We start from the raw sequence: 72089 nt of genomic DNA, 5'->3' as shown, positions 1-72089 counted from the left end.
TTGAATTATGTTATCATTTGTTTCATACCTACCGTATGATTCATTAAATGTATTGTTTGACGATTTGTCTTGTATTAGTTTTGTTCTAGCATTTTCATTGTTGATGACAGCGTTCGACCATATTTCAGTCCTGATGATGAGTCTTGGTATAGACTCAAAACTTCGACGTTTTAAAGATGAAGACTATGGAATATCCGAATTCAGTTTCTCATTAAAATATAATTATTAATATACAATTAATAATGAATATTTAATCTACTTAATTTAGAATGTTTCAAGAATTTTGGAGAATACCGAATTTATTTATACTTTCAAACTTTATACAAAATAATTAATATGTAGTTATAATTAATAATTAATAATAATCAATAATTTATTAATTAACCAATTGACTATTAATTAATAATTATTAATATTTAAATATTAATAATTAAAAATGTTTATATACTTTAAAAAATAGTAATCCCAAGGTTATTATTATTGTTATCTTAATTAACATTAATCAAATTATTTATTAATTAATTAATTATTAATATCAATTATTAATTAATTACTATTTACTAATTTTTTCATTAATAATTAATTTATATACATTGGAATTTAAATATAAATTAATGGTTGTTGTTGTTGTTGTTCAAGAGAAGTGTATTATAAACTCTAATAATTAAAACCCATAAATTATTTAATAATAATACTACTAATAATAAACCTAATACATTAATATTATAAACCTAAGGGATTAAATAATAATTAATAGATAAATAATTAGTTAGTTATAAATAATTAATAAGGAAAATTAATATTCAACGGCTTAAATAGAAAGAAATGTAGAGATATAATTTCAGCTAATGGCTATATTTGAACAATAATATTTAAATTATGATATTATTTTATTAATATATTAAAAACAAATATTGTTAGCCAACGACTATATTAAACAACTAGTTTTTGAAAAATAATATTTAAATAATGAGATTAGTTTATTAATTTATTAAAAAATATTAATCAGTAACGACTATATTATTTTTTTATCTAACCTTGGGAGGACCCTTCATTTTCTATTTATAAATGACAAGTTTACACCACATATATGAGATAGGTGGCCTCAACTTACTCGATGGGAAACCAAGTTTTTATGGCCACCTATCCTCATTATAAGTCATCCAAAAACAATAAAGTTTCATGCTTTTTAACCAAGCTATGTATGTCTCAATTTCATGACAAGACGTTATATGTCTACCTATCATAAGCATGTATAGTGTAAAGTAAATGTTACCCACATAAAACAAAAAGAAACCAGATTAACTAACTATTCCTGTTGCTCTCCTGATGTCGATTCCACCGGTGCTGGTTCCTTGATAGATTCTCTGGGAATCTCTGTTAGTTCAATGATGCATGGGATGTGCCTTTGGATTCTATCGAGATGGATGTCCTGATTATGGAGCTGGAATTAGATTCGCTGCAAATCCTATTCGTAATTAGGAATATCTTGCGGGGACAAAGCCATCCCTACTAATATTTGTTCCATGACCTTCCCCAACAGACTTTTCATAAGCCAATAGAGATAGACGGTCTTCTTAAATTGAGTTATTCTTCCTCTGGTATTCCCAGGATCCGGGACTAAGGTCCTCCAGTTCTCTATCTCCTCCTTTGTCTCACTATTTTTCTTAATTTCTTCCTCCCATTCTTCCAGTAGATTATGGATGCCTACATCCGTTCCCTCCCGGTATGCCGCAGCGGCTTCACTAATGAGGTGTTCAATAGAGTTCCTTCCTCTACGCGGTTCTGAAGTGCTTGGATCTTTGGCCTTTGCAGGCTCCCTCCCACGTCTGTCGTGACCTCTTCCTCTCGCAGGACGAGCCATCTCCACTCTGTTCGAGACCTATTCACAGGAAAGAGGTATTAACCTCTGGCTTTGAATCTTATTGTCATTGTTCTCCTTAATCCTTTTCCTAGCCCAATTACTCTAGGAGCAGGTTGCAGGTTAGGTGACAGCCCAGTCGGAAGATGAGGCAAGTCTACTTATCTAGTCGTGATTCTCCCTTCTCCCTTCCTAGTGCCACTCATACCCTGAATGGTTGGTGGTCCGCTCTCTCCACCATGCAAGACTCCCCATGCTCAAGTAAGCCTTCCCATTCCCCTCTGCCTAGTTAACCTGCACTGATCCTTTACCCATTCCCACTACCCAGCCTCTCCTGTTCCGCTCGAGTTAACACGCTAGGTCACAATGCAGCTCTCAGGAGCGGCTTCTTGGCCACTGGCAAGGTCAATACTCGGATGCCTTATAACCAAGACGCAGAACCAAATAACAGCCATGCAATGCCTGCAATGCTTTCCCCAACAAGTCCCCCAATTCCCCTCCCCAACTTTCTCCAGATCCCTCCAGAAAGAAACAAACCATGTTTCCATTGCAAGAGGGTTGCAGGGCCAAGATACATAACCATTCTCGCTCCGCAAATTTCGTCGATGGTACCAGTGCCTCCCTGCTCCGGTGTTCCAACTGCAAACTCCACAAACAACAATACAATTACCATTCCCCTATCTTACCTTAACTGTTGTGCCTCCCTCCTTGTCCTTATCGTTCCTGCCACCTTTCCCACAACCCTTGCATGTATTCATGTGAAGGGCCACCGCACCCATCGCCTTGAGCGTGTGAGGGGCAGTGGGTGGTACCTTTGCTTTACTCCTCATAACGGCTATATTAAATGGCTAGTTTTTGAAAACTAATATTTAAATAATGATATTAGTTTATTGATTTATTAAAAAATATTAATAAGTAACAACTATATTAGTAAAACCAAATATTACAAGTTTTCGAAAAATAATATGTAAATTATCATATTAGTTTATTAATTTATTAAAAGAAAATATTAATAAGTAACTGTTATATTAAACAACTAATTTTTGAAAAATAATATTTAAATTAATTTATTAAAAAAAAAATCAAATTCAAACTCTAAGCAAGGAGGGAAGTCAAAAATTTTAAAAACGAGTCAAGACCCTAATCTAGACAAAATCATTTAATAAATAAAATAAACTAAATTTAAAATAATTAATGGAAAAATAAAAAAAAATAAAACAAAAATATACACAAGTTAAAAGAAAATATATATATATATATATATATATATATATATATATATATATATATATATATATATATATATATATATATATATATTCAAAGAAAAAAAATCAAAAAATAAAATAGCGTCAAAAATAAAATATTGGGCCGAGGCCCATTAAACAAATAACAAAAATACTAAAAGGAGTTAAGAACAAATAGGATGATAAAATACATAGAAAAACATGAAGGATCAAGAAAATAAACTCTAATGAAAAGTAAATCAACAACCAATACTATAAGAAGGATGTCAATACCTACATAGGTATTGACGTCCTTTTTATAGTATTGGTTGATGTAGGTATTGACGTCCTTTTTATGGTATTGGTTGTTGATTTATTCTTTACTAGAGTTTATTTTCTTGATCCTTCATATTTTTTATGTATTTTATCATCTTATTCATTCTTAACTCCTTTTAGTATTTTTGTTATTTGTTTAATGGGCCTCAACCCTATATTTTATTATTCACCCTCTTTTATTTATTGATTACTTTTCTTTGAATATATATATATATATGTGTGTGTGTGTGTGTGTGTGTGTGTGTGTGTGTGTGTGTGTGTGTGTGTCTTTTGACTTGTGTATATTTTTGTTTTATTTTATTTATTTTTCCATTAATTATTTTTAATTTAGTTTATTTTATTTCCATTAATTATTTTATTTATTAAGTGATCTTGTTTCGATTAGGGTCTTGACTCGTTTTTATAATTTTTGACTTTCCTCCTTTGTTGAGTTGAGGCTTCTCTGATCCATATTAACTTTATGAGAGATTTTTCGGCGTACATCACAAGAAATTTTATTTGTCGACACGTTTCGAACCAACTAGTGTGGTTCATCGTCAGGACAAGCTGAATGAGCAGATCAGGCATTGCATGTTAAATAAATAGAGCAGAAACTCCAACGGCTAAAAAAAAACGGCTATATTGACAACGACTAGATTTGACTGATTAGTTAGGACCGGATTAGGGTTATAACCATTATTTAATTAAAAAGGAACCTAGGTTAGTTAAATGGACCATTTTTAACCACCTATAATTATAAATATATATTAAAAAATTAATTATAACCAAAGCTAATATATATTAATAGTTAGTTAGTTATAAAAATTATTAAATATATAAAAATACCTAATTACTAAATTCAAACATAAGTCAAAGGGGCCGTTCCATACATTAATAAATAAATATTAAATTAATTATAAACTAAATTAATATTAAATAATAGTTATTTATAAAAGTTCAACAAATATATAAGGTTATGATAATAGAGTAATATGATGATATTATAAATAAATTAATCTACATTAATAGAACGTAATCCAAGTTATGAAATCTAAATATTAGAGTTGTTAGTAATAAAAGTCATAAACATTAGGGTAATAAAAAAGCGAGTTATATAATTTAATTAATATGTAAGATTAAGGGACAATTCTAAAAATATATTAGGATAACTTTCCTCTTTGTTTAGAGTTTGACTTTGATTTTTATTTTTTAATAAATTAATTTAAATATTATTTTTCAAAAAAAAGTTGTTTAATATAGCGGTTACGTATTAATATTTGTTTTTAATAAATTAATAAACTAATATCATAATTTACATATTATTTTCGAAAACTAGTAATATTTGGTCTTATTAATAGAGCCGTTACTTATTAATATTTTTTAATAAATTAATAAACTAATATCATTATTTAAATATTATTTTTCAAAAACTAGTCATTTAATATAGCCGTTACCTATTAATATTTTTTAATAAACTAATATCATTATTTAAATATTATTTTTCAAAAACTAGCCGTTTAATATAGCACTTACTTAATAATATTTGTTTTTAATATATTAATAAATTAATATCATAATTTAAATATTATTTTTCAAATATCGTCGTTACTTGAAATTATGTCTCTACATTGCTCTCTATTTAAGCCTTTGCCATGGTCTCTCTCTTCACCTGGTCCTCATGATGAACCACACTTGTTGGTTCGAAATGCGTATGCCAAAAATTTCTCTTATGTGATTTCTACCAAAAGACTTTACTGAACTCATTATGTTTCATATAAGCGTGAATACAAATATTAATATTTATTTAGTTAATAATTAAACTATCTTAATAAATATTAATCAAGTTAATAATTAATTAATATTTAATTATTAATAATTAAGTTGTTATATACCTTGAGTTTTTAATATTAATCCCAAGATGGTTATTATTATTATTATTATTTAATTATTCATTAATATTTAATAAGGTTTATATATTTTGGGTTTTAATATTAATCCAAGGATATTATTATTATAATTACGTCGTAAGGCGTTCCCTCTGAGAAAGACATCCTAAATGCCACCTTGCACCATTATGCATCATGAGATCTGTTGTTAGACAATTGAACCATTCTTAACCATTGGATGATGTCATACCCATCTCACTGGTCTGACCTGACGAAGCCATAACCGTGTCACAGTTAATTAACATGCATCGTTCTTGCAACTCTCATTGATTCAATTACTATTCTCTGCTTCTGATTTGTTTGCTTCATTCTTTCCACTACCATATATTCTACATAAACAATTTTAGTTCATTCAATATATCATTTTTTTATATAAAACTAATTGATAGGTCTCGATCATCAGCCATGGCTATGGCCTGCAGGAATCCCCACCATCTACTAGAAATATGATAACAATTCTAAGTATTGACGGAGGAGTCTGAGGGAATATTCCAGCAATTATCCTTAATTTCTTGGAAGCAAAGCTTCAGGTATTAATTAATCTAGCCCATGTTCAACTTGGAAAAGATTAGATTAGGTTTCATTATATAGATTAGATTAGGTTTCAATAATAGAATATATGGTATTATTACATATGAAAAAGTGTCTTGTCTCGTACAACGCTAGATACATGGGATTGCATTTCAACTACTCTTGTCTTTGTATGAATCTGATGGTTAATCCACTTCTTTCTAAATGGTACCAATAATGAAACTCAAGCCACTTCTTTCAGAATGGTACCAATAATGAAACTCATGTGATATTTCCATGAACTAAATTTGTAGTACTTTGCAATTTCATGTTTCTTTGCTTCTATTTGTGAATTTCTCTTCTGTGAATGTTTCTAGAATAAATATTTTTAATTTTTAAATATTATATTATTATTATTATAAAATTTACATGACCATGGAATGTATTAAGAATTTCAATCAATCAACTTGCATTTGAATTTTCCATATTGCATTCACAAATATACAACCTGAAAACATTCGATGGTGTTCACATATATCATTAATATATATCATCCAAACCTACAAACATTAGATGGTGTTCACAGATATCATTAACATATACGTTGCAAACATGCAACACTATTCACACATATCCTTAATATATATCCTTTACATTTACGACCTTAGTTATTATTCCTTAACAGTGTTCACACATATCCTTAATATATATCATTTACATTTACGGCCTTAGTTATTATTTCTTTTACAACCTTAGTTATGCTCACCAAAATCAATCAACTATTTATATTGAAACTTCCATGGATTCATAAAAGGCATACCACTAAAGTTCATTTTCTTTTCTAAATTTAAACATTCAAGGATTCATAGTATCATTTTTCCAAACTTCCATTGGAAAACAAGTGTATATTTTTTTATGTAGTTCATTTGGGAAAAATAAGTGTACAATTTTGTATGTAGCTAAACAAGTGTACATTGTTCAAAGTACGCTTTAATCCATAAAAAAAATCCTTGTTTCAAGGCAACATTTATTCCAGAAGCGAAATAAATTAGTTGCAAATGGGTATCTTGATGGAGTTCAGCTACATACATTCGCTTTGACGATATAAATCAATTTCAGTATGAAAGAAATAACTTTTCTTTAAGATTATAAAACAAAGAAACTTACTTTGAAGTTATAAATCTATTTCAATATGTCAAAAACCCTGCAAATGTTTTTCTTAAAATAAATTCTTCAAACATGTGAAGATGTCAAAAATTATAGAGTTACATAAACAATTGGAAATTCCTCCCTTAATCTAAGTCCTTGTTTGGTTTCTTCTTTGTTTTACACATTGAGTTTGAGCATGCTCATGGTGAAACTCTAGTTGACAAATTGAATTTGATCATAGTAAAGAAGAGCACTGAATTTGACTATATTGAAACATTGAGTTTGACCATAACTAGACTATATCCATATTGAAATATTAAGTTTGACTATAACTGCACTATGGTTATATTGAAACATTAAGTTTCACCATGACCATAGTGAAACATGTATTGGTCACCTTATTTGTCCTTGTCTAGCTTAATCTTAAAGTTTTTGTTTGAGTTCTTCTTTGGTTGACGCATGGAGTTTGAGCATGATCATAGTAAAACTATTTTTGAGCATGATCATAATGAAATTCCTTATTTCGGTTCTTCTTTGGTTGACACATTGAGTTTAATAATTATCATAGTGAAACTATTTGGGTTCATTGGTTGACTCATTGAGTTTGAGCATGATCACAGTGAAAATGTTTTGGTTTTGGTTTGGTTGGCACAATTGAATTGGAGGATTATAATAATGAAACTCTTTGTTGAAAATAGAGTTTGATCACAGAGAGAACGAGCATTATGTTTGATGATGACCATATTGAAACAATGTGTCTGACCATGACCATATTGGAGAACTTATTTGCTCCTTGGCTAGATTATTTTTTAGTGAAAATGTTTGGGTTTTGGTTTGGTTGGCACAACTGAATTTGAGGATGATCATAATGCAACTCTTGGTTGAAAAATAGAGTTGATCACAGTGAGAATGAGAATTAATTTTGATGATGACCATATTGACACAATGTGTTTGACCATGACCATATTAGAGAACTTATTTGCTTCTTGGCTTGATTATATTTTAGTTGTTTTTAAATTTTAGAAAAGCTCTCATTTAAACATAATGAAAGGAACAACTTGCAAATATTTGACAACAACTCACTATCAGACCCGCTTGAAATAAAGAATTAAGTCACCTACCCTAGGATTGGGTTCCAATAATTCGCATTAAGGCACCTATCTCGGGAATTTCTTCCACTAATTCGACGGTGTGGAAGTTAGGTCATGAGGGGGATGCTTCTAGTTCCGGAAGGAGCCAGAGGGAACACAACCTCATGTCCAGGTGGGTCTTGTCCCTCTTATTAAGGCACTTGTCCCGAGAATTGTTTCCACTAATTCGAATGGTGAGGAACCGTTAGGTGACAAGGGGGATGCTTCTAGTTCTGGAAGGAGCTAGAGGGAGCACAACCTCATGTTCAGGTGGGTCTTGTCCCACTTATTTTTAGTTAAAACATTGCAAAAGTGAATAATTGTTTATGTTTTATCTTTACATAGTGGGAAAATTTATCATAACTTTATGACTCAGTTTTTAAAGAATAGTGAAGGAAATTATCACAGGTTATTATGTGGGAATGCCAGATGACTCGTCATTGTTATTGAAGGAAAGCCACTTCACTTGGAATTATCCACTTGTGATTTGTAAAGTGGAAGCCTTTTATTCACACTAGATGCCTCTTGGTCTTAGAACTTTAATCTATTTATTTAAGTCTAAATAATATAAGCTCATGGCCAAGAAAAAGTATTTTAAGGCATACTCCACCCCAAGCTCAATAATGAAGCGAAAAACTTGTTTGGTCCTTGTTTGCAATATTTTTTTGGGACATATTCAATAACATTACAATATATTAAAATTCCACCTTGTACTGTTCTGCATCATGAGATTTTTTGTTAGACGATTGAACCATTCTTAGCCATCGGATGATGTCATAACTGTCTCACGAGTCTGACCTCCCATAACCATCTCACAGTTATTTAACGGGCATCATATATACTTGCTATGAAATATGGTTTAGGTTTTATTTATTTTATGACTGGGAAACTACCTTAATTGTTTCTTCCCTTCTCAAAATGCTAATGCAATGAATCTTCATCCTGTACGTCTTGCAACTCCCATCGATTCAATTACCATTCTCTTCTTCTAACGCATTTTCTTCATTCTTTCCAGTGAAATATATTCATCATAACTATTTTTAGTTCATTCAATATATATTTTGTTTATATAAAAATATTTGATAGGCCTCAAACATCAGCCATGGCTACGGCCTGCATGAATCCCCACAATCTCCAGGAAATATGATAACAATTCTAAGTATTGACAAAGGAGTCTGAGGGAATATTCCAGCAATTATCCTTGATTTCTGGGAGGCAAAGCTTTAGGTATTAATTAATCTAACCCACGTTGAACTTGGAAAAGATTAGATTAGGTTTCAATAATAGAATATGTGGTATTATTACATATGAAAAAGTGTCTTGTAACAATTTATAATAAATAGTTGATGGTCTAGACGTAAGGATAATTGATTATTTCAATGTGATTACCGGGACCTGGAGGATTGAAACATAAATCAGTCTGACTGAACGCGTATATTCTTGTATTGCAGCTAACGTTTCCATTTACATTGTGAATAATTATTAATCATAAAGGAAGTTTTGTTTCATAACATGAGTATAAGCTTATTATAGTTAGGCTTAATTATTAATCATAAGGGAAGTTTTGTTTCTTAATATGAGTATAAGCATGTTATAGTTAGGCTTAATTATTAATCGTAAGGGAAGTTTTATTTCATAATATGAGTATAAGCTTCTTATAGTTAGGCCTTTTATGAGTATAAGGGAATTTGTAATTTTATAATATTTATTTATTTTTAAATGTAAAAATGAATTTAGTGATTTAAAAATTTAATAATATAAAGGTGTAGTTTAATAAAGTGATTTTTTGTTATAAAATTTGGTGATATTATTTCTAATGAAATTGTTAATTTTTGTAATTTAACATATATTTTTAAATATAAAAATAGATTTAGTTGTTAGAAATGTTTCTTAAAAATAGATTTAGTTGTTTGAAAAGTTTTTTGTTTGGTTCAAATTGTCGCAAATGTGTGTGTAGTTTTTAAACTTACCATGAAGTGTTGTTTATGGTTAGAAATAACCATCCTATTAACTCCAAGTTAGTTAATGTCAGACCAGGAGGTAACTCCTCAAATCAAAAACTCATATATTCATTCAGTTTGTTCATTATTATATACAAGAGAGAGTGACTGTTCGGTTCATCTCCCGATGGCTCTCTATCTTCTCTATTATTTATTTACATTAATTACAGTTGTACACCCAATCCCTTTGATTAGGTGTCAACATTCCCCCACTTAATCTGAAGGGATGTTGGTGACTCCAAGCATCATTCCGAATTTTTCAATCTTTTCTCTTCCTAGTGCTTTTTTGAAGATGTATGCAATTTTCTCATTAGTGGAACAATGGCGGAGATGGATTGTTTTGGCCTCAACATGATGTCGAATGAGATGATATTTACTATTGATGTGCTTTGTTCGATCATGGAACTTTGGGTTCTTGGCCAAATTTATTGCAGAGGTATTGTCAATCATGACTGGAGTCGATTGTATTTGTTTTACCTGCAAACCTTCAAGACTTTTCCTGAGCCACACAATTTATTTTGTTGCCTCAGCTGCTGCCACATATTCTACCTTTGTTGTGGAATCTACTGGAACTGATTATTTGTGTGATCTCCAGGAGATAACTCCTGATCCAAGACTCATAGCATAACCTAAAGTAGAAACCCCAGTTTCTTTGTCTCCATCGAAGTCTGAATCAGAGTATCCAATCAAGCTGAAGTCGCCCACCTGTGTATACTTGATTCCAAAGTCTTGAGTTCCCTTCAAGTACTTTAGAACTCTTTTTGCAGCAAACCAATGTCCCTCACAAGGCTTTTGCATAAATCTGGAGAGGATTTCAACAGAAAACGAAATGTCTGGTCTAGTAGTAGTTAGGTAGTTGAGACTTCCTACAAGTTGTCTGCACTTTGTTGCATCCTCAAATTCTTTTCCTTCAATGGATGTGAGCTTTAAGTTTTGTTCCATTGGAGTAGTCAGAGGATTGCATTCAGTCATGCCAAATATGTTCAACAGATCTCCAATGTACTTTTTTTGAGAAAGGAATATGGACTTCGGATGTTGAGTTACTTCAATACCAAGATAGTAATGAACATAGCCCAAATTAGTCATTTCAAAACCTTTCTTCAATTCCTTCTTTATGGATGCAATGTAACTTTCATTGTTCCACGTCATCAAAAGATCATCTACATATACCACAAGATATACAATTGTTTTGCCAACTTTCTTGATAAACAAAGTTGCATCATCAAGATCATAATGTTTGAAATCGAGTTTCAGAAGATGCTCAGTCAGTTTTTCATACCAGGCTCGTGGTGCTTGTTTGAGGCCATACAAGTATTTCACAAGTTTGCATACTTTATGTTCATGTCCTTTCACAGCAAATCCTTCAGGCTAGGACATAAAAACATTTTCTTTTAGATCTCCATTCAGGAAAGAAGTTTTTACATCCATTTGATGGACTTTCCAACCGTTCTGAGCTGCTAAGAGTGTCTGAATGGTAGCCCATTTTGCTGTGGGGGCAAAAGTTTCCTCATAATCGACCCCTTCCTTCTCTGCAAAACTTTTTGCCACAAGCCTGGCTTTGTGCTTGTCAAGTGAGTGATCAGCCTTATACTTGTTCTTGTAGAACCACTTGCAGCCAATTTGTTTAGTTCCCAATGGAGGATCAACCAGCTTCCAAGTGCCATTCTTTATCAGGGCATCATACTCCTTTTGCATCGTTTCTCTCCATTCATCATGAGAAGCAGCTTCTTTGAAGGAATTTGATTGAAAATCTATAGACAAATTGAATTCACAATCATAAGAAACATCCATATCAACAGGTGAATCAGAGTCATCTACATTGCCTCCATTTGTCTGGTTTGAATTTCTAGTTGTTGTCTTTCAAACCTCATTAGGATTAACACTTTCAAGTGTCTTTGTCAGCCACTTTGGGGGACCTTTCTCAGATGGTCTAGGCTGCTCCATTGATTGAGTTGGGACTGAATTAAGCTTGAGTCTCCCAATTCTGTCAATCACATCACTCAAAGTATCATCCATTTTTGGAGTTTCATGTAGGGGAGAGAGTGTTTCAGAAGAAGATTCCACATATTGATCTAGAATAGGAATCCCCCTTCAAGATGTGGAATTTGATTATCAAATTCTTCAAATTATTTTGCATTTGTGACTCTATCCAAGCGATCAAGTTGCCTTTCAACGACATTGTCAGTTTTGGATGATTCAAGAAACATTACATATCTAGATACAACAAAATTTTTGTTGACTTCATCATAGAGACGATATGCTTTGGAGGTGTTTGAATACCCTAGGAAGATACACTTACGACTTCTTGCACCAAGTTTGTTTCTATGTACCTTTGGTATTAAGGCATAACAGGTGGAACCAAAGACCCTAAGATGCTTTACCGAAGGAATGTGCCCATACCAAATTTCATAGGGAGTCTTGTTTCTGATAGCATTAGATGGACATCTATTCTTTATATATACAACACATAGAATTGCATCAGCCCAAAACATCATTTTTACATTTTTGAAGAATAGCATGGAGCGTACCATATTTAAGATTGTCCTATTCATTCTTTCAGCTACACCATTTTGTTGGGGATTATAAGGCATATTTGTTTGATGTTTGATCCCATGTTGGTGAAGATAGTTTTCAAATTCATTTGAAGTGTATTCTTTTGCATTCTCAGTGCGAATAGAGCCAATATGAGATTGTGCATCATTTTCAATCCATGTATGAAAGTTCTTGAATGTTTGAAAAGAATCAGATTTGTTCTTCAATAAATAAACCCAACACATTCTGGTGTAGTCATCAATAAATGTCATCATATATTTATTTCCATTTGCAGAAGGAACAGGTATTGGACCACATAAATCTGAATGAATGAGTTCAAGTTTTCTTTGTGCTATGGAGTGTGAATCATGAAAGGATTGTTCGCTATGCTTTCCTAAAATGCAAGCATCACATTGCTTAAGCTTCCTAGGAATTGGCGGCAAACCAGTAACACCATTCTTCTTCAACAAGCGGAGGTTTTCATAGTTCAAATGTCCAAATCTAGCATGCCATAATAAAATTGATGGAAGTGTACCTTCTTCATAATGAGAATTGTATGAGAAATGTTGTGCACAAGCAGAGGTACCCTGTAGCTTGAGAAGCCTTTCTTCTTCTATCCCTATCATGACAAGTGAGTGGTCATATGGTTTTCTCACCTCAAGCTTTCCATCAAACATATGAATGGAGTGACCATGTTGGTGGATGTGGACCAAGGACAACAAGTTTCTCCTCAGCTGTGGGAGATATAGAACATGATTCAAAAGAAATTTTGGAAGACCAGGCAATTTAAGCCTGATTGTGCCAAGCCCTGATGGCTTGAGTTTACTGCTCCATCAACATTGTCAATAAATTCTTCTTCAAAAAAAAAAATCTATGAGTCATGTGGCAAGTTGCTCCTGAATTAAGCAACCAATCATTTTTCGAAGAAGCAAGTGAAGCATTAAATAAGTCTTCATTTACTGCAATATTACATTGTGCCACAACATAATGAGCAGATTCAGGTGCTTTACCTTTGTCCATGTCATTAGTTTTACCTTTGGGTTGGTTTCTTTACTGCTCAATTTTGTCCCAAGGTAACTTGCATGTGGAGGCATCATGTGATCCATTTCTTTTGCAGTGTATGCAGTGCAAATCTGACTTTTCTCCTTGAGAGTGTCTGCCCCCCTGCCTCTGAAATATATTCCTCTTCCTCTTCGACCACCTCTTCCTCTGGAAGAATCTTGGGCAACATTCTTTTCTTTATGAGCAAGGCACACAGCCTCTTTAGAAGATTCAGGGCCTGTCTTCTTTCCAAAAGCTTTCTCACTTTCAGCAAATTTTTTCACAAGAGAGTCAAAGGTAATATCTTTGAGATTTCCATTTGCTTGCAATGACTCAAGATAATTGGAGTAAGTATGATAAAGTGCCTTGAGAAAAGCGATCAGAGGAATATCCAATTCAACCTTAGTGGATTTGATATCATGCATAATAGATTTTACATCGGATGAAAGAGAAAGTGGATCATTATTTTGTAATTCAAGGGTGAAGAGTTTAATCATGAGTTGAACAGCTTCAAGTGTAGAGTGTGAGAGTTCCTTCATATTTTGTAAGGCTTTGAATGCATTTGAAAATGGTGAAATGTGTTGACTCACCTCTTCACTTACAGATATTGCAATCAATGCATAGGCTTTGTTGTTCTTATTTTCCCAAATGACGAGCTCCTTGTCTGAGGTAGGCTGGTTTGGCACTTTGTCTCCTTCTCCAATACACACTCCTTTCCATACCTCATTAAAAATGAGAGTGTGTTGGATTTTCCTTGACCATTCAGGATAATTCTCCTTGCTAGTGAGAACTGTTCCCACAATAGATATGATTGAATGCATATCGTTATAGAAACAACGTTATACCAACAGCGTTCAACCTGGTATCGCCTTCTTTCACCCGTATACTAGAGTTTGACGTTTAAGAGATGAACGACGGAGATGAACAGTGGAGATGAGCGGAGGAGATGAACGGAGGAGATGAGCGGAGGAGATGAATGGAGGAGGGCTGTCAATGGTAAGCGATCAACAATTATCGCAAGCAAAACAAGTCGGGGCAATAACCACGGCTAAAGACGTATTTCGAGTTACAAGTGGGATTTCGGGCGGATAAAAAATGGTAAGTGGTATTGAGAGGGGAGCGCCTGATTCCACTGAGGGGTTGACACGTAGCGACTAGGGGAGAGAGAAAAACCGCTCATATCAGGCGGGTAACTCTCGTGCAACTAATGCACCCAAAATCGCTATAAACCGTCAGATTTGGAGGTTACGATCAACGGTGGAGATTAAAAGGCACTTTTCGGGCAGGTAACCGCCGTGCAAGTGGTCCCCTCCAAAATCAATGTCAGTCGTCGGATCTGGAGGTTGAGATCAACGGTGGAGAATGAGCCAGATAAAGTGAAACCTTGGGAACTGTGTCTGAGTGGGTTTAATGAAGGATATGATCGCATCGCAAACATGTAGCGGTATTGATTGGGGAAAGAGATTTGCGATATGCGATTAAAAAGCGGACCCAACGATTTATATATGGGTTTATAATACTTTAGATCCTGCTCAAGGGAATACAGAAAAGGATATATGTGAATACGAAAAACGATATATGGTTTTTTCAATGCGAAAGGGTATATATACCATACTCAGAGCAGGAGGAAATCCAAGTCATTACAGCACCTTCGAAAAATGTATTAAATGAAAAATGAAAGAAATCTCTCCTTTGGCTTCAATGCACCATTCGACGCAACAACAATGAATGAGATTTCGTAGGGTTATAACAGAAATTCAGCCTGCAAAAGATGCAAAACAAAGGCAAAACAGAATAGGAGTTACAAATCAAAAGGAAGCCAAAAAATGGCGCCTACTCTGATACCATGTCAGACTAGGAGGTAACTCATCAAATAAAAAACTCATATATTCATTCAAGTTGTTCATTATTATATACAAGAGGGAATGACTGTTTGGTTCATCTCTCGATGACTCTCTATATTCTCTATTATTTATTTACATTAATTACAGTTGTACACCCAATCCCTCTGATTAGGTGTCAACAGTTAATGATATTTGATGGAAAGATAATTTGGGTCGACTAAAAAGGTATCTGATTTTCCATCCTTTGGGGCATTAAGTATTTGATAAATTAGAAGATCCCTCTACTGGATTAAAAAGGATTTCTTATAATTTATTAGTTTTATGTTTTTTATTTTATATAATTTAATCCACTCATAATTATTAATTTTTTAATATAATTTTATTTAATTTGTTTAAATAATAAAATATTAAAAATTAAATTATATTATATTCAAATATCTTTACTATATTATTATTATTATAATTATTTAATTTTACAATATCTTTACTATATTAATATTATTATCATAATTATTATGTAATTTTAAGGTGATGCGGGAGCATTCAGCACAACAATATTATTGTATTTTAGTAGACATAGGGGGTCTTGTGTTTTAAGGAAGTTGGTGTCCTAAGTATTGAATTAATGTGAATATTTAGGCCTTTGAGTGATTTTAATGAGAATAGGAGTTAATTAGATATTGTGAGACATATTTGTAAATGTTCTCGAATGCAGGAGAACATGAGAGGGTTAGGATTAGTTAGGAACTAGTTTGAAGAAACTGTTGAAAAGTAACTAAGGAACAATTCTTCAACTGTAAAGAAACTGATAATAATGTATTGAAAAGAAAAAAAGAGGGAAGTTGGATAGGTGAGCCTGTTAGCCAGCCAGTAGAGTGTGTCTGTAAGCCTATGGGCAAGAGAGGAAGAGGGGCCATTGTAATCAGAAGATCAAGCCAGAGAGACAGAGATCACATTCTGTAATTAATTGTTGTAATTATATATACAGAGATTAATTCAAACCCTGTATAAGTGTGTGATTGAGTGTTGAATGATAAACTGAGTGTATCAGAGAAGTGCATATATATATTTATGCAGGCGAAGTGCAGTGGACGCAAAGAGGTAGAGTTCAGTGAATACACAGAGGAGGAGACGATACAAAGGATCATAAAAGGTCGTAGAACCAATTGGAGAACCTAAGTGATGCTATGGAATGATCAGGATTAAGAATTCATAGAGTTAAGCTCAAGCGAAAGTGAATTGAGTAGCGAAAGAGAAAAAGGGAAGAACCTTTGAAAAACCCGAAAACCACAAAAAATTGAAGAAACTACGTAAAAATCAAGTGAAGCGGAAGAGCGGAGAAGTGAAGAATCGGTGCACAGTAGCCGTTGGATCTTTATGATCAATGGCCAGGATTAAATCGCATCGGCGGGATACTTATGGAGATATCATAATCGAGCTTTGGACAAGTGCGATGAGTGATCGCCGATTGATCGTGGACCGTTGGATTGGGACCAGATCAACAGTCGCGATCTAATCGCGAATCGGAGATCACAAGGTCAAGGGACAGTGACAATAGAAATAGTGATGAGCGATGGGGCCGATACGCTAATAGCGATAAAGCGTCGATCGGTAATCGGGCTTTGGGGCTTCAAAAGGGAAAGTGACGAGTGATGGAGCAGACCCAGTAAGTAATTAAGTGCAGTTAATGATATTTGAAGTCCAAAAGGATATGTTAATCGTATATTGGGGGTGTTAAGAGTCATGTGTTAATGTGACCCATGGAATATGGCGAATGCGATTAATGATAAAGGAGCATGCATCGATAAATGTGCAGAAGCTGTATCTAAGCGAAAAGGTATGAATGTGCATGTTTATGTGATTTCTATTAGATAAACATTATAATAGAAATAGCGTCGATATAAGGTTTTATGCGTTAACATATATATAACCAATGTTAAAGAGGGGATGGCTATATATATATGCGAATAAAGGGTTAATGAAGGTTTTAGAAGGGTGTATGTGTCCCGATAGTAACGATAGGAAGGATTTAAGGAAAGGCTTTAAATAAAGTCATATGTGAAGGTTTGAGGGGTGATAAAGTCCCGATGCATGCATATTGAAGGAAGGATTAAACTATGTTGGGTTTTAATCAAACATTCCGCATAGAGATTTATTAATGGGGCCTTAACCATATTCTAAACGAGGTTTTGATTTGATGGTGAGTTAAAATATCTAGGACAAATGTGATTATGAATTATACATGCATACTGTGGGTATACGCGGGTTACCCCTACGTCAATTGGTATCAGAGCAAGTTAAATCTCTTTGAAAAAACTTAGAACAAAGTTATGTTTTAAGTTGTTTATGCAAGCAAGAGGAGATCATATTTTAATCTGATAAATAGCAGGCACACCGGGATAAAAGTGCAGTAGAACTTGCAGATGCAAGGAAAAAAAGAACAATCCATTCAAAGTGCAGGAGAATGGTGGAATAAGATCATGCAGAGTTCTTGAAGGTAAGATAGTGTGTTTTGTTTCAAATTGAAATTGAAGATTGTGGTTGCAGATGAAGCATCTCAACAAAGGACAACAAGAGAAGTTTTGAGAGGAAAACCAGATGTGTTCTTGAAGGCAGAGTAAGGAAAGCACTCTGAAGGAGAAGTGGCAGTGAACCTGAAGAATCCAAGAGATCGGATAGAGAGGACAACTGAAGTTTTCTCAAGAGAGATTGCAAAACCCTAGAAGGAGCAAAGGTGTTGCTGAAAGAGGAGGTTCCAGACAGAGGACCCGTGCTTACCAAAAGACTGAGTGAGGAGAGCTTAGTGAGGTAAGATTGCGGCGAGGAGGACTAGCTGTTGCAGAGGTTTGTTGCAGATGAGTGAGATGCTCATGAAGAAAGAGAAGAAGAAGATGACTACTGATAGTCATAACAGAGGTTCAGAGAGAAGCCACATCAGAAGGAAAGATGCCAAAGCAAATGGCATGAGGATGAGTCAAGAAGAGTTTGACAGAGAGAAAGCTGAGATAGATTTCGAGATTGAAGTATTGATGGAGATGCTGCAGAGAAATGATGAAGGCCAGAAGCATGGTTGGACCATGAGAAGAAGAGTGAAGTGGCAGAAGCTACAAGATAAAAGAGATCAACAGGTGAATTTAGAGCTAGTAGAAGAGTTGAGAAAGATTGAGCAGATAGTTGTTCAATTGGAATCAGAAAAACTCAGAGAAGTTGAGTTGGAAATGGAAGTTGAACCATTTGTGAACTAAAGAGGGTGGAATTCTGAGAGAAGGTGAAGTCTGCACTGAAGAGATAGATGAAGAGTGGAGATCAAGCGAAGATCTCATGGACTATTGTGATAGTTCAAGACAGCCTGAGGAGATGCTGACAAGAGATGAAGTTGAACCTGAGAAACTGAATCATGTAGAAGATTTAGAGCATCAAAGAAGTTTGATAACTGAAGGAGTGAGTGAGACCAACAGGTCTTGTGATTTTTAAATTAATTATTTGTGGATGATTGCATGTAAATCACAGGAGGATGAACAAACTTTAGAGTTTGTCAAAGAGAAGGAGCAAAATCAGAAATCTGTTCAGATCAAGACTGAGATGCAAGATCTTAGAGCTAGAAGGAGACAGAAGAACCACCTGGGAGGAGGCAGTAAAATGTTAAAGTTTTCATAGAGGAGGAAGAACATCTACTGAAGGATGTGAGAAGAGGTGAAGTTTACACCAAGGATGCACTTGAAAGACATAATGACTGAGATGAGTTTGTTGTGTTCAATAAATCTGATCATGATGATCTAGCAGAAGAAGAAGGTCCATTTGATGGTGGATCAACAAAGGATGAAGATGAGGAGGATTTTACAGGACTTTTGGGAGAGCTTCCAAGTGGAATCATAAGGTTGTGGCGAGAGTTAAGTCTTTTGGGGATAAGGCTAGAAAACCAGAGAGCAAGCATTCAGGTTGTAAAATCAGAACTGAATGAGGATGGAGACGTTTGCCACGATGGGCAAGGACAGAGATTGTTTGAAGATGAGATGGAGGTTCTTAAAGAACAAGAGGGTAAGGATGAACGGGAGGCAGTAAGAATAAAACAATTTCAAAGAAGAGTTAACCAGCAGCAGGCTAAGGAAGAAGAAGTTCACTATTGTGAACAAAAGCAAGGAGGCGTCATTGGAACAGATGATGTGGAGGGGAGGCTAATTGACAGTCTCATGAATTCTGCTAAGAATTCGAAACAACATACTGATGTGCTAACAGAAGGGGAGAGAACAGAGCAGCAAGCTGATTTGTTGCCAAGGTTAAAAGAGGCACCAAGGCCTTATGTTTCATACTTTAATAATTGGTTTGTGAATGCAGATTTTGTTGCAGATGTTGAGGAGGATTTGATGCAAGAAGAAGAAGCCATGGAAGAGGAGAGCATGAAGATGCAGAAGTTGGAGGAAAGCAACAATAATATGAAGACTAGAGAAAGAGAAGTTGTGTAACAGACCAAAGAAGTGTTGGACTTCGAGATAGAAGAACTATGGAAGCTAATGGTGAAGCAGCTCAGATGGAGGAAGTTGATGACAGAAGGAGTGATCAATCGGAGTATGAGCCGGATTGACAAGGAGAGAAAGATAAAGCAAAAGACAGCAGACATGTAGCAGCAACAAAGGAGCAAAGCATTTGGGTGGTTGCAGACTAAAGTTTGGGACCCTGGAGGTTTTCTAACGACATATGAAGACACATGATCAGGAGATCATGAATATTTTCTACCTTGGGAGTCTGACACAGGAGCATTCATCACAACAATATTATTTTATTTTAGTAGACATAGGAGGCCTTGTGTTTTAAGGAAGTTGGTTTCCTAAGTATTGAATTAATGTGAATATTTATGCCTTTGAGTGATTTTAATGAGAATACGAATTAATTAGATATTGTGAGACATATTTGTAAATGTTCTCGAATGTAAGAGAACATGAGAGGGTTAGGATTAGTTAGGAACTAGTTTTAAGAAACTATTGAAAAGTAACTGAGGAACAGTTCCTCAACTGTAAAGAAACTACTATTAATGTATTGAAAACAAGAAAAGAGGAAGTTGGATAGGTGAGCCTGTTAGCCAGCCAGTAGAGTGTGTCTATAAGCCTATGGGTAAGAGAGGAAGAGGGGCCATTGTAATCAGAAGATCAGGCCAGAGAGATAGGGATCTCATTCTGTAATTAATTGTTGTAATTATATATACAGAGATTAATTGAAACCCTATATAAGTGCGTGATTGAGTGTTGAATGATAAACTGAGTGTATCAGAGAAGTGCATATATATATTTATGCAGGCGAAGTGTAGTGAACGCAAAGAGGTAGAGTCAAGGCGAAGTTCAGTGAATACACAGAGGAGGAGACGATACAGAGGATCATAAAGGGCCGTAGAACCAATTGGAGAACCTAAGTGATGCTATGGAATGATTAGGATTAAGAATTCATAGAGTTAAGCTCAAGCGGAAGTGAATTGAGCAGCGGAAGAGCGAAAGGGAAGAACCTTTGAAAAACCCGAAAACCACAAAAAATTGAAGAAACAACGTAAAAATCAAGTGAAGCGGAAGAGCGGAGAAGTGAAGAATCGGCGCACAGTAGCTGTTGGATCTTTATGATCAACGACCAGGATTAAATCGCATTGGCAGGATCCTTATGGAGATATCAGAATCGAGCTTTAGACAAGTGCGATGAGCGATCGCCGATTGATCGTGGACCGTTGGATCGAGACCAGATCAACGGTCGCGATCTAATCGCAAATTAGAGATCGCAAGGTCAAGGGATAACGACAATAGAAATAGTGATGAGCGATGGGGCCGATACGCCGATAGCGATAAAGAGCTGATCGACGATCGGGCTTCGAGGCTTCTAAAGGGAATGTGTCGAGCGATGGAGCAGACCCGATAAGTAATTAAGCACGGTTAATGATATTTGAAGTCCAAAAGGATATGTTAATCGCATATCGAGGGTGTTAAGAGTCATGTGTTAATGTGGCCCACGGAATATTGCAATTGCGATTAGCGATAAAGGAGCATGCATCGATCAATGTGCAGAAGCCGTATCTAAGCGGAAAGGTATGAATATGGATGTTTATGTGATTTCTATTATATAAACATTATAATAGAAATAGCGCTGGTATATGGTTTTATGTGTTAACATATATATAACCAATGTTAAAGAGGGGATGGCTATATATATGCGAATAAAGGGTTAATGAAGGTTTTAGAAGGGTGTATGTGTCCTGATTGTAACGATAGGAAGGATTTAAGGAAAGGCTTTAAATAAAGTCATATGTGAAGGTTTGAGGGGTAATAAAGTCCCCATACATGCATATTGAAGGAAGGGTTAAACTATGTTGGGTTTTAATCAAATATTCCGCATAGAGATTTATTAATGGGGCCTTAACCATATTATAAATGAAGTTTTGACTCGATGGTGAGTTAAAATACCTGGGAAAAATTTGATTATGCATTGTACATGCATACTGTGGGTATACGCGGGGTACCCGTGCGTCATAAGGTCATCATGACCAAGCCATGGGGGACTCACTAGGGGAGTAATACCATACCACGTGGGTTCATATTGGGGGATATATATTGAGGAAAAACCAACATAATATATTGCGAGATATATAGGGGGTAAAGGGTTTTTATATTATTAGGCATAAAAAATGGAGCTCAAAGTTAATGAAAAATTATAAAAGGGTATAAAAATGTTAATGAAAAAATGGTTACTTACAATATCTACTAAATTTATGGTTTTTTTAAATTAGGAAAGTATATTGCGTTCATATTGGTAGGGGGTTAAATAATGTGATTTTTAGAGGTTTTTTCCAATACGTAATCAAATTAAGGGAATTGATTAATATTCCACGAATGCATGTGATATGTTAGAGGTTCACTGAGTGAAGCCCCCATGGACCAAGCTAGGCACCAAAGTGGTGTATGATACCCCCTAGTTTGTGGGACAAGGGACCCAACTCCGCGCAACAATTTGATTGTTATGTCTACTAAGGAATATATACTCTACCCCATTAGTTTTGAACATGTGGCCTCTTAAGAGGAAACACATGCTCTTGACCATTACGCCCACTCAAGCTGTATTTTGGTTTGTCAATTTGCATTTTCATGATGTTTAGAAACTTTGTTGAAGGGGTCAATGCCACTTCAAAGATTTACATTTTGATAACAGTGAAATTTAGTCAAATCCATTATAGACGTTAACAATTCAACTGAATTTAAAATATTTAACGGTCACTTCTTCATTAAATGAAATGAATTTGACGATTCGTTCTTTTATAACCATTAAATTTTGTATATATATTAACCCTCTTTATTTCCAATCGATTCATAATTGTTTCAGGTTGTGTTTTGTTTTTTTATAACCGTTCTCATTTTTATATATATTAACCTTAGCAATTCATAATTTCTCCACGACACCCAACAAATGATTAAACGCAATGAACACCATGGTAACAAAAATAATGCATTATTGTTTGTTAAAAAATTTGTATAATACAAATCGTCTTGTAAAGAATTGTTATTCACTAATTTTGTTTATTTTTTTCATTTCAGGTAAAACAACCGTTATGGTTTTTATATATATTAACCTTAGCGATTCATAATTTCTCCATGACACCCAACAAAAAATAGAAATACTCCATTATTGTTTTGTTAGCAAATTTGGATAATACAAGTCGCATTGTAAAGCTTTGTTATTCACTACTCATTTTGTTTATTTTTTTTCATTTCAGTTAAAACCAAATAAGAGCCTGTGTAGGTCAGTGATGGTCGCACTACTGAGACCAGATGAAACTATTCCTAATCTTCCCGATGATGGCATTGGAGATTGCTTCCTCAGAGTTCCATATAAATCGCACTAAACCTAAAATTTGTGTGAAAAAATACAAAGATATAGTAAGTACTCCAGGTTTTTATAAGTACTAGATGAACTCTCGAACAAGTGGCCACTTGATCCGTATGATTAATTATTTCAGGCTTCGACTACGTTTGCAAGTTTCTTCTACATTTCTACAGACGCTTGGACACTAATACTAATATCATTTCATTTTTATTAATGTACATTCTAGCATATGCAAATAAATTTATATTTTTCTCAATTGTGTAAATTGTCGAAGCATCAACAAAGATCGAAGATGTAAGTATCAGCCACATCAATATACTACTACTTGAGCCCAATAATCCTCCCAAAAATAGGTACTCTCAACTCTTGGTTGTGATTGCAACAGTGGAAAGGAAAGAAAAGGCCAAAGAGGTCGCGAGAAATGCACTCACCATTATAGTGCCAAATGTTTTGAAATGAAACAAACTATTTCAACAAGATCCATCCCATTCATTCAGAAGAAACCCCTATCATTCACCATTGGAGAAGATTTGCATAAAAAAATAAACAAAATGGCCTACATAATCAAATAATTAAAGAACTTGCCTCATTGCTCGAGTAAGTAGGAATGGATAAGAGTCAGATTACAAAACCAATGCAAGCCTGGTGAGGAGCTTGCCAATATTCAACAAAATATGTAAATAAACCTCGATAGTTGATGTTACGAGGGCAAAACTAAGCTACAAATAAGTTGTTTTCATATGACTTTGCACAACAAGGCTGGTATTTTTTCATGTTCTTCAAAACATTGTAATCCCATGAAGAATGACTGAAACCCTGGTTAGGAAATCCTCCGCCATAATAAGAATCATATGAAGCCATTTAAACGCTTGAAATACAATAGAAACAAATCAAATACCTAGAACTCAGAAACCTAAAGAAAGATCAAGCGAAACGATTGCAAGAACTGTGAATTAGAGATGATTCTTGGTGTTATGAGTAGATACAACCTTTCAATAGATCCACACAATCAATTACAGTGAAACAAGAACAATAATTAACAATTATTTTTCTTAATATTTTCATGTTTATGTTTAATAATAATTAACGATTTAATCTGAGGGTAGATCATTGTTTAATCGTTTAACAATTAATCTGATGGTGAACAATGGTGCAAAGTGGAATTTAGGGGAGTTCATCCCAGAGGGTGGTCAACAAGAAATATGGAGGAATTGTACTAAAACAACCTCTGATTTTGAAGGTACAAAATTACGAACTATTTCTTTATTTACGAGGCATTCATGTGCATTCATGTTTGCATAATCCGAAAAGTTATTTAACTTCAACACATTTGTAACACTCAAGGAAGTAGTATTGTAGTAAGATTTCATTGAAACATGACCTTGTCTTGTGTTAATATTTTTGTCTTTGAGCGATTGTCAAAGAACCATTAATTAGTGCTATATGCTATTGTCTTACGATATTTCCTTTGCAACATCTAGTGCAAATGCTAGTATATAAAATCTAATGGATTAATAAAATCAAGAGATAATGTATTATAAACTCTGCGGATTTAAACCTAAGGATTATTTAATAATAATAGTAACAATAATATTATTATTATTAATAACAAAAATAATAGTAAACCTAAAATATTAATATTATAAATCTAAGATATGAATAAACCCATGGGATTATTATGAAAAATTAATATTTTATAATATAATATTATTTGAGAATATTATTTTACCAATATTGATATTAATATATTTATCAATATTGATATTAATATATTTATCAATATTGACATTAATATATTTATCAATATCAATATTCATATTATTTATTTATGAATATTGATATTAATATAAATTTTAAATCTATATCGTTAACCAAGTTTTTCAATTATATTTACTAGTGTGGTTTTGCATGTGATTGATATCATACTATATCAACTACATTTATTTAAATAAATATAATTATGCTAATAATATATTCATATAAATAAACACACATGACTTGTAGCGCAGCTAGATAGCCCATAAATTTTTAACGAATGTGAATTCACATCAAACATAACTCCAATGTTCCCCTGACCGAACATAACTCCAATGTTACAATGACTGTAGTGAACAATAACATATACAACAATATTATTGCACTAAAATCTCCCAGCAGCTTTATTAGCCACCAATTCTACAGGAGTATAAACTCGCCTAATACATAAATCCAACGTTCTGTCTCACAACATCGAAACACAACACACAAGAAGACAAACCACAATACCTACTAGCTAAATATTATTTTACCTATATGTCAACCTTCTCATTTCTAATTTCCAGCGGGTGGCGATGCCAACTTCGCTCTCCTCAAAGATATAAATTCAAATAACACGGCCCGATCGAGCAATGCCTCCTTCACTTTGTTGCATTTACAAAATTGGTCATCCCATTCACTTAATAGCAGCATTTTTTCACTACAACACAAAGGGGGGTTTAAAGAAAATAATTAAGACAATTTTTGAGTAAATTGTCTTAACTTGAGACAAAAGAAAACTTGTGTATTGTCTCAAATATTGTCTTTAAGCAGGTATCTCAAATTAAATTGTCTTAAAATATTGTCTCTATAAAGACAATATATAAAATAATCCTTTTTGTCTCCGCGGAGACAATTAAATTTTCATTTTTGTCTTTCTAGAGACAATAGTTGGGATTAAAGACATATTGTCTTTAAGGAGACAGTGTCTTTCATCCTAACTATTGTCTCTGTAGAGACAATAAAAAATTACATTCAAAGGAAATACAACATCACTTTTGAACCAATGCATTCACAAGTGCCAAGAAATAAACAATATTCAAGTTTTTTCTTCCAAGTTGTAGACATTGCATCGCTATTTGTCTTAATTCAGGATGAGTGATGCTTCAAGGCAACCAACAATCCAATGAGAAAGACCTCTTTTAAGACCCCTTCGATGGTGAAAACTCACTAATGCAGCGATCCAAACTTTTTGAGTCTTTAAGCATTCCCAGTCCATGATTTATAAAAGAAAAAAGAAGGTTCAATTTTTCTTGTCCACTCTTCTTGATATTAGTGAGAATGAATTTTCATCTTTAAATTTCTATTCAAAAGTTTAATTGAATTTCCCACCATATTCTTCAGCTACGCGATTTTCTCCATTATTCTCACATTCTTCATTCTTGATGTCAGAATTATTGCCTCCATTACATTCATTCACTCTCGATTCCAACTTTTATTTAATATTAACCTGGCTTGTGCATTCAAAATTTTTATGATAAGCATCTGCTTAGCTTTGATGGGGGCTCTTCTTCTGTCAAAGAATTCACACTTGCAGTATTTTCTTCACTTGCATTTCCAGCTTCCTTTGAATCTATAGCCCTTAAATTACCTAAATATAACATAAGTGTGGATCCAAAACCTCCTCTATCATTATCCATAGCTAAAACATGGACAGTACTGTTGGAAATTTTTGGTAATTTCAAACAAAAATCTGAACAGAGAATGATGCTCTGTTTTCACCACAGGATCAAAAAAAAAAATGTTTGCTGAGGAACAGAGTTTCAGCAACACAAAAAAAACTTCAATTCATTAACAAGAAACCAACTGTTACATAAATCATCTTCCGCGCACAGAGGGATTTCACAACTGCTTCTTACAAAAGCATCTTCCTCTTAACAGAGGAATTTCACAACTGTCTATGCTGAAAAGCATCTTCCTCTTAACAGAGGGATTTCACAATTGTCTATTGCTGAAAAGCATCTTCCTCTTGACAGAGGGATTCACCAAAGACAACAGATCTTCCTCTTAACAGAGGGATTCACCGGAGACTGTGGTGAAAAGCATCTTCCTCTTTAACAGAGGGATTCACCAAGAGCTTCCACAAAAACAAAATTACTCTGCCTCCATTTAAAAGGATTTACACTGCTATGTGTAAATTTTTATTTACATTTACTACTGTAAATAAAAAATTCCTACATAGATTTACTGCTGTAAAAATTTCATCATACGCTCATGTGTATTACAAAAAACCTCCACCACAAAAGCAAAGGATTACATGCTCTGTTCTTGGTTTTGTTTCGCACTGCTGTGCATAAAATTTTCTTGGCACTACTGTGCATTCCTCATTTTCTTTCAACACCAAAACTTCACACAACTTGCTTCCCTTATATTTCATATGCCATTTCACATTACACATGCTCTGCTGTGTGTTTCATTTCACTGCATTCTCAAACACTGGGCATTTGTTTTTTGCTCTGCACACTGTTGCGTGCTTTTCTTCCTTTTTTTTTCAAAATGGACAATAACCAAAAACTTCACGCTGCTGCGAGTTCTCACATCTCAACAAAACCTTACACACTGTTGTGTCTAATGCATTACATATATAATGAACAGCCCTCGCCATTTTTGCTACTGTGTGCATATTCTCTCACACTGCCCCCAACTTACATTATACTTCATATTCCATAACAAAAGGCATTCCATTTTTTAACAAAAACAACTACCCAAAAAAAATTACCATATTACATGTCGTGTAAAGACAAATAAACTTAAGAACTTTACCAATAACTCTACGACCATAATAAATTCATTTACTACTTCGGCATGCTGAGGAATTAATTCAGTCAGGTTTACATACGGTTTTACCAGACATACAGAGGTCAAACAAAATTTCACTCCACGAAATCTCCATGCCTAGCAGACCTGTACGCAGCTTTGACTTTGATCAACGGTGGGCAGCCACGCTTTCAATCAAATGATTATCGCTTGAACAAAACACACGAACTTTATGTTCCGGGGAATGGGCGGTTTTGGAACCGTACTCTAGACGCATGGCAACAAGTCGGTGTGATCGGAGCCCTCGAAGGAAAAACCACAATTGATCAAAAGCGGTGCGGAGGACTCTGTCGGTTTTCATTCGCGGTTTACTGGCGGCTTCAGCAACGCTGCACGGCAGTTGGAATTAATATTCCAACACTCCCCTTTAATTTCAACTGTTGGGTTATCAGTCATACCCAGACATTTCCTCAAAAAACTCACAACTTTTCTGCCTATTCATATCAGCTTTCCTTTCATCACTTTCACTGCTGTGCTCAGGCACTCCAATCATGTAATATCCTCTTTCTCTCTGCCTCAGGCAAGATTTCCAATCTTTGCATCTCCAAGCTATCCTACAACCTTTTCTTCTCTGCTTTTATAGCAGATTTAATTTCATATCTTTCCCCTATAAGAAGATCTTCATCAAAGAATGATTGTTAATCTAGTTCAGCAATAATGATCAAAAATTACAGGCTCCCCCTAAGTGTATGCATCATCTTCTTTCGGCAAAGTCTTCTCAAAAGAAACTTAGATTGGCTGGGGAGCTCGAAGGACTTTTGGACTGTATTTCCTTCCTTCTCCATACTTGTGTAACTTTCTTCTTTTGCATGGGTCTAGCTTGTGTAGGAGCCCATGTTAAGTTACAATCACGTGCCATATGCCCAATGTTATGACACTTGAAACATTCTACATTGTTCATGAATAAGATTTCATGATTTCTTCCTGTAAAATTGTTTCTTGGAGGTTGTCAGAGACCATAACATCTATCTCTATGAAATGCTCTACAGTCTTTTGCCATATGACCAAAGTTTGAACAAGAATAACAATAACCAAAAAATGAACTTTGGTACCTGGGAGATGGAGGTTTCCTTGATGTACTTCTGAAGCCTTTTTTCCTTGAGATCCTTTGATGATAACCATTGCCTCTTGCCTCTTTGACATCATCTACATTTCTTCTTGGAATAGGATTTCTTCTATTGTAGCCTTAATCTTTCTCCTTGCCTTTGCTGGAACTAGGAGCATCACAATTTCTTTCTGGCTTCTTCACATCTCTTTTGCTTAAAGCATTTTCATTCTTGTTTGAGGGTTCACCTGCATACCCGAGTCCTGATTTATCAGATGGACATCTGTGATAGCTGAGCATGTCATCCAAGGATTGAGAGCTATTCATGATTTTGTTCATCCCTTCAACCTTTTTTCTGAGGACAATCTCTTCTTCCAATATTTCACAGTCATTATTCTTCTTTGCAAGTTGTTCCTCAGTTTCTTCCTTGCTACGAGTAGCTTCAGCTGCTACTATTTTAAGGGAGATGATATCTGACTTCATTTTGAAGATTTCTTCATTTTTTGCTTGACTACTCTCCATTTTCTTCTCAGCTTCTTGTGCCTATTTCCTGGCTTCTTGTAATTCAGACTTAAGGGAGGAGACCTCTACCTTGTACTGTCCAATCTCTTCTACAAGTTTGTTCACTCTCTTGTGCATTTGTTCAAGTTGACTTGACAAGGTATCTTCCTACTTCTTTGCTTTATTCAATTGATTTGTCATGGATATGACTTCTTCATGATGCTTCCTTTTGCTTTGATCAAGTTCCTTCTTAAGCTTGGTGAGCTCTTCATCCCTTTCTTGTACTTGAAGCTTGATGAGGTCAACCTTCTCATTTTCAGCTTCTATGATGGGTTCAGAATTTCCTTCTTGACTGATGGTCATGGTCAGTGCTCCCTTTGAGTGAAGGTTATGAAGTTTGTCCCATATATCCTTTGTTGATGAATATTTTCCAAGATTCTTCTTTACAGAATCAGGTAGCCCATCCAAGATTGTCTTTGCTGCTTTTGCATTGTACTCCTTGGATTCTCTATCCATCCTGCTATCATCAATCATTGATTCCCAAATTTCAATCCCTTCAGACTGTAAGAAAGTCCTCATTTTTACTTCCCATATATCAAAGTTCCCATTGAACCTTGGAGCCTCAAATAGAATGCTTTCAAATTGATTGTTTTCTATTTTAGTAGTAGAGGGAGACACATCCTTAGGAGGATTGGAGACTTTCTTCCTTGACCTTGCCATTCTTAACTATGCTTCAAATACCTGACTATGTATTTAAAATAACTGACTGTTTCTTCAACAGCAACACAGAAAATTAGCTTGAGAAATACCTTGGATTTTTTTTGACTGAGCCTTCACTTTGTTGGAGAAGCTGCTGCAGCAAGAAATCCTTCCTTCAGCTTCTTTGACACCTTCAAAGAGCCTGGACAAGCTCTGATACCATGTTGGAAATTTCTGGTAATTTCAAACAAAAATTTGAACAAAGAATGAGGTTCTGTTTTCACCACAGGATCAAAAAAAAAATTGTTTGCTGAGGAACAGAGTTTCAGCAACACAAAAAAAAAATTCAATTCATTAACAGGAAACCAACTGTTACATAAATCATCTTCTGTGCACAGAGGGATTTCACAACTGCTTGTTACAAAAGCATCTTCCTCTTAACAAAGGAATTTCACAACTGTATATGCTGAAAAGCGTCTTCTTCTTAACAGAGGGATTTCACAACTGTCTATTGCTGAAAAGCATCTTCCTCTTGACAGAGGGATTCACCAAAGACAATAGATCTTCCTCTTAATAGAGGGATTCACCGGAGACTGTGCTGAAAAGCATCTTCCTCTTTAACAGAGGGATTCACCAAGAGCTTCCACAAAAACAAAATTACTCTGCCTCCATTTAAAAGGATTTACACTGCTGTGTGTAAATTTTTATTTACATTTACTACTGTAAATAAAAAATTATTACATAGATTTACTACTGTAAAAATTTCATCATACGCTCATGCGTATTACAAAAAACATCCACCACAAAAACAAAGGATTACATGCTCTGTTCTTGGTTTTGTTTCGCACTGCTGTGCATAAAATTTTCTTGGCACTACTGTGCATTCCTCATTTGCTTTCAACACCAAAACTTCACGCTGCTTGCTTCCCTTATATTTCATATGCCATTTCACATTACACATGCTCTGCTGTGTGTTTCATTTCACCACATTCTCAAACACTGGGCATTTTATTTTTACTTTGCACACTACTGCGTGCTTTTCTTCCTTTTGTTTTCAAAATGGACAATAACCAAAAACTTCACGCTGCTGCGAGTTTTCACATCTCAACAAAACCTTACACACTGCTGCATCTAATGCATTACATATATAATGAACAACCCTCGCCATTTTTGCTGATGTGTGTATATTCTCTCACGCTGCCCCCAACTTACGTTATACTTCATATGCCATAACAAAAGGCATTCCATTTTTTTAACAAAAACGACTACCCAAAAAAAATTACCATATTACATGTCGTGTAAAGACAAATAAACTTAAGAACTTTACCAATAACTCTACGACCATAATAAATTCATTTACTACTTCGGCATGGTGAGGAATTAATTCAGTCAGGTTTACATACAGTTTTACCAAACATACGGAGGTCAAACAAAATTTCACTCCACGCAATCTCCATGCCCTGCAGACATGTACGCAGCTTTGACTTTGATCAATGGTGGGCAGCCACACTTTCAATCGAACGATTATCGCTTGAACAAAACACACGAACTTTACGTTCCGGGGAATGGGTGGTTTTGGAACCGTACTCTGGACGCGTGGCAGCAAGTCGGCATGATCGGAGCCCTCGAAGGAAAACCACAATTGATCAAAAGCGGTGCGGGGGAGTCTATCAGTTTTGCATTCGCGGTTTACTGGCGGCCACGGCAGTTGGAATTAATATTCCAACAAGTACGCCTAGCGTTTATGCAAAAGATCAACAATACCCCTAGCAGCCAGCCTAAAGATCTAAAGATTCATCTCAAGAGAGAAAATAAATGGCGTGAGTGTCCCCACATGAATGAAGACTTAAATATTTATTGTTTGAATTAATTTTTAATATGGTCCTCTTTTAATAAAAAAAATTGTAGATTCCCTCATTTAGCTTTCGCTCTTTGCATCTGATGTAAAGTAGAATACAATGTAATTGCACGACAAGATAAAATCACTAATCATTGCTTCAAGTCAAGCATTTTGTCTTATAATAAATATTCACAGTTATTGCATTCACACGTACTGTGGTACTAGTTGGAGTTCCATTTCTTGAAGATCATCTCCAAAACTATCAACGTGAATGTTCAAAACTATCATCCTGAATGTTGCTTTGTAAACTAAGACTGATTTTCTTGTATATGTTGATTTTGTTTCCTCCATAAAAAACTTACGATTGTTTGAACACCATGGAATAATGTAGAGGCAAATAGGTGGTGGAGAAGACAAGGATACATACAAATACTTAGCATATCCTGACCTCTCTGCATCTAATTTTATACGATTAGAGAAGTAACCAGGGACCCTTCCTGAAATGTTTGAAAACGTTCAAAATTTATTTCCCTCTCATGTTCTAAGAGATTCAGGTTCCTCAAATCTTTTAATTGAATGTAGATATCCACCACTCCATGAAGCAGTCCTCTAGTGTGAAGAAAGCGTCACACTTCCATTTTTAGTAAACTCTGCAACATTGTCTGCAGTTGAATACTGATGCATTGATCCAACGCCTCTAGAAAATGTCTTCGCTGATCCAGACTCTTGACAGTAAACAATTGGGACATCTGAAGAATATTCAGTTGCAGATGTGCATGTTGCCCCTAATCCATTTTCATTAGAAATCTCATCTACTTCATTAGAGTTTAAATCAAAAGAAGTTGCAGGTTTGGGGATAATCTTTTTTTCTAGTCTCCATAACAATTTTTCCATTGTTAGTTTCCCATTCACTTAATTGCTCCATTGATGCAGATGGCAATAATGGTGTTTCATTTGGAGGATGATAAGCATTTGGATATGAAATTGAATCACTTGAATATCAATTTCAACGCACTTGAATTTGAATTTGAATCATTGCTTTGAACTCCACTCTGAATTAGATGGCTTTGGAGGTGGAGGGGCACCAATAATTTGGTGAATGGACCAAACAATGGTAGTCAAGGACCTTTCCATCAACATTGTAGGAGCAAGGTTTGAGCTATATCCTCACTGTCTATGAGTGTATATACAATATATCAGGGAAGAAGCAATTTTTTTGCATGACTCAACTTTAAAGGGGCACCAAACATTATTTAGAATTTCTAAAACAGCTTGACAACATCTCAGTGAGACTGAAAATTTTCCAATTTCAGTCAACATGTTGGCATATATTAGCTTATATTGTTGAAAAGACAATAAAATATATTATGGGTTTCCAAGGATTTTTGCATAATCGTACAACATTGTACTCTGTATAGCCTCTGGACTAGCATAATTCCATGGATACGTTAAATCACCTGCACCAATTAGGCACAACCTTGCCGTTTCCTAAAAATACTCAATATTTTCTTCCATGACAAGGTAGCAGGTGTGTGCAACAACAATATTGTTTCTTTCTTTCTATAGAAAATCCCCAAGATGCACAATCACACACTCATCATCTTTTGTCTTGTCTGTAGTAAAATTCGATAGATTCTCTTGCTATTCATTAAGCATCTCACTCATACAGTGCTGGTCGGATTGCTGCATCCCAAAAACTATGCCAAAATATAATTAAGTAGAAAATGCCATTTCGTTTGTAGAAAAATTTTCCTACGATTGTCCTACTAAAAGAAGACACAATCTTTGAAGAGGTCACACAATGGTCGTACTACGGTATGACCATATGTGTACTCCTATATCCCTACGTCATTCAATTGAATTTTGAGTACTTGAGGAGGAAAGCTACCACCAACCCGAATCAATTATTACTTTCTCTGACACTTTTGATGGGAAAGGTGAAAGGTTTGAAGGGGAATTATAGGGGATCCATAGGGGCATCCAAGTCCATTGCCTGCTAGAGAGTCCCTCTGAAAGTTTCTCATATTTTTCTGATTTTGGTTCAAAATTCCTTGAAAAGTGTTAAATCTGGAAAAAAAATTCTTAAAATGAAAATCGGTAAATCTCTTTAAAAAATTCTCATATTCCTCTGATTTTGGTTAAAATTTCATTGCTTCCTCCGTGTAGAATCCAAAATAGCGAAGTATCATAGAATATAGCCAAGTGTCATACAATCACCTATACTTTGAAAATTATAAAGTGAGAGAAGAAGCGTCATAAATTTCGAAATCTTAGAAAACAGTGAAAAGCTGTAAATCTTGAAAAAAAATCTTAAAATGAAAAGCGGTAAATCTCTTAAAAAAAATCTCATATTCCTCATATTCTGGTTCAAAGTTCCTTGCTTCCTCTATGTAGAATCCAGAATAGCCAAGTGCCATAGAATCCATAATAGCCAGGTGAGAGAAGCATCATAAATTTTGAGATCTTAAAAAACAATAAAAAGAGGTAAATCTTGAAAAACTTTTCTTAAAATGAAAAGCGGTAAATCTCTTAAAAATATTTTCTCATATTCCTCTTCTAGTTCAAAATTCCTCGCTTCCTCCGTGTAGAATCCAAAATTGCCTAGTGCCCTAGAATCACCTGTAATTTGAAAATTACAAAGTGAGAGAAGCATAATAAATTTTGAAATCTTAAAAAACAGTGAAAAGTCGTAAATCTTGAAAAATAAAAATCTTAAAATGAAAAGCTGTAAATCTCTTAAAAAAAATTCTCATATTCCTCCGATTCTAGTTCAAAATTCCTTGCTTCCTCCATATAGAATCCAGAATTGCCAAGTGCTTTGAAAATTATAAAGTGAGAGAAGTATCATAAATTTTGAAATCTTAGAAAACCTTGAAAAGTGGTAAATCTTGAAAACAAAATGGAAATGAAAGTTTTTGAAAAAAGATAAATATTTAAAATTTTAAAAATATTACTAATTTTATGAATTATATTTCTAAATATTTGTGCATAGAAAAATATATTATTAATATTATATAAAATATTATATTATTAATAAATTTCTAAAACATAAAAAAAAGAGTATCAAAATTAAATGTAAAATCTCAATAAATGGAAGTGGAAAGTGGTAGTTTTCTCAAACATGAAAAAAGATAATATTTGAAATATTTCTAATCTTATGAATTATGTTTCTAAGTGTTTGTGCATAGAAAAATATATTATTAATATTAAATGAGTTAGAAATTTTAAATTTACTCTTCCTTAAAAATATTTTTGATATTCTAATTTATATAGGTTAAAATATTAATTTTATTTTTAATATTTAATATAATTTTATGTCATTTTGGCACCATTCATGTTTAAGGTTCATGTTTAAGGTAGCTAAACCATATTATTAAAAAAATTCACCTATACCCAAATTAGATAATTAAAATTTGCCATGTCATATTAGGTACCTATATTTCTTTTTAATTTTAAAAGATTTTGATGGCATTACATATTATGACATGGAAATTCAATGTTAAGATTTTTAAATCAAATTTCCTCTAATGAAAATAAAATATCAATAACTCGCAATTTTGATTAAGTTTACTTCATTTATAATTACAATACAATTTTGAATTAAATAGTTAAAATAAATATACATACAAATTAAAATCACAACTGAAATTATATCAAAATCACTCTCAAAATAAATTTGAAAAATGAACTTTACGAAGCTTTCACAAATCTTAGTAAATTGAAAATGATACTTTTGAATGGAATGGTTGAAAACACAATAGCTATATTTACATTAAAGTCGGACCCGAAATAATAAAACAATAAAAGCCCTTGAAACACAAATATGCCAATAACTTTGCAATTTTGAGAGATTTTAAATCTCATAATTTCAGTGTATATTTTGCTAGATAACGCACACAAACACACATGCACACACACACACATATATACTAAATTCACCCCAGAAGAATTGAACTCACACATACCTGGAAATCCAATATCCTCAAGATGAATTATTTGTGTCTTCAACCCTCACAAATAGGTTTTTAGATGTGAATGTGAATAATAATAAATTAAAATTAAAATATATGAACCAATGAAGAATTAAAAGAATCAAATCAACAAATACCAATCACATTTAACAAACCCAGTGCTAAAGCTTCTTTTCCCTCCAAACATCTTAGTGGAATATATAAAAACTAATTGAAATTAAGGAAAAATGGTGATGAATGGGTTCATGGGTAAACAACAAAAGTTCAAGGCCATGTTACACCCCCTCAAAACTACTATCTAGATTATTGTAACATGATATGACAATAATATTAATCCCCACATTCAAATGGTGCGCATAGATATATATTCATCCAAGTAGATGGAAACCCGAGATCTCTAGGTTTGTAAACCTGTTTTTTAGCAGTTCGGCCATTTTTGCCTGTTTTTTTAGACAAAAAGATCCATTAATGATTAGTAAATAGATTTTATGATAATAAAACAACCAATTTCCTAAAGAAATAAGTTCATCCTATGGATCTTTATATCAATTATAGGTTTGTCCAAAATACATGTTTTTTCATAATTTCTTGTTCTCTTCTTTGAGTTCTGTTACTTTAGCTTCCAACTCAACAGTATATGCCTGCAAACAAGGAAAAGTTTTAAAAGATTAGTGTTGGGTTGTGTCATATTCTTTCCACGACTAACCTACGTAGTTAAACAGGGGGTTAGAGGGGGGCGGAAGCCCCCCTTCGTTGTGCCGATTGCGCAGCGGGGGGGTCACAGGGGGGGCGGCAGCCCCCCTTGTCCGGGGGTTTGAGAGGGGCGGGTAGCCCCCCTCTACGGGGTCGGGGGCAGTGCCCCGGGAAAAAAATTTTTGGACCCTATATTATGTCGGGCGAACCTACCTATGGTTTTGTGCATGATTTTCGCACATGGTATTGGACGCTATGGTTTTTCGGTCCATGGTATTGGATGCTTCGGCATGTATAAATATGTATTGTAACATTGAAAGGAACATAATGAAAAATCAAGCTGGTAGTCCCGGTTTTGGGATCCAGGGAAAAATCTCTGTGCATATGTGTTTTATGGGTTATGCTCTCGCGTTGTTTATTTTCTTTGTTTAAGAATTCGTATGCAGGTAATTTCTGTACAGGGTTAAAACCTACATTTGGTATCAGAGCTGTTTTGTCTTCAAGGGGACGCCTTTGTTGCTGAGGGGTTTCGCTCGGGCCTGTGGTAGACCCTGTTCAGTGGGAGATCTGCGAGATTGATTCTGGTGGTGAAAGAAGATGGCGAGCAGTGGAAAGATCGAGATTGAAAAGTTCAATGGTCAGAGTTTTGAGTTGTGGAAACTCAAGATGGAGGATCTGTTGGTCGATAATGATTAGTGGATCGTGGTAGATCCGGGTACTAAACCATCGGGAGTGACCGATGAAGAATGGAAGAAATTGGATCGGAAGGCAAAGAGCACAATACGATTGTGTGTCTCAGATTCAGTATTGCTGAATGTATCAGGGGAAGCTACGGCAAAGGCTTTGTGGGTCAAGTTAGGGACTTTGTATCAATCTAAGTCTCTGGTGAATAAACTGTTCCTGCGAAAAAAGCTGTATAACCTAAGGATGAAAGATGGAGACTCGGTGACAGAGCATCTGAATGCGTTTAATACTGTGGTAAGTCAATTATTATCTGTTGATATTAAAATTTCAGATGAAGATAAGTGCATCAGTCTATTGTGTTCTCTACCAGATTCATGGGATAGTCTGGTTATTGCAATAGGTAGCAATGCAACTGCTTTGCAGTTTGATGAAATAGTCTCAGCCTTGCTGACGGAGGAGATGAGACGGAAGAATATGGACAACCAGAATGGTGATGCCTTGTCTGTACGAGGACGGTCCCAGAACAGAAACAAAAATAAGTCATCGAGTGGGAGATCTAAATCTAGAGGGAGATCTAAATCTCCAGGAAAACCTACAAAGGTGGTGTGCTGGAAATGCGGAAGGGAAGGGCACTTCAGAAGGGATTGTAAATCTAAAGCTCCTGATAAAGGAAAGGGATCTGATGATGCTCCTTCTGCAGAGGCGAAAACCACCTCCGATGAAGGTGGGGATGTGTACTTGGCTTCTTCAAGTACACATGTAGATCATGAGGCATGGTTGATTGACTCAGGTGCATCCTTTCACTTCACTCCCCATAGAGAGTGGTTCTGCGAGTATGAGAAATACGATGGTGGTGATGTCTTCTTAGGAGATGATAGGAAGGCTAGAATCATTGGTCGGGGAAAAGTAAAGTTGAAGTTGCAAAGATGGAAGGGTTAGAACACTTCCGGGTGTTCTACATATTCTTGCATTGGCCAGAAATCTGATTTTTGTAAGCAAGTTGGATGATGCAGGTGTAAAGACGCTGTTCGAGAAAGATACCTGCAAGATGGTTCGAGGAGCACTGATATTGATGCGGGGACTTCGGATTGGAACTCTGTACAAGCTGCAAGGTAGCACTGTTGTTGATCGGCGCAATAGTTTTATGGTTCCTGAAAATGGAGTAGAAAATCTAGTGGTCTCTGGAGAGAAGACCATGTTGTGGCATCAAAGGCTTGGACATATTGGAGAGAAGGGCCTTCGAATAGTTCATGGTAAAGGTATGGTAGAAGGTATGAATGATAGCTCTCTGGATTTTGATTTCTGTGAAAATTGTGTGTATGGGGAGTAGAATCGAGTGAGTTTCCCCTCTGGTGGTAAGAGGACGAAACAGATATTAGAGCTTGTGCACAGTGATGTGTTTGGACTTGTGAAGGTTCCATCACTGGGTAAGTCTGTGTACTATGTATCATTCATAGATGACTTCTCAAGGAATACATGGATATATTTCCTTAAGAAGAAATCTGAAGTCTTTGACAGGTTTAAAGAATTTAAGGCTCTGGTGGAAAATCAGACAGAGAAGAAGATAAAGGTGTTGAGGGCAGATAATGGTGGAGAATTTTGCAGCAAGGAATTTGAAGAATTTGGTAAGAAGTGTGGTATAGCACGGCAGAAGACTACTCCATATACACCTCAGCAAAATGGAGTCGCAGAAAGAATGAACAAGACGTTGATGGAAAGGGCAAGAAGCATGCTCAGTGGTGCCGGGTTAGGACAGGAATTCTGGGCAAAGGCGGTGGATACTGCACGTTACCTGATCAACAGATCACCCTCATCAGCGTTGGAGGATAAGACTCCACAAGAAGTATGGACTGGTAAGAAACCCTCTCTTTCACATCTGAGGGTATTTGGATGTGATGCATATGTACATGTTCCAAAGGAGAAACGAACCAAGTTGGATAGTAAATCTGAAAAGTGCATCTTTATTAGGTATAAGGATGGTTTAAAGGGTTATAAGCTTTGGAACCCAGTCACACGGAAGGTTGTGTACAGCCGAGATGTGGTGTTCAGAGAGGTAAAAGATGTTATTCAATCTGAAGTCCAACCAAAGGAACCTGAGAAGATAGAGTTTGAGCCAAAGGAGGAAGAATCAGACTCTGCAGCAGAGGAGGAATCAGAAGATGAAGAGCCACAAACTCCGGCTGTGAGAAGATCAGGTCGAGAAAGAAGGCAGCCAGAAAGGTATAGTCCATCTGCTTTCAGTTCAAATTTTGCTTTGTCTGTTACTGATGATGATCCCAGAACTGTGAAGGAAGCAGTGGATTCAGAGGATGGAAAACTCTGGAAAGAGGCCATGGTTGATGAAATGGCATCTTTGCACAAAAATGAGGCTTGGGATCTGGTAGAGTTGTCGGCTGGAAGGAAACCCATTGGCAGCAAATGGGTGTTCAAGAAGAAGACTAATGCAGAAGGAAAGGTGGAGAAATACAAAGCTCGGTTGGTAGCAAAAGGTTATTCCCAGGTGCCGGGAATTGATTTTGGTGATATTTTTTCTCCTGTTTCCAAGGTAGCTTCTATTAGATTACTTTTATCTGTTGCTGCTGCTTTTGATTTTGAGGTAGAACAGATGGATGTGAAGACAGCATTTCTTCACGGGGATTTGGAGGAGGAAATCTACATGAGGCAACCTGAAGGCTTTGCGGTGAAGGGTAAGAAAGAACTGGTATGCAAGTTAAAGAAGTCTCTGTATGGGTTAAAAAAGTCACCAAGGATGTGGTATCGGAAATTTGATACACTTATGCGGGGACTTGGCTTCACCAGAAGCAAAGCAGATCATTGTGTGTATTTTAAATTAATTGGTGACCGTGTTATTTATCTGGTCTTGTATGTGGATGATATGTTGCTGGTTGGAAATGACAAAGAAATTATCCAGGATTTGAAGACCCAATTGTCCTCCAAATTCGACATGAAAGATCTTGGTGCTGCAAACTATATTTTGGGCATGGAAATTAAAAGAGATCGGGCAAAGAGGAAGCTCTGGTTAAACCAGAGGAAGTATGTCGAGACAATACTGCAGAGGTTTAATATGCAGGATAGTAAACCGGTGAAGGTTCCTATTCCTGTAGGTGTGAGGTTATCTGCTGAACAGTGTCCCAAGACACAAGAAGAGGAAGAGGACATGTCCCGTGTTCCATATGCAAGTGCAGTCGGTAGCCTGATGTATGCAATGGTATGTACTAGACCAGACATTGCACATGCAGTGGGAGTATTGAGCAGGTTTATGTCAAAACCTGGGAAGGAGCACTGGACAGCAGTGAAGCGGGTTTTCAGGTATTTGCGTGGCACTAGTGATTATGGTTTGTGCTACCAAGGAAGACCAGGATTGGACAGAGTGTTGGATATTCATGGTTTTGTTGATGCAGACTGGGCTGGAGATCTAGATCAGAGAAGATCTACAAGTGGGTATGTGTTTAACCTATTTGGAGGTGCAGTCAGTTGGATGAGTAAGAAACAATCTGTAGTGGCACTATCAACTACAGAGGCAGAATACATGGCAGCCACTCATGCAAGTAAGGAAGCAGTTTGGTTGCAGAGATTGTGTTCAAGTATGGGGTTAGTACAGGGAGCTATAAGAATAGACTATGACAGCCAAAGTGCAATTTTCTTGGCAAAGAACCCTGCTTATCATTCAAAGACAAAGCACATTGATGTTCAGTATCACTTTGTGAGGGATATGATAGAAGACAAAAAGGTGTTGCTGGTAAAGGTGGACACTTTGAAGAATACTACAGATGCATTGACAAAATATGTGAGCTCTGAGAAGTTCTCTTGGTGTAGAGAAACAATGGGTGTTTCAGGGCTGGAAAAATGACTAAGCTCTCCTGTGGCCCCCTGTGGAAAGAAAACAACAAGTGGGAGATTGTTGGGTTGTGTTATATTCTTTCCACGACTAACCTACTTAGTTAAACGGGGGGTTAGAGGGGGGCGGAAGGCCCCCTTCATTGCGCCAATTGTGCATTGGGGGGGTCACAGGGGGCTGGCAGCCCCCCTTGTTTGGGGGGTTTGAGGGGGGCGGGTAGCCCCCTGTACGGGGTCCGGGGCAGCGCCCCGGGAAAAATTTTTTTGGACCCTATATTAGGTTGGGCGAACCTACCTATGGTTTTGTGCATGATTTTCGCACATGGTATTGGACGCGATGGCTTTTCGGTCCATGGTATTGGATGCTTCGGCATGTATAAATATGTATTGTAACATTGAAAGGAACATAATGAAAAATCAAGCTGGTAGTCCCGGTTTTGGGATCCAGGGAAAAATCTCTGTGCATATGTGTTTTATGGGTTATGCTCTCGCATTGTTTATTTTCTTTGTTTAAGAATTCGTATGCAGGTAATTTTTGTACAGGGTTAAAACCTACAATTAGTATTCCTAGATAAAATCTAGCAGCCTTTACCAGGTTTGTCAAACTGAGGGTTCTGTCAAAATGTTTTCTCAAACATAGTTTTGTCGTTAAAATAGAGACAGGCATCACAAAACTGATATCAATCAACAAAACACAACGGTTATAGCAAAATCCTTCATAATGCTTCTCCAGAAATAGTTTATCAATCAGAACCGACATTCTTACAAAATAAGACAAACATATTGTTACGCTCAGTTAAGAGATCAATGAAAGTTTACTTAAATTATGTTTAGAAGGCTTGACCTTTGAGAATAAGCTGACAAGACTTATTCAAAACCAAGCACATGAGGTATCTTACCTTCATTACAAGGTTTGGCATAATGTTACCCTATAACCCTGTTAAGACCTTTCAGACAAGCACACAGCCATAAACCTCTTTCATACAACTTTGTTTCTTCCTTTTGGAGTGTCCGGGTGACCAAGAATACCATTAGGAGGGTTGGGATAATCTTACCTTATACCTCAAGTAAGACATAGATGATTGGGCAGGAAGTCCCCTCTCTCCTACAACTTTGTTGCATCCATTTTGGAGCACCCCAGGTCACCAGGACAATAATGAGAAAAACCAATGGCAAAAGAATCATGATGTCAAAGATTTTTATGCCGCAAGCATGGACCTCCCAACCCATAGTACAAAGATGAGGACCTAAGAAGCACAGAGTGAACCATTAGTTTTGCGATCTCAAAATCCAACCAAAAATAGGTAGGTCACTTATGCATGCAGTCCATTACAAATGGCTTATACTTTACTCTTCAATCCTAATATCTTCACTAATACATAGGTAGGTACCCTAATCCAGAGAATGGATCTTAACATAGACTTATATGTAGTTAAAATAAAATTGTATAAACTGTAATGTTGGAGGCTTTTGATTGATCCAACAAATAAAAATCTAAAACGTTAAGGACATAATTACTCTTTCATGATCCTAATATTTAATTACTCTATCATGAACCTAAGATTAAAACAAATGACACAAACGCTATTTTTACCCCTAATTTATGTAAAGCACAAAATATCATTTTTTAGTGGAAAATTCAAAAAATTTATAATTCAATATCTCAAAAATTCAAAATTTGACTGATGAAAACTATGCTTCTCATTTCTTACCAAGATAGATACTCAATTTCAACGAATCAGAGCATAACCTACAATGTACACACAATTCTTCAATACCTGTCTCAGAGGAAAGATTGTAAAATACATCATAGGAGAGCTTGTGCATGGACACAATTTGAAAAAATATAAACAATCACCTGGAACAATTGCAGGATAGTTTTTTCATGAACCAAGAAACATTTAGTACTGGTATTCTAGAAACTCCTTAAACATAACAAATAATAGAAAATAAGAAAATAAATATAATTCTTAACTTATCTTTTAGGAAATAATAAGGTTTGTAATTGAGTTTGAGTTTGAGTTAGGTTTGTAATCTAATGCACTGACAAAATACAAGAGCGATTTTGAAGGGCGGGTTATGGTACCAAAGCCAACAATTTGGGCCAAGCCAAATTAGTTTCAGGATCAAATACTGAATGTAGGCCTCACATAGATTAGACCCATACTGTCTAAATTGTATAGTAAGGTGAAATCATTGGTGCGGAAAATTTTAGTTTTTTATATTAGTACTTTTGGATTACATGATTTGGTCTCATGTCAAGAAGTATGCAAAAGGTCTCAGACAATGGCAACATAATCTTAACTGTGTGTACTCTTGAGCATGCATCTAGGGTAATGTTTATTGAGGGAAATGGGGCAAGTTTAAGATGAAACTAGCAAGAATGTTGCTATGCAATACTTCATGCTAAAGCATTGTACAGAGACATGTCCACTCATTCATTTTACAATCCATACATATCATAAACATATAATGATAAAATGTTTTATTGATCATTTGACCTAGAAACACAGTAGAAAGTGAAGCACTAGCTAAATGTCATAGAGGATGCCTTGTATACAATACTTGCCTACCCTCGACACAAAGGTTCAAGGAAGCAAAGTAAAAATCCCTAAAATAGGCATGATGGTCCTTTATTTTTGGTGACTCCTTTTTCACTAATGGTGAAGAAAAACATGAAAAACATCTAAAACCTAGCTCTAGGTGGAAGAGAATAATACCTACTCTTGCTATTAGGTGTTTGGCATCACCAAGATCATGTTATACTACTTAGTCTTGCTTTGTTAAATTAGATAATAATTGTCAGACTGGTGCCATATGATGAGAAGCCCCATATTCACATGCCACACATTCCTAAGAATTCTGTTGATAGATAGGCAAGATACCATCGAGAAATCCTTCTCAAACTTGGCAACAAACTTATCCAACTATGTATCTATATATGCTACTACCTACTTTTTTTGTTGCTTCCACTTACCCTTCTTCTAATGTAGATTCTATAAATTATGATGCATAATGACCATGCTTATGAGGAATGAAGCACTTATTTTTACTCGATTCCTTTAATAAATATGAGGTTTACTCCTCACTTTTTCCCTTACCCTTGCTAGGTCCTTTACCTTTGCCCTTATTTGTCTAACCAAATAGAACAATGTTATCATCAACTCCCTTTCTGCTAGCTTTCAACTCCATCCAAGTCTTCCTCTTGGATACAATCGTCATCCATCTTTTCAATGTGAGGAAGGTTCTCATGATCGGAAACACCTTTGAAGAATGCTTCCCATGAAGCTATGAATCCATTTAGTGCCATGTTCACTCACTTTAAATCTACAACCGTCTCCATAACTATTACAAGTTGACCATGAACTTGTGCGCCTTGCATAAGGTAACTATTGACTAAGTCTGATTAGGTCATCTCTATGGATCTAAGATTGTTTCACAATATCACCTTCCTATTTATGTTCTCACTCTGCTAGAAGCCCACTAGGACATAAAACATATCCTTTATTGTTTTCTTCTCGTATATAGAGGGATCAAATGATCCTTTACAGCGTCCATGATCATCCATTTGGACTTAACTTCTGTCCTCGTGTGCACTTCTAACCACTATAGATCTATAGATGAAGGCACGATATCCTAGATATCAGTATTTTAATAAGAGCATAACCCTTAGTTTCTATAACTAAAAAAATGAGGCACCATAAAGTCTATCCTCGAATATGAAGCTAGCTAACACCATCTTTGAGATCCAATACGCAAACACCTAGATCTGAAAATTAGTCCATCAAACAAATATGGAAACCAACTAACTACTGGTCCATCCTTCTGACAATTTCTTGACCACTATAAATGCTGGAGAAATTCAATTAGAACAAGGAGGGTTGTTCTAAGGAAAGCATATAAGGAAAGAATACGTTCACCTTAAGTTGTCTAAGCTTGATGACATTGTGTATGCGGGTGATAGATGCAGTGTTTTAAGTTTCTGATGTTTGGGATTCATTTTGTGGCAAATTTTTACCCTCCACCTCAAGGAAGGCTTGTTATCTAAGCACATCATCCTCAAATCCTACCTAGAAATAATGCAGTTGAAGAACGAGTCGTGGACAAGGATAACTCTCTTTTGGTCCGGGATCTTGTCACGTTGCCATCTCTGTAGATATAAAACAATAATACTTGCAAATTGTGAGGTACCCACATCCTCCACAACCAAAGTCTGCAGAGGGATTGAAATTAACTATAAGACTGAAGGAAAATGGAATTCTAATCCCTTCACAAGTTCGGTATCCAAAGAATTATGCATATAAGATGCTTGTTAAATAGGAAGTAGTAGAACCAGACATCGTTATTATGTTCGTCAAAGGATTGAAATTGAGAATAGGAAGGGTTTTTTATTCTAATAGTCTTTTCTATGATTTTTGTTCCAATTTGAACATCGATCTGCTTAATGCCAGGGATTCCAAGAAATGGGACACCATGGATTTGGGTAGCAAGGTTTTTAACACCAAATTTTTGGTGGCTTCTCAAGAAGTGATCAAATGTGAGGAGCCTAATCGCTTAGAAATACAAGAAATTAAAGGGTTGAAGGATTTTGTATGCAGATCTAGGAGTGGTTTACTTTCATTTGTAGCTAGGATTGAAGTTAAATCCATGAAAAGCTCCAAACCTCTGCAAATGCTTAGGCCTCTCCATCAAATTTGTGCTTGCACAATGCTTTGGAACCAAGCTCCATTTCTCAGAGAATCGATCATGTACCATGGCTATCTAGGTGTCCAAAGGTGGTTTCTTTGTGATAAGAACAATGATGACAACATAGAAGTGATAACATCATTGGGTTCTTTCAACATGAGTAGACATATGTGGCCATGGATTAAAACCCAAGAGGTTGGATTCTCCCATTGTGCATTGTGCACTCGCCAAGAATGTCAATGTGTGGCTTTCATGGACATAGATGAATTTCTGAATCCTATAGAATATATTCAAAATGAGACTATGCCAATAGATTCTACTCAAACGAGCCCTTATAGTCATGGAAAGGCTAATCAATAATGCAACATCTGCATATCTAGGCTTATTCAAAATAGGAGAAATAAGAGTTGATTGTCATAGCTTTGGCCCACCTAGATTGAAGAAACATCGAGATGAAGGTGTGATAGCAGGTTACACCTGCACACTAAATAGAACAGAGGGGCATAAATCTATCGTTCTCTTATCTGCATTAAACCAAATCTTAATAAACATAGTTCATTATTTTCAACTCAAATAGGTATATTATTACATGAACCATCGAGGGACTAATTATTATGGCAGATCAGTCTACTAAAAAACTATTTACAACATTGATGCCCTTTCGCACAATGATCATGGACTAAGTTTCTGAATCTAACATTGATATGCAATATAAGTTGTTGGAAACTTACCAAAGTTGTTAGAATATTACCAAAGTCATTATAGTGGATGTCGAAGAGAAACAATTTGATTCATATGCTTGAGAGGGATTTCTTCTAATTCTTGAAGTGAATTTTCTTCTTGTCGGGCTTCGTTTTTCTATATCATTAAAAAATTACATTAATTCAAAGATACGTATATCTGAAAATGTATCACTCATTCATATGCAAAATATGGTCTGTTTAATTATGCTTTTTTATTGGAAGAGCACTTCTCCAACAATTGCAACAACTTTTCTCTAAATTTAAAAGGCAAATTCTCTGTACTCTAACTATCTGTGAAGATTTGCTACAATAATTGTGCATTATCTGTTAGCTTTCCTATGGATTTGATCGATGTCAATCAAAGCATACTGATCAAACACAATATAAACTCTGGAAAGTATTTTATGCAGTTAATATTCGAAGTTTCAATCCACCGTTTGACTGTTCTATGTTTATCAAGCAATAGTTTACTAATTATATCTCTCAATGCACCATAAATGTTTTCAGAGCTTCCTTCACATCTTGGTTGACTCTCTGATTCAAGAAACAAGGAATGGAAGAATTCAACTTGTTTCCCTATCATGAATTCAACGAAAAAAGACATTGGCAGACACATGCCTGTTGATAAATTTTTACACGAAGATGCGAGAAAGAACATCTTCTCAAGGAGAATGAGGAAAATATGAGGGGAAATATAAACAATTTTTTCTCAACTGTTAAATGTAGAACATAGGGATTTTTCGAAGACTTTGACCATACACATTCTTTTATCCTGCAAACTGATTTCTGGAAAAGATCTTGCCAAATGGAATACGTGTGTGGTGAAGACAAGGAAGATAATCCTTGAGGGAGTGCAAGACTACATTGTCTCAAGTCTCCATGGGAAGGAAACTCTGTAATCTATGTGGAAAGAATTGAAATATCTTTTCTAGAACAACAATCACCATAAGAAGTTGGCACTAAAAGATAAACTTCAAAAAATCAAGATGGAGAAAGGCGAAACCATTCCAAAATACTTGACCAAGTTCACAACGTGCAGAGATGAACTTTCTATGTTTCAACGTGCTTTGTTTGTTTGATGTTGTGGAAAAGCTAATAGATCCTTTTCAATAGCCTGGTAAACATAAGTGTGGATACAGCCTCAACCATGAGTGAGAATGATGAGTCACGAAGATAGGGTCAGCTTTGATACTCTCCTTCGAAGGATCAAGCTTTGGCCATATGGCATTTATTGGGCTTCACTCACCATCTTTGAACATTGTTATTCTCTTACCATGGGGTTTAAGCATATAACCATTAAATGTAGTCAGTAAAGTTTCTTTAGTTAATCATCGCATCAATAGCCCGAAAAATGGCATTTTGGGGCTCTACACAGTGAGTCTAGGAGGGAAAACAGCTTTTCAAGGCTCTACACGGCGAGTCCACTCCAAGAGTTCCTCCGGTGTGGAGATGGTAAGGCGATGGCTCTTTTTCAAATCTCCAATAAATCGAGAGACTCCTAAAACTTGATCCTTGCACAAATCTTGGCTGAACAAATGTGGGACCAACAATGCCTATTGCTATAAACCATCCTTGCCCAACAATAAGATGCCTAACAACAACCGAAACTATGGTTTTTTTAGCATTATTGTGCATCGATTCATATTTACTTTCATGGTAGGTTTTCAACATTCATTGTGGAAAGAACTACAAATTTTGATGGATCAACTACTTGAGAGTTGATATCAATTGAGGTAGTTTTAATCCAAATGAATAAAAGCTTATGATTCATCTGCATACCATTTTTAGAAACAGGTTGGTTTAAGTGTCATCGATTTATTATTTCATGTTGGTTCATTAAAGGATTGACATCAATGTTGGGCATTGGATAATCCAACACTCCCCGTGTGTTTCGTGACATGGACTAACCGCCTCTCGAGGATCCGTTAACTCTGGCGATGTGTCCGTTTACTAACACCTACGGGTTTTGGTGTAACGGCAATCGTGATCCCAACAAGTGGTATCAGAGCCAAAGGTCTCGAGTTCGAATCACACCCGACTCACGCTGGGGGAGATTGTTTGGAATTGGATAATGTAGCACTCCCCGTGTGTTTCATGACATGGACTAACTGCCTCTCGAGGATCCGTTAACTCTGGCGATGCGTCCGTTTACTAACACCTGCGGGTTTTGGTGTAACGACAATCTTGATCCCAACAATCAAGATATGTTTTAATTGATTAAATATGTGCAGGTGGGCATACATAGCATTCCATCCACCTAGAAGAATAGATAATGATATTTAAAATTACTATAACTCTTGGATAAAGAAAGAGCTTGTTAAGGGTGAGATAATCTCAAAGAATATTGAGGCTTCCAAAGTACATATTAATTTTCCATATTTCTTGTTCGAAGAATATGCAACTCTCGGCAATGAGAGTAAGATGCTAAAAATTCAAGAATTTTAACCATCTCTAGAAACAAAAAATGTAAGAACAATAATTTTCAATATATATTACAATGGCACAATGGTTTGCAGGTTCAAGGACTCCCAATTTCAAATACATTGCATGGCTACAACATCTTGAACCCAATTAAAGGCTCCTTTTTTTGTAATCCAAATTCAGAAAAAGTTAAAAAAAAAAAAAAAAAAAGAATAAGTAATGGACTTACACTACATCATCCATGAATGAGAGTGACTACATGAGATCCCTGAATATGGAGTTGTTAATTTATTCTCATCATGAAACATTGGACCATGTTGATCATGCTAACATAGCTAGATTTTGGGAATTTGGTTCTAACTATAATGGGGTTGTTTTAGGATAGTGATTATATAATGGTGAACAGTATAACCATGACACTAAAAGTAGTTGAATCTATTTGCCTCCACTTTATGATGCCAGTGAAGACTCTGCAACCATTGATTTTAAAAGATAGTGACAACAATTCACTAAGATATTTGGAGCAAAACCAAAAGAATGAGATCAATATAGCCCAAGAAAAGTGAGCATACAATGTGAAAAAAGTAATTTAAGATGCAAGAAGTGGAAACAATGATACAACCAATAAATTGAAAATAATAAGTCAAACACTAGGAACATAGAATTTGTCAACATATAACTTTTTGTACTACCTCATTGTCCACTCTAGGAAAGGTATTTCTTGAAGATATAGAAGCATCATTTACATCAAAATATGCCTGCGAAATCATGAATACATTTAGATAGACTTACAAATTTTTAATCAAATGATCTAGAATATACAACGTCGGTATGAAAACAATGATCCAATAGGAAAAGGGGTAGATTTAAATGCGTGTAACAACCAACTCTTGAGTTCAAAAACCTAGATTGTAGTTATACCCTCATCCAAGGTCTTCATGCATAGCTCACTAATTGTGTATCAAGAGGCTAGTAGTCTCTTTGCTATAGAATTGGATTGTTTTTATTTGTAACTTAGCGAAATGGAAAAGATGTGAAGACAAGCCACATTCTTCTTATTTCACTGGGTCATGACAAATGAATAAGGAAAATAGTATCAACCCCTTGGAAAAGGAAAGTTGAGAACAATAAATACCATGAACAAACAAATAATCTAATGAGTTGAAGGGATAAAAAACCTACCACCCATAACAAACCTTTCCATCCAAATATTATTCTATGTTGGGCCACAACGAAAAATTTCGATAGAAATTTCATGTAGCCTACTACTACAAAGGAAATTGAAACCCCAATTTGTTGTTCCACTTCTAATTTTACCCAAAATTTCCTCATATTTAAAGGTATAACCATATCTTATACCAAACAAAATTCAAAAAAAAATATCCTTTCGAGAAATAGGATCATCAAAAAAAATTGAACCATACATATTAATGAACCTATTTTTCTATTGGAAAGAGAGAAAATTTCATAGATACTAACAAATACTTATGCATTACCTGCATTCAAATGAGTTAACAAAAATTAATGGCACCAGGAGAGCGATGATATTGTGTTTTTGGCAGAAATATTTATCTCTTCCTCCAACACCAAGATTCTTCTTGTCTATTGCAACAAAAATGGAAATCCCCAATGGAGATTGTTGCCTTCACAACCACTCCATTTCTACTAGTGTCTTGGGCATAAAATTGGACTCTTTCCCGCTAGAGCTATTAGATGCCATTTCATTGAGATACAATGATAGATGAGAGCTATGCATAGCTCACTAAAGGTGTATCAAGAGGCTATTAGTCTATTGGCTATAGAAATGGGCTCTTTTATTCGTAACTTTAGCGAAATGGAAAAGTTGTGGAGACAAGCTCCATTCTTCTTCTTTCACTGGGGCGATGTAAAATAAATGAAGCAAATAGTCTCAACCCATTGGAGAAGGAAATTTGAGAACAACAAATAGCATGAACAAGCAAAAAATCCAATTAATTAAGTCGAGATGGGTCTCGCTTTGTAAACAAACATCCACAGGCTTGTTAGAGTCAGTATGAATCTTTACTAGAAGTTGAGTAGTCTTCACATCACCAACCACATCCAATGGAAAGGTACCAACCCCTACAAGACAAATGATTTCTCCAAATAAGGTGCATACAATACCAATAATATCATCTTTTGAATATATTCTCAAACTTAAATGCCTCATACTCTGATGGAAAGAGATCATCATCAACTACAAACATACCAACTAAATCACACATGTTATTCACTTCATTATTGGAAGCTTCACCATCATCAACGGTGTCTATTGTTGGATTCATCAATTCATAACTCACTTTGCAGTCACCATCAACATGTGTTCGCCACTGAAGTCCCACTACACAATTGGCCTTCCACTAGTTCCTCCAACAGTTGGAACTAGTTTAACTGAAAACAACTTGAGATAACTAACTTTGATTGCTACAAATTAAAAATCGCACATGCTTAACTAAACTCTAACTCCTCCAATTCAAATTTATTGAGTAAATTGGGTGGCACAAGCCATGTCACACAAGTTAACTATATCCAAGTTGTTTGTTGATGTGGAAATTCAAATTTTATCAATCTAATCAAGGTAAAATCAAATTGGGAATTTATTGCTCCATTTTTCAACACTCCTTATCAGCAAGAAAGGGATTATCAACCACCCCTATACTGCACCTATGGAACTCTAACTTCCCTCTTGACAAATATTTTTCAAAATGTCAGCATCTTGTTCCTTTGTCGGAATGTAGTGTAGCAACATTATCTGCCTCCATGCACTGTCCTGTAAATGGTGATACCAGATATTTATATAGGCTTGGATCAATTGTGAAATACAAGATTCTTAGAGAGTTTGATTCAACTCTGAATATCACAATAGATCACCGTTGGATCCATCATCTGACCAAACGATCCAACAAGTATCTTTCTCATCTGTATCACCTCACATGTTGCTTGACTTGCAGCTATGTATTCTACTTCTATCGAGCTAAGCACCACATATCTTTGCTTCATGTTGTACCAAGAAACAACTGCAAACTCAACACTGAAAATTCCACCTGATATACTCTTTTGGTGTGATGGACTTTGCGCCCAATCTGCATCTGTGAAGCCACACAACTTCACTCCCTCTATCTATCTATACCATAGTCCAAACTAGGTAGTGCCTCTGAGGAACCATAAAACATGCTTAAATGCCTTCCAAAATAATTTGGTTGGCCTAAATATAGCTTGACTTAGTTGGTTGACTTCATAACACGTATATGGTCATGTGTTCACAATATACATGAGTGAACCCACTAGCTGACGATAAATGGTAACATCCACTTTTGCACCTGAAGTGACATCCTCTTTCCTGCAGTTGTTTGCTAGAGGTGTCTCCATGGGTTTACAACTCTCCATAATCTCTATAGTATCTCATTTGCATACTTGCCTTGAGAGACAAACAATTCCCCATCGTCTTTCCATACTTCCAACCCGAGTAAATAGTGCATGAGACCCATGTCCTTCATTTCAGATTCCCTTGCAAGGCCCTCCTTGCAAGATTTGATTAGTTGCTCATGATTAGTTAAAATCAAATCATCAACATATAAGACACTAATAAGCAATTTACCTTCTACCAATATGTGATTGAAGTTTGCATCCACTTCACTCTTGGTGAAGCTCAAATCGGTGAGATAACTATCGATCTTGGTGTACCAAGCATGGGGTGCTTGTTTGAGACCATACAACACTCGCTTGAGTCTGCACACATGAGCCTCCCATTCAAATGTCTCAAAACCTTATGATTGTTCGATGTACACCTCCTCCTCAATAACCCCATTTAGAATGTTGTTTTTACATCCATCTGGTGGATCGTCCACCCCATGTGCATAGCTAGAGCAAGAATTGATCTAATGGATGAGTACATTGCTACAAGAGCAAAGGTATCATCATAGTCAATTCTTAAATTAATATGTTTTGTCTTAATTGTCTTAAATGATTTTCGTCTTAAGTGGCATTGTCTTAAATATAAAATTTTGTCTTAAAATATTTTTGTCTCAAACTATTTTTGTCTTAAATATAAATTTTTGTCTTAAAATAATTTTGTCTTAAACTATTTTTTTCTGAAATATAAAGTCTTGTCTTAAAATATTTTTGTCTTAAACTTTTTTTGTCTTAAATATAAAGTTTTGTCTTAAAATGTTTTTGTCTTAAACTGTTTTTGTCTTAAAATATTTGTCTCAAAATATTGTTATCTTAAATTTTAAGTTTTGTCTTAAAATATTTTTGTGAAAAAACTATTTTTGTCTTAAATATAAAGTTTTGTCTTAAAATATTTTTGTCTCAAATTGTTTTTGACTTAAATTTAATATTTAAGATAATTCATTAGATGTTAAATTTTAATGTAAAATACATAAAATAAAAAGTGACTTTTTAAGACAAAATATTTCTTTTGTCTTAAAAAAATGTCTTAAAAGTACCCTTGGTGTAGTAGTGTTTGTGATCCAGGTGGATATTGGTGGCCACCTGCCAAGTCCACCTGGACCCCCACCATTGTCTTTCTCAGCATTTTCAGTTTCCTTAATTGTAGCACAACTTACTATTTTTAGCAGTTTTTCGGGTCCTGAACTTCCGGAGCCGTTTTGAGGCCCTAAACGACGTTTTTTGGGGAATCCGGGGCAACACGAGTCCATGAAATGGACTGGTGTTGCCCGTTCCAACAATGATAGTGCTCGGATAGATCTTTCTAATGAGCTATTGTACGCGTCAAACGGAGATCGTATGCCAAAGTTACGACCCCGGGAAGTTGATGTACCAACTTACCCCCAAACGGGGCCCATAGTTTGGCGTTTCATCTCCTAGGGTTAGGTTTTGGAATGTTAAGGGTTTTTCCATTGTTTCTCAACAATAAATAGGCCTTCGAGCCTCATTGTAACACAGTTCAGAGGCATGTAGCCATCACATCTCTTCTCAGAGATAAGCTACCATCGCCCTAGCTAGTTTATTTCCATTTCTGTCTGTAAGCATATTTCAGTATTTTCCATTAATGAAATAAAGTATTATTTCCGCTGCATCTTTGTGTATATGGTTATCTCTGTAATTTTTTGTGTTCCTGTTTAAATCCGGATCAGTTTGTGTGTCGATTAAAACTATATTGCTAACCTTCTCGGCCGTTTGGATGGTTACCAATAGCCCACCTAATGTGATATCAACCAACCCTATCCCATCTCCTCCAGAATACGCTTTTCTGGTAGTTCGCAACACTTGCTCCGAAAAAATAAGGTTTGCCACCGATTCTTCCATCACTTTATGTTGCTCCTCACCCTAGCCCCTTAAAGCTCCTAGAATACTTGGAATGACCTATAGCCACCAATAATTAATATTAGACACAGAAATGCAAACTAGTAATTTAAACATTCAAAATCCCTAACAGCAAATAACGAAGTACAAATGCATGAATTACCTTATTGTCTATGAAGGCAGCCCAGAAGCGGGCAATGGCTCGGTCATATGGATCTTTGGGCGAAAAAAATGGCGCTTTATTGTCCCATGCCTCGTCTATGTACTCCACAATAAGCATGGATTCACAAACAGGGTTCTCGTTGTGGATGAGCATCGGAATCTTCTTGTGAACAAGGTTTGATTGCAATAGCAAGTCGCTTTTATTTTGAATGTCCTCTTCAATGAACTCATAATGGATCCCTTTAAGAGCGAGTGCTATGCGAACCAGCACCACGAAGGGACTCTAAGCCACACCTAATAGCGTTACTTGCCCATCTTCTCGACAACCCTCCATTGTTATGAAATCTGTTTTTCCAAATGTAATGAGCTTATCTTCCATATGTGTACCTGCCTCTGGTATCTTTAGTGTATTATATATGGATTTTTCTTTAGTGCGACTTTTTCGAAGCTTTTATGGTGGGTTTTTCCGGTCCAATTTCTTTAAAATCTGGCAGGAATTTATTGAAATCACAAGCTTGATGGGTAATCCTGTGCAATCAAAGTGCCCTGGGGGTTTTCCAGGGTGCTGAATTCATATATACAGTAAAAAAACTAGTTTAAATAACACAAATCAAGATTTTAGCTCAAAATTTTCCACCGGATTTCGGCACCGGAAAGTCCAAAAAGTCGCACTAAAGACAACTCCATTATATATAAGTATACACAAAACTTGTGCCCCAAGTCACGCTTCCCGAGTGCCAATGGTGGCCTTGGGTTCCACTTGTGTTTGCCAATTGGATGGGATGATGGGTAGCTTCACGCACAAGCTACCTGCAGCAGTCAGGAACTTACATCAAGAAGCCCACCCCTTATGATCAAGAGCCTTCAAGAGGTTGATGGGAGTCAAGTCAAGGGAATAAGTGCAAATACTAATGGTCTGCATAATCCCCTGCACTTCACTTGCTATCTAGATTCTTTTCTAATGGTTATTATTTGTCGGATATAGAAAATTTTCCAATTATCGATATATTATATAAATATTGAATCAATTATAATTTTTTTATTAAAAAAATTTTTCTCTATTTATTAAATTTAATGCTTTGAAAAATTGTATATAATTTTAATTATTAATATATGTGACTTCAATAATTTTTTAAAATTTTATATTAAAAAGTCGAAACATATAACACCAAAGGGTTCAAATCAATGTGAAGGAGGCTTTATCTGTATCTTGAGTCAAAACTTAATATTTTGGTTACTCCTTGAAACAGATTCCGTAACTAATAAAGTCATGAGTTTGTTGCGTGAAGCAACTCTTCGTATATATTAATTGATTTCGAAAGCATTGCATTATCATGTCTCGAAGTTCGTAAGCAGTGATATCATTACCATTTAAAAGTCTCTGCATATCCACCCACTCTGACCTGCCAAGCGGTCGCTTATCCCTCTTACTTCTTGACTTACCCTCCACAATTTCTTTGAATGCGTACAACCTATTGTGCAGGTTGTTTCATAGACAAAATATACTGATATATACATTTCTCTATTTAATTCATTTTTAAACAATTACGTTATATTAAAATTTATAAAAATATAATTAAGAGGGGGCGATTTTCATTACGTTGTACGATGGCTGAAGAAAGTTTTATGACTCTTTGATGGCTAGATGAGATCTTTGGAATTAGATTGCACGATTGTGAAAACGAATGGGTAAGGTTCAGTGAGCAAAATCGACAAAGAATTTTATAGCTTGATTCTTTTGCCTTGGTAAGGTCATAACCAGATTTGAAAGCGGCATCTATGCCACACACGTGGAAAATTACTTCGCTCTATTTATGAATATATATTTATATATACTTTGCTCTATTTATGAATATGAAATTATATATATATTTCTTTCATTAAATATTTGTTATGGGAATTTCATTTGCCTGAGATATGTGGAATCATATGTTTTTTTTATTACATTTGTATTATAAAAATTATGAATGCATTTATGATGATTTGGTATGTGAATGATGACTTGTGACCTTATATTTAGTGGTTACTTATCTTACCGTTAAGAATGTTAGAACATTTGTTATGATTGGTGTTTAATTTTGATGATGGACAAGTATGTGGAGTTGCTATAAATTGGTGTTCAAGTTTGATGATGGAGAGGTAGGTGTAGTTTATGTAAAGGGAATGAAGATATTCACCATTGTGTGTTTATTTGATAGTGTTTAAACTTTTTGGAGGGCTACATAATAGACATAGGGGAATTAGGTATGCTTAATTTTAAATTTTTATGAAAGACTTTACCCATGACCTTTTAATTCCATGAATGTCATAGTGATGAGACATCGCTAACTGGTAAATGACTCTTTACTTTAAAAAATAATTAATAGAGGCACTTAATGGAGTTTAATTTCAAGGATACATAGCAATTTACTGATGTCATATCTTTATGTGGTACAGAGTATTTGTTTTGCAAATAACTAAGATTACGTTGTAAAGAACAAATTCATAATCACGATCATTAATTAAAGATTGGAGGAAGTAGTGACTTAGTTACCTAACAACTAGAAATTTCTCCAATAGTGAGAGATTGAAGACTCTTGTTCATATTCAAATGTTTGCAATGTATTGGATTGGAGATACAACTTTTCCATGAAGTCTCTTGGTATTTGGAAGAGGCTTAAGAGGGGCGACACCTATTTCACCATTGATGACTAAGATTCATCCCATGGAAAGCATGTGGACAACCTAGATGGAAATCATAAGGGCTTCTTATCCAAGTTTAAAAGAAGGTGGTTGAGGAGATAAGGAAATTAGGATCCCACTACTCCATAAGGTAATCAACACATGTCATGAGGGAGCATCGTAAGGCCTAAGAACATTGAATAGTATTTGGGGTTTCTATGTAATGACCATTGACATTTGACATTCAACCTATATGTATGCTTTTGCTTAAGATTTTTGAACTATATGAGATGGACGAGATCATCTATGCATATTTAATGCATGGAAAATGTGGAGTTATCAAAACAGATCTTTATACCACTACTAAAAAGACAACACACAACTATCATGGCTTATAAAATCAAAGGAAATTGGCTCCAATCCACAAGGTTTTGAGTTAGAAATAACATGTAGAAAACAAGTGGGGTTTAGTTCAAAATTATGTCAATTTAATAAACAATTTACTACAAAGAATGTAGGGTGGGAATGGAGTTATCACTCCCTTCACCCCATAGTTCCCTTGAGAATTAGCAAATCCTCACGATAGTTTTTCATTCTTTTAACAATGACAATGGGTAATGGACTCATTTTTTTTTATTTCATTTGAGTATCACACGTAGAGTATGTAAAACATATTGGAATGACTAGTATGATGATTTTGTTGTTGTTTTGAACTATGAGAATTGTTGTTGTGCAAAATTCTTGCACTTCAATTTATATATTCAAAGCTATGACAATATTGGAGAATTTATAACATGTAATGAACTTATAAATCTGGGCTCCATTATCCAAATTGAGAAAATTTACAATGATGGGAAAGATATTCTAGTGAGAGGAAAATTGAAGATTCAATTCTAATTGCTTATAGAGACCTTTATGATTTATCGATATAATAGAAATAACTCAGTTTAAAAAATCCACAAAATTCCGTATCATGTTATGAGAACAAACAATAAGGTAGGGGTTTCTAGCCAACTTGGGATGCAATGACATTCACCTTCATCTTTTGGCAAGCTCAAATAGTCACTTATGGGAGGACTCCACACTTATCAATATGATAATCAAAGATCGAGAAACCTCATTAGGGGTGGAAGAACATGAAGAACTAGCTAGCTTTGAGGATCAACTTTGCAACAAAACAAATGTTTCACCTCTAGTCAATCCAACCATTCAAGGCGTTGTTGATATTTCCACATCCTTTTGATGCTTTTAGTTTTTTTTTTCTAATTCACTTGGAATTTACGAGTACTATGGAACAATGTGTTACATAATGGATTATTGCTCAATAGACATTTAGTATATGCACATTTAGGATAAAATACTTTGAACTTTGTTGTCGGTCTTCCTTCCAATCTAGTAGAGCACGAAAAAAGGATTTACTAAAAAAACAAAGAAAAGGTAAAAAAAATGTAATCAACATAGATATGTGTTAACTCTAGATTTATCAAACCCTTCTTCAATTTTTTCACTCAAATAGATATTTTCATGTTGACTCATTTGATCCCTAGATGCAAAGTTGAGATGGATATATGTTGGGTTTATTAATGTCATGGTTGCATGGAAATAGCTTGGAACATTTTTTAAACTCATTCCTATTCCCCATGTTAATTGAATGTATCTAATTTGTTGGAAATTGTTCTAGGAACTTGGGAGCATTTTGGAATCTCCAACTTCAAGGAAATTGGAGGTTAGAAGGATTTTCCAATATGAATAAATACAATTTTTGAATATCATTAAATTAAATTGTAAATAATTTTATCCAATTATTACAAACACCTACTTTGTTACAAATATTTTTATTATATTTTTTCAAAATATCACTACAAAACAAAGATTAAAGTACATGTAAATATTCACTTTATAATTATAAATATACATATTTTTTAATGCATGTAAGTCTTTCTGTCTTCCAAAACTAGACATGAAAGTGTAACAAGTTATGTTACCAATGTAATAAATCATTATTATTTTTTAGTGTATTATCATATTACTAAACTACTACTATTTAGCATTTTTTCCCAATCTTTATTATAACAATGTTATAACAATAACAAGTTGACCTTTGGAATAGAATATATATTCGGTTTTTCTGAGAACCCCGTTCCAATCTGTAAAAGACACGGCGAGATCAAAGGAGGCCACCCAAAGGCATTTTTGTCCATAAGGCTAACTCCGGAAAATTATAGTTGACCTAACCTGGAAAATTATCTAACAGCTCCAACCAGCAAAATATATCGATATCTTAGCCGGCCAAAAGAAAAACAGAAACTGCATTTTCATTACGGTCACTGACTAAAGATCACAGCAGGCCATTGATAGCAGTTTTACGATAGAGGAGGTATCACCTTAGCTAACATAGTACAGGTTTTCATACCCACGTTTTCACCAAGTAAATCCACCGGGTTGTAAATTGCACTTTATAAGCATGATATTAAAAATTTTGGGTTTAAGTTATTCATATATTTTACCACTTGGAATTTTGTTTATTTTTGTCAAAAAAAATTTGCAGGTTATCTATAGTTTAAAATTGAGAATTCAATTTAAGTCATTTTTTATTATTATTTAAATTTATTTATTTATTTGTAAAGTGATTGGTTGAGACCTTATTATGGGTAGTTTATGGGTGATTTAGTAATTTCATAGTTTAACATTGAGAATTCAATTTATGTTATTTTTTATTATTATTTAAATTTATTTATTTGTAAGGTAATTGGTTGAGATCTATTATATTTTAGTAACTTCCATTTTTGTTAGTTATTAATTTTTAGTTTTTAGTTTATTTCTTTTTTATTTTTATTTTTATTTTCTTTTATTTTCTATTTTTTTATGTTTTCATGACTTATAGTTTTTTCTCCACATTTTCAATTCGAAGTGATTAATTATTATATTAAAAACACATTTTAATAAATTTAATTATTAAAAAATATAAAAAATAACACACATCTATTAAAGTGGGAGTCGTCTAACAAGGCGGAGGAATTGCTCGAACAGCTAAAAGTGGCGAGAATCCGAGCAAAAAAAATTCAAAAAATCTTGGAGAGACAGTGTTTGAATCGTGTTTTTGATGGTGGAAATGGATTCAGCACCATCAAAAACGTCTAAGACACCTAAAATTTTGAAGTTTAACAACTATAACTTAGATTTACAAAAATTCTTGCCGGGTTTTTTCTAAATATGACTGGAATTTTCATAACTTTCCGGACAACTCCTCCACCTCATTAAACTACGCGATTAAAGTGTATATATGTTGTCGAGGTGGGGTAGCTCAAGTGGCCATGTGGTGGAAAGAAGTCTCACAGAGCCGAGATCTTGGGTTCGAATCTTGTGCTACCCTCCCTGTAGGGTGGTGAATAATGGACATGTAAAACTCTAAAATCGGAGAGTGCTACCAAACTTACAAAAAGAAAAGGTGTATATATGTTAATAACTAAAATATTAGTTAATCATACTTCTTAATTTTTCATCATAGCATTCAAGAATACAATTAGTTGTTTTATGTATTTATAGTATTTTAGTTTAATTAGGCTATATTTAAGTTAAATGGTAGGAACTAGCAACTATGTACCTGTTAAATATGAAATCAATTTCTTCGTACAAAATAATTTAATTGAAATGATTATTTTTGATTTAATATATATTATTGTAATTTATTAATAATAATATTTGTGATATTATTTTCTTATGAATGAGTGACTGAGATCTTAACATGCATGAGATTAAAAATAGCCTATAGGACCACTAGCTTCAATGTTTTTCATCATTTTCTTATTCAAATTGATGGTGAGCAAACACATCCTTCTAAGAATCCCCTAATTGAAAAGACAATGCCAATAAGCATTTGTTAGCATATTTCCATATGTATCTATGATGTCTCTGAAAGCATCACATTCCAAACTGAAATGTTTTCTTGATCCCACTAACTTGAAAGTGCAAGAAATTAGAGTGTCTTTTTCAGCATACCACCGAAGTTGATGCAAGTTATTTCTTAAAGAAGCAATAAGATATGCAAGTTATTTCTTAACTGAGCAATACAAATCTTTGTCTCCACGAAATGTTGGCTCCAATAGACTCATTTGTTGGAGATCATAAGTAAGCATGAATTCCTCAATGTAGTACTTCTTTTTACCCAATATTTTTCTATAGATACTCTTCCAGAACTTCTCCATAAAAAAATTCCTTAACTCCTTACTATTTATGGGGTCGACATTAATATTGATACTCCATGTTGAAAATCCTGTTATAACATGTATATAGTAATTATTTATTCCAAATATATTTAAACTATATTTATTTTATTTATATTTAGTTAATTAAAATAATTATTGTATATCTCATCTTTTTTTAAATAAGTCAACCTGTTACCATATATATTTCAACCTCCCATGGAAGTGCTTTGATGGAATTTCATTATTTTTTATTTATCAAGAGTCAGGATTAAGCGTTGCCCAAATATTCTTAGTCTAAGAGCTTCATGGATGGCTGCCATGAAAGGGAGTGCAAAGATAAGTAGAAACTTAGTGGTAAAGGATTGAAGCATATTCTAAAACCTAAGGGTGGGCATGGTGGTGATCGTAGTGTGTCAAGAGCAAGGGTAGGCATGGTGGTAATCATGGTGTGTCAATAGAAAACGTCACCTTACTAAACATTATTACCCCATTTCGTTTCCTCCTGAACAGTGTGTTTTTGAATTGCAGCTATGGACAAATCCACCTATAATCACCAACCCTAACAAGCGGCAAGTTCGCACTCAGGTTTCAACATTCAATCTGGATTATCTTTTAGTGACCAGATCATATTAATACCTGTTAGAACAACTAATGATGCAATCTCTTTGTGATTGTTTTCACAAATGTTTGATAATGTTTGATAATCTCATGGCTTGCAAAAACAACGAAGATGCACAACACAATTAGTTCAAGACACCGAGATTTCATGATATGCGACCTTCTTCTTCTTAAGACAATAATGTCTATCCATTCATTTGACAAGGTAAATACTTATATCTAAGGAATTTCTTCTCTATATGCATTTTTATGGTTCTAATATTGTCTTATTCTAATTGCCATTATTGTTAATCAATTGTTCATATTGAAATGAAACCCTATAATTTCCATTTGGGAAATGCATAGGAAAATTGATTATGCATAGACAAGAAATTTAAATGGGTGGATCTAAGTAGTCTTCAATAGAATTGTGTAGTATTTTCCCTAAAAAATTTAATTGTTATAAATGGTCAGATGACGACTTCAATAGGAAGATAAAAAAAAATTGGAAAAAATACAATAGTGATGAATTATGTTGTAATATGAATATACATGTTTCATGTCGATATAGCAAAAAAGAGTGGGGAATCGATTTGAACAAATTGTCGCTTCCTGTTAATAGAATGAATAGAAGGTCACCATTAATGTGTCTTCACCGAATAGCAGCCTACCGTCTTTTCATGTGGACTCCCACTGTGCGATCAACACTGAGAGCAACTGCTACGCCAACAACGTCAAGAGAGAGTGCAATTCCAAGTAGGAATTGGAGGCAGAATTGGAATGTAGAGAATACAAAGCATGAATAATTCATACCTAAAACACGAGTTGCTTCTCTTCTCTTCATCACACAAAACATGATTCTTGCAATCAACCCGGTGAAGAGTATTTATCCTTTTCCAACTAGCTACTTGCCTAAAATATCTTGACATGCATCCACATGCAACTACACACTGAAGGTCGTCTATCACTTAACTTGACTCAAAACTCAAACACTCAATCACTCAATCACTTAGTTAACTGACTCTCTATGTTTAGCCAACTCCACATGCGGGAGTAATTACAATTTCTAACACTCCCCCTTAATTACGACCGTATGACTCAACATAACTTAACTTGACTCGATTATCACTCAAACATGCCTGTTGGTCTATGTCTCAGCTAGGCTTACAATGACTCAAGACTTTCACAATTTTGCATTTTATTTTTCTCTTCTTCCAAATTTTATATCCTCGAAATTGCTTCATTCTATGTTGAACTTTCTTGCTGTAGGCTCTATTTACTTGTTTCTACTGCAATTTTTATTTAACTTGTTCTGAAAACTAATCGGATCATGTCTTCTACACCTACCTCTTCAAATATGCGTTCAACCATGGAGTGCTGCCATAACATTGCATGTTCAAACTATCTTATTTTCTTTGCTTCTTGTGCTTCATATTCCTCACTTTGTTTCTACCATATTTCTTGAGAGCAGAATCTTATCTCTTCTTGACTACATTGCTAAAAAATGGTTTCAATGCATTTTTCTTTGTCTTCAGAAACACCCATATTATTCTTTTCACTTTCATCATCTGATACTGCTGCTTTTTTTTTTCTGTAATCTGCATCAAATTTATTAACAACCTTCCTTTCAACCTCTACTCCCATGCTATTTTGAACACCTGCATATTCAAAAATAATGTTAAAAACATCTTTAATATGACTCTATTCAGTGACAACTTCCTATTCTACAGCTGTCTTCTTTTAAACTGCATGGAGGTTGTCTTCCACTGTTACGTTGTTAGTGGATATTCTCATCAAAAACTCTTCAATCACTTTATCATGTTCTTGATCATCAACTGTTGCTAGATGACATATTGCTTCATGAGCAGTTCCAACTGCTTCATATCTTGTTGCTACAGTGGCAACTTCAACCTTCAATGTTTCATCAAACATTGCGCTTACCATATTGGCACAATCAATCCCTATTTCAAAAAAAATACCACATATCATCAACATAATGTTCATCCACACTATGGCGGGATATATGAGCATGCATATGCTCATTGTCAATTTCATTAACAATTTCAACTTCACCAAATCCATCAGTTGCGGTTGGATTCACCGATTCACATATAACTTTGTAGTCATCATCCACATGTTTCTCGTCACAGTGGGATTCACCATCATCTGTATCATCCATGTTACAATGGATTCATTAAGCATTTATATGATCTTGGTCTACTTCACGCACAGAGGCTCCTGCTTCTCTCTCTGAAATATTTGTTGCATCTTCTTCATCCATATGCATGCTTGCATAATGGGTTTCAATTTTATGGTCTTGACAACCATCATCCACTTTTGAGTGGGGTTCTCCAAACTTTGTTTTCCTCTCAGATTCTTGCTCATCTACTCTCAAATCCATGGCTGACTTGTTTGATTGTGACATAACCTGTTGCTGCATGTCACTCCCCCTTGCAACAAACTTTGCTTCCAGGAACTTCCATGCTTCTTTGGAAGTTGTAGTTTTTGCTACCTTACACAAACACTTCTCATCCAATGCCTGTTTTATAAAATTAAATGCTAAAACATCGCATACTTCGTCATATGGGTTATTAGACTCGTACTCAATTAACTCTTTAGCTCGAAGAAAAGTTAACATCTTGATAACCCAATGATCAAAATATTTACCTGTAAACATAGGATGTGGTAGTAGATCAAAGCTATGCCAATCACCGTCAATTTCTTCTTTGTATTCTGCTAGACTTCTTAGTTCCTCGATTACGATTTGAACTTCTCTAACCATGGCAATGATCTTTTCCTCTTCTTTCCGATTTCTTTTCCTCATATGCTTCAGTCGCACTTTGCAACCTATGACTGTGGTCTTTCCTCTGTTTTATAGATTATTTCCTGATTGCATGAGGTTATCTTCCATATCACCCACAAAAAAAAATATGATCTTCAATATGCCCCCTGTAAAGTACAATATTCACCCAAAAACTTATCATGCTTGACAAAAAACCAAATAATTTTATAGACTCACAGAGTTTTACAAAGCCCTAAAGTCCCTTCTCAATAAAACCCTTTTCTATTTTAAAAAATTCACTTTAAAAATTTCCTTCCCAAAACCAACTTTCCATTTTTCTTTAACGAGGAAAAACCAACTTTATAATAGTCTCGAAAAATATATTTTTGAAAACGTCTCTGTAAACTTTTTCAGACCATGCACTTTGTTTAATATATAAAAACCAACTTCTTTAATAAGGCCCTTTTATAACTCTTTACCAACCTTTATAAGCTCCCAACGATCTTTCAATATATCAAAACAAACCCTTTATTTTTAACAAAACAAATATCCCCCATATAACTATACGGTCTGACCACTAAATCTTACGCGGGTCACTTTAAACTTGTGTTGACTTTTCAAGCTTAAAAAAAATGGAATATTTTTCACACACTTTAAACATCCAACCTTACTCGGCGTGCACGACTACGAACCTTAAAACAAAAACCTTTAGAATTTTTAAAAAACCTTTTGAACTTGCCTCACGGGTTGGTCTCTGACCTTTTGTTATATGGCCTGGCTAACTCGGTCGTGATTGCATACGGCAAATCAAACACGCGATATGCGCTGCGCGCATCGGACCAACATAAGATTCCTCTTCGGAGGGCGGAAAAAAATCGACAAGCTACGGCTTATTACGGGTTATTAGAGTGAAACTTTCGACCTTGAGAACTTTGTAATGTTATCAATTTGTTGAAATGTATAGAAAACAAAGCGTGAATAATTCATACATAAAATATGAGTGGTTGCTTTTTTTTTTTCAGCGGACAAAATATGATTTTTATAATGAATTTGGTGAAGGGTATTTATTTTTTTCCAACTAGTTACTTGCCTAAAATATCTTGATATGCAACCATACACTAAAATTTGTCTATCACTTGACTTGACTCAACACTCGATTACTGAATTCACTGACCTTCTATGTTTAGCCAACTCCACATACTGAGAGTAATTACAATTTCTAACCATCAACGCTGAAAGCAACTGCTATGCCATCAACGTCAAGAGAGAGCGCAATGCCACAGGAATTTGAGGTGGAGAGAGCTTGCTCTATTGTTAGCAATGAAGAAGTTGATCAGAAAGGCGACACTAAGAAGAAACTCTGATTGTTAACGCTGAACACCCGGCAACACTGGCTGAGGCCCGACTATGGTAACTCGGAGGTCCATCGGACTATTTGGGCGGAGGTGGGAATGGAGTCAACTTTCAGTCTGCCTTCACTTCACTGAGAATCATAGTTACCATGTTTGGTCTTATTGGTCCGAAAAAATTAGATATTTTGGATTATGAAATTAATTCAAAGTCACAGTGTTAATGCTTCCAGGCTCCAGTCGAACTTAGATCCACCTGAGTGGGGACATGACACTTTAAAACAGCTTATGAATATCCTCTCATTGATGAGAAAACAACCAGTATAGTGGAATAAATCCACATAAACATCCATCTAATCCGAGCATTATGTACGAGGAAGCTTTACCATTTTTATATTTAAAAAATTATAGTTACAAAATATTAACAAGTTTTTCATTAAATATATTTTTATTAGAAAATTAGAATGATGGTTAAATTTTATATTAAAAAGAAAAATTAAAATATATTTTTCTGCTTTTATAATTCTATTCCATTTCCATGATAGTCATTGGTAGGTAGGAAACAGTGATTATTGGAATTGCCCTTCACTGCCAAAGAAGAGTGAATTCAATTAAAAAAGTTTTTATTTATTTATTACAAAGATTAATTTAAATATTTATTATTTAATAAATTTGAATTTCAATAAGATAGTAATTGAGATACAAATTTATTGGGATGTGGATATTATTTCAAGCTTATTTTTAATATTTAATATTTTATTTTTTATATTACATTTTAATTTTGATTTTTGATTTTTTATATTATTACATTTTATTTATATATTTTTCTAATTTTTAATATTAATAAATTGATATATTTTATCTCACTTAATTTTGGATATTTTAAATCTACATAAAAAAAATTATATTAAATATAAATGAATCAGTTATCTTCTTGACAAAAAAATATTTAAAAAAAATAAAATAATAACAATATATTACTTTTTAGAAGATGTATACTCTCACATTTTTATCTTATTAAATTTTACAAACCTTTTTCGGTATCGAATCGAATTGTCGGTGCCAATGCATTCGCGTTGGAACTTTAGAATTCCCCGAATTTCAACCAGCCTTCACCGCTTCTTCGGCGACCTCCTTTCAATTAGAGCGGTGATGCTTGGCCCTCTACTAGCCAATCTGGTTCTTCCTCAAAACTTATCCTACAACTTGTTTTGCAAAGTGAAGTCGAAGCCAGTGCACAATTTATCAAAAATTCATTGAAGTAGTCACCCCTGTACTCTTAGAATCAATCGATAACTCTAGTTTGTTTTTTTATTAATTTTAATGAATTTAAAATATTAATAATTTTTATATTAATGTTAGATAGTTTATTGCAAATAGGTTTGAAAATTTCATGATGAATACATTTGGTGATTCAGTTTATATATTAATACTGAAAATACTATGACGTCAATATCAGTCACTATACAATATTAATATTTTTGGGTTTTGTATTTCATATTAATAGTATACCGTATTTATTGGGAAAAACTTAGTAAGAGTTGGAGAACAATAAGGTTAGTCCTAGAAATAGGGTTTTCATCAAAGATATAACATATCTTATCTGGGCACATGTATGTAGTTTGGGGAATATTGTAGATGACCTCCTAGAAAATTCGAGTTGCGTAATTTAAGAAAGAATCTGAACATCCCCGGGAATGAGACAAATCAGATAGAAGGTATGGATGCCTTGAGGGAGATTCTGGAAAAGGAAATAGAAGGAAGTCAAGGCCTTCGATCGGGGTGTGATGGGAAAGGAGATCCATCAGCGGATCGAAGACATGTGTGAGGGACAAGTGGCGAGGGCTGGTGGGCGGCCCACCCAAGGACCCCACATGCGCGCGACAAGAAGAATCAGGAGAGAAAGGCAACATGTGTGAGCTGCGTTGGGAAGGCAAATGGGAAGGTTAGTTATTAAACAGGGGAGAACGGTGGTGAGGGACGCTAGAGCATGCATGTAACGCTTGAGGTGGAATTGGGCTACGGGAGACAATAATGGAAGCTGGGGGGAGGAACTTGCCTGCGGAGGAGGGATTGTCGCCACCAGAAGGAAGACGCCACAAACGTTGTGGAAAGAAACTGGTAAGTAATTTAGGCATGCCTGAGTCTTGATATGGAGTAAATGCTACAAGAACAGAGGCTAGTCTAGTGACAAATGGTGGTGGTTTCACATGTTTCTGATGGAATTTGGTTCAATTCTCTGTTGTTGATGTCTGGTATTTTAATTTTTGCATTGTATGGTAACCTGTTGGGGAAAAATGGGATGCATGGAGGGTTAGGGGCGGCCATTGGCATCTGGGTTGTAATTCGTTAATACCATGTGTCTGGGACCAAGAAGGGGTCGAGGCTCCCTTGAGGGCCTGCCGTCGCCTAACAATTCTCGAAGCCAAAGAGGAAAGAAAGGGGGGTCTGGGATCCAAAGCCCTTGCATGTCTGTCCAGTTTGGTTTTTTCTGGTTCTCAGGTAATTTTCCAGCCCAGTGGGCTAGGAACAGGGTGTTGGTGTTTTACAAAGTTGGAAAGCCTAACCTACGGGCGTTGTTCGACTTCCTTGTAAACATTTGGAGCAAAGGGGCAATAACGGGGAATTGGGGGACTCAAACCCCGACGGGGTTGTCCATTATGCACTAGCATGGTTAATTCCGTGGAACCAGTGACATGGAAGAGTAGAGGGTCGAATGATAGACCAAAGGGAGGGCATGTTGTCTATCCTGGGTATGTCTTTTACCAATCTCTCAGTCAATTCAGTCAAAGTCGGGTTACTTGGTAGTTTCAATGTCCAGATGGGTAGGAATGATGAAACAAGGTCTCCAAACATTGGCGGGCTTATCATTTCAGTTAGAACTTGGTCAGCCACTGGCATCCTTTTTCCTATGCATCCCAAAACCTGTGAGTCCGTCAAATTGGTTGTCGTAGGGCCTAAACCAAGAATCCAGTAGGTTGGTTGCACCAAGGGGAGAACTGAGAGGCAGAGGGATGAAAATCACTTAAAACTAGGCACAATAAGGATGAAGGCAAGCCGTGAAGGGATTGGGGGGAATTTGGGTTAGACCCCTCAAACCCAGGATCGAGACTCTGTAATGGTGCTTCACATTGAATGGTCGGATGCCAACACTGACATATGGTTTGCTTTTAATGTTTCTCCTTACGCTACTCTTACTGGTTTATTTAATTTTTCTCCCCTTCTGACTCTAACGCTCCTACTCCTTGATAAGGAAAGAAGTCGGGAGTGGCCGTGGCTGGAAAGAACTCTACTTGAAAGAAAAATGGTGAAGGCTGAAGCGAGGCCGGGAGGAAGAAGGGGGCGTCATTCTTGCAAACATACAGACATCAAAAAGAAAATGCCAGTGGCCTCGACCAACATTACCCAACAGAAGAGGGGTAGGAAAATTGGAGAGTAAAATATGCAGAACCTCATGCATGCATACCATGGGGGAACTCCATCATAGGTTAAGGCCATAATTTCAACAAGGGAGGCAGAGCTAAATGCCAAGTCAGCAACAAAGACGCTTCCAATGGAGGAATGGGATTCGTTGCTCTTTGACTCGGGACATACATGAGGCAGGCAAACTCTATTCAAACAGAAAATCCAACTTTACTTGGATATGAAGAACCTACTGGTAAGGGCCATGACAACAAATAGGAATATGGAGGAACCAGAGAAAGCATAGCAAGAGGGGCCAAGCTTAAAGGATATTCAAAGGGAGATTCAGGTTGTACAAGTGCTTAAACATATAGTAGATACAATAGGTTATTTAACATGGATGGATATTCTCAAACTGTTTAAATTTTGGAAGGCATATGATGTTGATCGGTGACCAACGGACCTGGTTTCCTTCGAGCAAGTTGAGGCCACAAGACATATTTTTTGTTCGTTGCCTATATATAATTAATAGAAAAACAAGTACTACCAAATTTACAAAAAAAAAAAAATCATATAATACATGTACATTTAATAAATTTTACATTTCAATATATACCATTTACAATATCAATAATTCTTCATGGTCTAATAGCAAATTGTATTCCTTTAATAGTCAGCTCTCACTACCTTTAGAACTCAGAAATGTTACTTTTTAGGTTCTTTTTAACCTCTTTGTAAATCTAATTAGCTCCGAAATGACTTTTAACGCCTCAGATTTAATAAAATGAGTAATTTATATGAGAGCGGATCGAATGTGCCCGAATGTGAACAACTTAAACGTAAAATTTATAATATAACTTTCTAATTTAACTTGGGTGGATTAGTATGAACTTTTTTTTTTTGCTGTAGAAAAAATCATAATTTTATTCATAAGATAAAATTAAATTTTGTAGATGCTAAAAATTCATATGCAGAAACACTCTTCCTGTATTCACAAAAAACAACAAATAAATAGAACTAAAAAACTATTCTTTTCTCCCTTTCTTTTTCTCCACCTTACGCCATCCCCCAGTGTTGGGGGTAGTAGTTATAATGGAGAGCTGATTTTCTGTTATAGTTATGGGAGAGTCTTTGTCCGACTCAGATCCTTCTGATCCATGAGTTCTCTTGTTTCTAGTTATTTCCTTTTCTGTTGTCTAGGGATCGTGTTGCTGCAATGGGTTACTGGGGGCTTCCTCTTGTTTTTGCATGTTGTGCTGGATTTTTTGTTCATCCTTTTCTGCTTCGTCTTCTGTAGTGTCTGTTGTGTCTTCTTCTTCTTCCAATGGCTTTGTATTTTGCCATCCTTTAGTCTTCCTTTGTTGCTTCTTGTTCCGATTGGGGATGTTTCTTGCCTGTGGACAAGCACTATGAAGGTGGCCTGTTTGTAGGCATCCTCGGCATCAGAATGTTGTATTTTCATAATCCAAGGATTGTATCCACTGAGTGTTATTAAAGTTCAGTGTTATACTTTCTGGTAGCCCCTGGCTGAGATCTACTTCAACACATATTCTGGCGAAGGTAAATATTCCCCTTGTAATTTTGTCTTCATCAATCTTTAGAAATTTCCCTAGGGTATTGCCTATAGCGATTAAAACCTTGTGGTGCCAGAAGTGTAGTGGAAGGTTGTGCAGCCTAACCCAGACTGGCATCTTTGATACCACCATTGTATTGGCGTCGAAATCTGGAAACCATGGGGTGATGAAGAGCCCTGCGTTGCCCCAGAACCATGGCCCCTTATTAAGGATGTATTCCTTATCCTGTTTTGTGCGGAATCTTATTATAAAAAAACCTTTTGGGTATAAGTAAATATCGTAGTCTGGTGTCCAGGTAGTGTGGATCCAATGGTGCAGGTCGCTAGATCTGGGCCAATACCCGTTGAATCTACAAATAATTGAGTGCGAATATAGATATGAGTACATAACATTTACCTTAGACATTGCAATGGTGAGCGCAGGATTCTCGAATTTTTGTTCTACAATGTAGGTCCCAGGAAGAACAGGGGTTGTTGCAGGATTAGCTTGCAGTTTCCCTTTCCCCTTGACAACATCCTTGAAGGAGCCCACGTTCTTGCAGTTTGTGTTCTTGGAGCTAGTTCCAGAACATCCAACCCTCAGACGGAGGTTGATGATGATGGTCGAATCTGTGGTTATGTTGTAATCCTGGAGGGCATAGTTGTCCTGTAGGCTGTGTCCCGTGTAGAGCAAATTTTGCCCCAGTTCTGGTATGCCAAGTAAATTCTGTATTTTATTCCTTAGCTCTTGGATGTTGCTGCCCTACCATAACCTTAGGCAGTAATGCTTGTTTTCTGGAGCTTTAATGAAGAACTGTATGTATTCTTCCTTTCTAAGGTTTAAGTTCGACTGAGTTTTCCCCCAATCTGTTGTCCGGTTCTTCCAATTCTCAAACCCTAGTTCATCGTCATTATGTTTCCCGGACTGGTGTTCCTCTGCGGTTTGGCTCGGGAATC

General features: G+C 35.3%; 3 pseudogenes; 2 read left to right on the top strand and 1 right to left on the bottom strand.

The window, feature by feature from the left end:
• Nucleotides 1–25715: 25715 nt before the first annotated feature.
• Nucleotides 25716–54918, bottom strand: LOC149204633 (glutathione S-transferase U17-like; annotated as a pseudogene).
• LOC149204635 (glycosyltransferase family 92 protein At1g27200-like) lies at nt 31730–46549 on the top strand (annotated as a pseudogene).
• LOC149204634 (uncharacterized) lies at nt 48067–49702 on the top strand (annotated as a pseudogene).
• Nucleotides 54919–72089: the final 17171 nt, after the last annotated feature.

The sequence above is a fragment of the Pinus tabuliformis genome, chromosome 1_2 (assembly GCF_031772625.1).
Source record: "Pinus tabuliformis cultivar Carrire ecotype Pingquan chromosome 1_2, CPIR1, whole genome shotgun sequence".
NCBI lineage: Eukaryota > Viridiplantae > Streptophyta > Pinopsida > Pinales > Pinaceae > Pinus > Pinus tabuliformis.
This window is presented reverse-complemented; position numbering and strand designations above follow the sequence as displayed.